This window comes from Populus nigra, chromosome 11, assembly GCF_951802175.1.
Source record: "Populus nigra chromosome 11, ddPopNigr1.1, whole genome shotgun sequence".
Taxonomy (NCBI): domain Eukaryota; kingdom Viridiplantae; phylum Streptophyta; class Magnoliopsida; order Malpighiales; family Salicaceae; genus Populus; species Populus nigra.
In genome coordinates, this window is record NC_084862.1 from 15,205,775 (window position 1) to 15,277,863 (window position 72,089).

At 34.9% G+C, this 72,089-nt stretch overlaps 2 protein-coding genes and 1 pseudogene across 4 annotated transcripts; 2 read left to right on the forward strand and 1 right to left on the reverse strand.

Annotated features, from left to right (window-relative positions):
* Window positions 1–23,667: 23,667 nt before the first annotated feature.
* Window positions 23,668–26,757, reverse strand: LOC133706293 (terpene synthase 10-like). Its single transcript, XM_062131798.1, has 7 exons — window positions 26,499–26,757; window positions 26,149–26,416; window positions 25,685–26,063; window positions 25,217–25,435; window positions 24,966–25,104; window positions 24,081–24,329; window positions 23,668–23,955 (listed from the first exon to the last, which is right to left on the reverse strand). Exons 1-7 carry the CDS (start codon window positions 26,724–26,726, stop codon window positions 23,668–23,670), a joined length of 1,770 nt encoding a protein of 589 aa, XP_061987782.1. The 5' UTR covers window positions 26,727–26,757.
* A 7,032-nt stretch (window positions 26,758–33,789) lies between these two features.
* On the forward strand, window positions 33,790–42,022 carry LOC133668353 (disease resistance protein RUN1-like). Of its 3 annotated transcripts, none has more exons than XM_062088139.1 (8): window positions 33,790–34,088; window positions 34,379–34,874; window positions 34,984–36,079; window positions 36,179–36,454; window positions 36,558–36,581; window positions 39,272–40,144; window positions 40,445–41,075; window positions 41,827–42,022. In XM_062088139.1, exons 1-8 carry the CDS (start codon window positions 33,983–33,985, stop codon window positions 41,850–41,852), a joined length of 3,528 nt encoding a protein of 1,175 aa, XP_061944123.1. In that variant the 5' UTR covers window positions 33,790–33,982; the 3' UTR covers window positions 41,853–42,022. The 3 variants fall into 3 exon arrangements, with proteins under 3 accessions (XP_061944123.1, XP_061944124.1, XP_061944125.1); XM_062088140.1 differs by having other exon boundaries at window positions 33,790–34,061; XM_062088141.1 differs by lacking the exon at window positions 41,827–42,022 and having other exon boundaries at window positions 40,445–40,635; window positions 40,839–40,964.
* LOC133668137 (disease resistance protein RPP2B-like) lies at window positions 41,976–44,088 on the forward strand (annotated as a pseudogene).
* The last annotated feature ends 28,001 nt before the right edge of the window (window positions 44,089–72,089 follow it).

Sequence of the window (72,089 nt, forward strand, 5' to 3'; positions counted from 1 at the left end):
TTTCATAACCTGCGTAAAGTTTTTTCTATTTCGAGATCCAAATGCACTTGACTTTGATTAGTAGAATGGGTTACTGGCATAAATCATCAAGAAAATTCAAAATAAACCAACCACACAAGAGATCGAAAACAATGCAAATTGTATGAAAATCCTACGGTAGAAAACAAAAACTGCCTAAAAACCCTAGAAAACAGCGGAATTTGGCCTCGATAGGGTGGGGCTAGTGGTTTACCACTAGTCCTGTTTAGAACGTCGTTTCCCTTCAGAAAACAAATGGCCGATACCTAATTCCACCAAAAAAATCTGTTTTGAACAGTACCGCTGCCGTAATGAACAGTACCGCAGCAAACAAAAATTCTGTTTTTTTTTTTTCAGAAAAAGAAATAAAAATCACAGCAAATAAAAATAATAGCACAAGAATCAACTAAAATTACTTCCCCGGCAACGGCGCCAAAATTTGTTGCGATGTCGCGGTCGCACAAATTAATTACCCTAGCTTCAAACACAACACACAAGATAGTATAGAGCAAGCAAGGGGTCGATCCCACGAGGAAGATTCAAGTCAGATTTTTATGCTAGATGATATGCAATTTGGGGGGGGGGGGTTGGACGTTATCTAGGCTAAAGCAAAAGAAAACAGAAAACTATCAAACTAAATTTAATAAAATCAGAAAATTATCAAGAGAACAAACCTTGGTCACAAGCACACATCCACCTACAGAAATCAGAACTGATCATGGAAACGAAACATCAATTTATATTCTGAATATTTATCTCTTCTTAACATTGGTTAGTTAACGGATCCGCCGTATAACTAGCCCTAACCATCAAACAACCACAGTGTCCGCACTAGTAATTTAATTCAATGGCAGCCTTAAGAACTAGATAAGTTGATTAATCAAGAAAACATAACTGTCCGCAGTCTATGTTTGATTTGATTGAATGTTCTCCCTAAGATTAATAACGTAGATCCGCTACAATTATTAAACTCAGTTGCTTCACAAGTTCATATACCACAACTCCGGTTTTGATATCAAACTTAACAATAGATTGTCTACAATAATAACTTAGAGTCCGCTCTAGCAATTAAAATAAACAATCATAGGAAAAATAAGCATAGGAGAACAAACATATTCATCATATAAACTGAAAAGAAAAGGTAAAATAAATCTCACAGTTCTTGAAATCCGAAGGTTTCCGTGTCCTTGCAACCAAGAAAAAGTGTTTAGCCTTGCATGTTTGTTGAACAACTAATCAAAAAGAAGGAAGAATGCATAATTTAGGGTTTCTTAGAGGAAGGGGGCGTTTTTATCTCCTTGGCTGGCTGCTCCCCTTCTCTTCTCTCATTCTTTTTATATCCTAGGAAACCCTAGGTCTCTATTTTACAAAATAGTCCTCCATTAAGTAGACTGTTTACATTTAAGTACTTCAATAACTATTTTCCTAAAAAGGAGAAATAGCCTTGCATGAAATCTTCAAGCTTTGATTTAGAGGAGCTAAATTGCTGAAATAAAAACTTGGATATCGGTTTAAATGCTTCGGAATGTCATTTGGACTCGTTTCTTCACGAAACCTGTTTGCTGGCAGAATTCAGATGTCATCTTTGAAAAATCATATCTCCCTCATATGACATCTTTTTTGGCTGTAATTTTGAGCGTTTATATAAATTTGAGTCATGAATCCAACAAAATTGAGTTTGCATCAATTGGACTTCTGTAGCTCCAGATATTCAAGTTGGAATGGCCAAAGGTCAACACTGGCAGATTGCGAGATTTGACTTTGAAGGCTGCGATTTCCATGCTCTTCCTTATTTTATTTTCTTGCCTTAGATGTCCAGAAAGGTATGGATGTTACCTTTTTAATTCCACTGGAATCACTTCATTTCAACCTCTAGAGCTCACGCTCTGCACAAAACATCGACTGAAGGTCAAATCTGCCAATTATCTCCAATTTACTCCTTTTTGCATCTTTCATCCAAAAGTGCCTTCAAAACATAAAACAAAGAATATCAAGGCATTTTATATATAAAACATAGGCAAAACACTAGTTAAATGTGGGTGAAACAATTGAATAATATGGTTGCATCACATTGTCATACCCTCGCGAGAGCTCGACGTCGCAGCGACCCGTCCTCGTAACCGGGATTGATTGTTGGGGCCTTTCTGTTGTGAAAAAGGGAGTCGCCACCTAGTATTATGGTCACTAGGAAACCTAACTGGTCTTTCAGAGATTCTAAGGCAAGAGACTGGTTGCGTAAAGGGAAGGTTTTAGCACCCCTAGTACGCCCTACCTAAGGTAAGCTGCTTGGTGTTTGATTTGCCTCATAACTGTTATGGTGTTGATGTTCTTTAATCCCATCAGTTTCCTAGGATAAGTCTGCTCTGATGAACGAAATCTAGGGTGCTTTAAAAACCTATTTTTGTCTTAGTGTTTTATACTGTCACGACTCGCAAACCGTGGAGTAAAAAAATTTAAAATGTCCTCGATTATAATCAAGGCTTCTTTCAAGGATGTGCGGATTTATTATTCCTAGAAAATTATTTTGGATATTTACCACTCCGGGTTTCTTTATCCAAATATTAACAGTGAATAATAACAAATTATCCCCAATAATATTTTGGATATTTGTCCTTTAAGGATTTCTTTATCCAAACATTAGCGGTGAATAATAACAAATTATCCCCGATAATATTTTGGATATTCGTCCTTTAGGGATTTCTTTATCCAAACATTAGTGGTGAATAATAGATGAATTCCCCAAAAATAAGATTTTTATATTTTTGGAATATTGGCCAATACCCTTTGGAGTTTTACAAACATGTTGTAAAATCCATAAAGGCAAGAAAAATGATTTTTTTGTTGTGTTTAAGAAATCCATGCGAAAACATATTTTTTGAAACTTCAAATATTTGTTTTCTAGATAAAAAAACATAAAAACAATGTCAGGGTATTGGCCGTATGCATGAAAACAAAACATTTTTTTTGTTATATTTTTTTGATGTCTCGACGAAAAACGGGTATTTTCATACCGGATTTGTATCTTTATAGTGCAAAAAACAAGCAGATATTGATAAACAATGCATCAACAAACTTTCCGAAAATCACATATTTAAATAATTCTTTCTAAAGAAAATTTTCCGAACGGGCCAGACCCGGCCCACAAAGATACTAGGCCGAAATCAGCCCAGCATAAAATGGGCCTACCTTCTACAGGGCTGGACTCAGCCCAGCGCAAAACCACATGACTCCGCCCAGCCCAGTGCAGGTGAACAGTAACTCGCTAATTAATTAGTTGGTTACTGTGCACACAGTAACCAACTAATTATTTCCTTGCTTGCAGAACGTGCACAGTGCACGTTCTGCATGCAAGACGATGAACAGTAAACCAAGATAAGGGTCCGAGGGCTGACCTGTGGTGGCTCTGAAGGCGGTGCTGCTGGCGGTTGCCGACCGAAGAATGGCTTGGACGGTGGTGAGCTTTTCTTCCCTTTCTTCCCTGTGTTTTCCCTTACTCTGTTCTCCTCTACTTCTCCTTTCTTTTTCTGTTTCTCACGGTGCTCTTCCCTCTTGCGGTGGTTCTGCTGTTGTTTGGAAGCTTTGATGGTGCTGGTGGCAGTGGAGAGGCACCAATAGCTGTTTTCTTCTCCTTCTCCCTCGTGCAGAGGCGCAGGTTGCTGCTTTTTTCTTCAATGGTGCTGCAACGGGTGGGAGGAAGATGATGAGCTGAGGAAGGCTGAATATGGTGTGGGCGATGCTGCTGTGTTTGTGCTCCTGGTGGCGTTGGTGTTGCGGCAGCCGGCTGTGGTCGCTCTTCCTTTTCTCTGCCGCTTCTGCGTTACTTTACTTCTTTCCAGTGATGGTGCTGCTGTTACTGGCAGTGTTGATGAAAGGGAATGGCAGCGGTTCCAGGAGTGAGGCACCGTTCTTCTTCTCCTTGCAGAGGAGCTGGTTGCTGCCTTTTCTTCAATGGTGCTGCAGCGGGATGGGTGAAGCTGGTGGAATAAAAGCGACGATCCCTGGCAGTGCTCGTATGTTTGTATTTCCCTCCCTTCGTTTCAAAGCTTCCCCGTTTTCTCCCCTTCTCTTTTTCTATTTCATTTCCTCTCTTTCTAACCTCTCACAGTGGCTATCTTCGTTTCAAACTTCCTTCCCCTTTCAATTTCAAAAGAGCCCTCTCTCTCGTTCAAAAACTCTCTTTGCTGCTAGTGTTGAGAGCAGTATTTATAGGCTAGAGGGGTGCGGGCTGTTGTTGCGCGTGGGGAGCAGGGCATGCGGCGGTTGGTCGGCCAGATAGGGGGCGTGGGGCTTTAAGTTTTGGGAGCAGCATGCAGTCATTGTTTCTTGTTTTAAGGGGGGGCGTGGGGCTCTAGCAACATGCGGGAAGAGGAACAGTGTCAAAACGACACTGTTCAGTTTCTTTTTTTTCATTTTTTTTTAAATTTTAACTTTATTTTTATTTTATTTATGGGGTACCCAAAAATGGGTTACAACAGATGCCCCCTCTTTATAATACTTACGGAGCAGGGATTTTGCGCAGTAAGTTTTATAAAGATAAACAAAACTGATCTTGTCAAGGCTTGATTGATCTGAAACTGTTTTTACAGCAATCCTCTTCAACCCAAAACTACGATCAAAACTTAGTCATCTTGAGATCCCAATCTGGCGATCCTCTGACTTCTAACTTTGATTAGACTAACTTAGAATTCCATCTGAGATCCCTTCTGGCAACCTCTTTTAACCAAAAATCTATATTTGTAGTTTGACCAACCTGAAATTCCATCTGGCGATTTCCTTTAACCAGAACCAAAGCATGTGGTTGGGCTAACCTGAGATCCCATCTGGCGATCCCCTTTAACCAAAACCAAAAAATCTATTTTGTAGCTCGGTCAACCTGGAATCCCATCTGGCGATTCCCTTTAACCAAAGCTGAAGTATGAGATCCCTTCTAGCGACCTCTTTTAACCAAAACTGAAATATGAGATCCCTTCAAGCGACCTCCTTTAAGCAAAACCAAAACTATATTTGTAGCTCGATCAACCTGGAATCCCATCTGGCGATTCCCTTTACCCAAAGCTGAAATATGAGATCCCTTCTGGCGACCTCTTTAGACAAAAGCTGATATCGGTATTACGGTTGGGTTAACCTGAGATCCCTTCTGGCGATCTCCTTTAACCAAAACCAAAACTATATTTGTAGCTCGGTCAACCTGGAATCCCATCTGGCGATTCCCTTTAACCAAAGCTGAAATATGAGATCCCTTCTGGTGACCTCATTAAACCAAAACCAAAAAATATTGCGTAACTCGGTCAACCTGAAATCCCATCTGGCGATTCCCTTTAACCAAAGCTACATGAGATCCCATCTGGTGACCTCATTAAATCAAAACTAAAACATGCACGTAACTCGGTCAACCTGAAATCCCATCTAGCGATTCCCTTTAACCAAAGCTACATGAAATCCCATCTGGCGATCTCATTAAACCAAAACCAAAAAATGTTGCGTAACTCGGTCAACCTGAAATCCCATCTGGCGATTCCCTTTAACCAAAGCTACATGAGATCCCATCTGGCGACCTCATTAAATCAAAACAAAGAAAATGCGTAACTCGGTCAACCTGAAGTCCCATCTGGCGACTTCCTTTAACCAAAGCTACATGAGATCCCATCTGGCGACCTCATTAAACCAAAACCAAAGAATATGTGCAACTCGGTCAACCTGAAATCCCATCTGGTGATTCCCTTTAACCAAAGCTGAAATACAAGATCCCTTCTGGCGACCTCTTTAGACCAAAGCTGATATCGGTATTACGATTGGGTTAACCTGAGATCCCTTCTGGCGATCTCCTTTAACCAATACCAAAAAATCTATTTTGCAACTCGGTCAACCTGGAATCTCATCTGGCGATTCCCTTTAACCAAAGCTGAAGTATGATGTCGTTCTTACTGATGGCAGGGTTTGAACCTTTCGTTTTCTTTTAACAATTTCCTAATATGTTCTTCTCACTTTATTGTTGTTCAAGAATCAAAACCGTGATTCTTTGCTATCATCAACTCAATGATTCTTTCTTCGTCCACAATCTTGTTGGATTACATTAAGGATTCCTCCTCGAGGGAATAAAGCAGCGCTGGTTCACAATTCCTATCCTTTTCCGTAGTTTCGTTGACCTGAGATTTTGGACCTCAGCGGTTTTCCCAAAAACTTGGGAACTATTTTGGCCTTCGTCATACCTTCCCCTACTAGGTTAGTGTTATGACAAATAGCATGCATGTTTTTTTTGTTACCTATTTTAGAAACATAGGTCCCCCTTTCTGTTGTAGACTTATTGAGCTCTTGTTTCCATTTGTTTGTCCGACTTGTCCTCTTGAAACAAAATATGCTCCACGCGCTATACTTCCTATCCTCTTGGCGAAGAGATCTTTGGTTCCTTATGGGGCCCTTTCTTGCTCCATTGCGTATTGTCTTTTATTATTATTTTAAAAGCAAAACTTAAAAGATTTGGTTTTGTTCATGAAAACTGAAACTTTCAATGCAATTGGCAAATCTCATAAAAGATGCCTTTTTAGAAGTTTTTATGATGATACCCCTTTGGGCTTTGGTTCACTATGGACCCCTAGGTGCACTTCGTACACTTCTTGCCCCCAGTGTGGTGTGCATAAATATGCCAAGTTTAGATTTGATTTGGTTCCCTCCAATTGATGGAGTCGTTTCCTTAGTCATGTGTAAGAAAAAAGTTTGAAGTAAAAGATTTCAAATGCTATGAGATCATGCTTTTTATGAAGAAAGGTTTTTTACAGAGAAAATTCGTGGCCAAACTTTATTTTATTGATTGGGAGATTACGGAATACATCAAGCGTAATATTTTTTTACAGAGTCAGAATTCACTGGCCTAACTAGATCTTCTCCATCCATTCTAGATAACAGCAAAGCTCCTCCCGAGAATGCTTTCTTCACCACGTAAGGACCCTCATAGTTCGGCGCCCATTTACTCTGATCTTCTCCTGGTAAAGGCAATATTTTCTTCAGTACAAGATCTCCTTCGTGGAATCCTCGAGGTCGAACCTTTTTGTCATATGATTTGGCCATCCTTCTTTGGTAAAGTTGATGATGACAAATTGCGGCTATTCTCTTTTCACTGATCAGATTCAGCTGTTCATATCTAACTTTTGCCCATTCCACCTCTTCCAGCTCAGAGTCTACCAGTACTCTCAATGAGGGGATTTCCACCTCTAAAGGCATAACCGCCTCCATTCCATATACCAACGTGTACGGGGTGGCTCCTGTTGAGGTTTGGACTGCGGTGTGATACACATGAAGGGCAAATGGCAACATCTCATGCCAATCCTTATAGGTGACTACCATCTTCTGAATAATCTTTTTGACATTCTTGTTAGCAGCTTCTACCGCACCATTCATCTTTGGTCTATACGGCGAGGAGTTGGAATGCTTGATTTTCCATTTAGCGCAGAGTTCTATTATCATCTTGCCATTGAAATTCTGGGTATTATCAGTTATAATCTTTTCTGGTGGACCATATCGACAAATCAAATCTCTCTCAATAAATTTTCGGACATAGTCGATGCAATCCTTCTCTAATGTCAAGTTAAATAGAGGAGCTGGAGGGGCGTTGATTTTGTCACTGTATACTTGGCACTTATGACATTTTCGGACATAGTCGATGCAATCCTTCTCTAATGTCATCCAGAAGTAACCGACTCTTTGTATCTTCCTAGCCATCACGTGTCCATTAGCATGGGTTGAGCAAATCCCTTCATGGACTTCTCGTAACGCGTTTTTTGCCTCAAATTCATCCAAACATCTCAATAAAGTCCCGTCGGATGATTTCTTATACAAAATCTCCCCATCAAGATAAAAATCCAATGCCAACCTCCTCAAGGTCTTCTTGTCGATTTTGGATGCCCCCATGGGATATGCCTGGTTTTGGATGAAATTCTTGACATCATAGTACCAAGGGTTTCCATCCACTTCTCTTTCGACTGAGCAACAATGAGCTGGGCTATTTCTGATATTGATGTGTACTGGTTGCACCTTGTGTCCAAAGTCTATTTTGGCCATAGATGCTAGTGTAGCCAAAGCATCTGCAAACTGGTTCCCTTCCCTTCCTAGATGGGTGAACTCTATTTCCTCAAATTCTCCAGCCAGTTTAGACAAGTATTCTTGGTAAGGCCTTAACTTCTCTTCCTTGGTTTGCCATTCTCCTTTTACTTGGCAAATGATCAGCATTGAGTCTCCATACACATCTATCTTTCTGATGTTTAGCTCCAATGCAGCCTCTAAACCGAGAATGCAAGCTTCATACTCAGCTGTGTTGTTGGTACACCCGAACTGTAGCTTAACTGAAACCGGGTACTGCTTCTTATCAGGAGAGATTATCACCGCACCCACTCCGTTACCACATACATTTACAGCACCATCAAAGTACATAATCCACCAATCTGATTTCTCTTCCTCGATTGCAAGCACATCTTCATCGGGAAATTCAAAGTCTAATGATTCATAATCTTCCATAGCATGGTCAGCCAGGTGATCGGCAATAATACTCCCTTTTACGGCTTTCCTTGTCATATATACTATGTCATACTCAGCCAATAGAACTTGCCATCTTGCAATTCGGCTCGATAAATAGGGCTTTTCACAAATGTACCTCAACGGGTCTAATTTGAAAATTAACCACGTAGTGTGATACAACATATACTGACGTAATCTCTTTGCAGCCCAGGTCAGTGCACAACACAACTTCTCAATCACCGTATATCTAGACTCACATTCCGTGAACTTCTTGCTCAGGTAATAAATGGCCCTTTCCTTCCTTCCGGTTTCATCGTGTTGCCAAAGCACACATCCCATTGCTGTTTATGTTACTGTTAGGTACAATATCAATGGCCTTTCTGGTACAGGAGGAACAAGCAGGGGTGGACTCAATAAGTACTGCTTGATTTTCTCAAAAGCCTCTTCGCACTCTTCATTCCAAATTCCAGGGTTCTTCTTCCTTAACAAACGAAAAATCGGGTCACACGTCGTGGTTAATTGGGATATAAACCGAGCAATGTAATTCAACCTTCCTAAGAAACCTCTCACATCCTTTTTAGTCTTGGGAGGTGGCATAGATTGAATAGCCTTTACTTTGTCGGGATCCACTTCTATCCCTTTGTCACTCACCACAAATCCCAACAACTTCCCAGATTTCACCCCGAATGAACACTTCGCCGGGTTAAGTCTCAACTTATATTTCCTTACTCTTTCAAACAATTTCTTCAATATTTGGACATGATTCTCTCCCTCTCTAGATTTAGCAATCATGTCGTCCACGTATACTTCAATCTCTTTGTGCATCATGTCATGAAACAAAGTCACCATAGCCCTTTGATAGGTGGCCCCAGCATTCTTTAAACCAAATGGCATGACTTTGTAGCAAAATGTTCCCCATGGTGTTACAAAGGTTGTCTTCTCTTTATCCTCCTGCGCCATTTTTATCTGATTGTAGCCCGAAAATCCATCCATAAAGGTATATGTGGAGCTGCGTGCTGCATTATCAACTAACATATCTATGTGTGGTAGAGGGAAATTATCTTTAGGGCTAGCTCGGTTTAAGTCCCTAAAGTCCACACAAACTCTGATTTTACCTTCCTTGAAGTGAAGTTCTCATCTAGATTAATGCCAATCAGAGAACTCTTGTAAAAATTAACTTTAAGCCCTGAAATAATTTCATACCAGCGTAGAATCCTTTTGACATGTTGAAGGGATTCATAGTCAGAGTATCACCTACATTTTGCAGATGAGTGATGAAACCATTAATCCACTAAAGTATCCGATTGAGGAGGCTCTGTTAAAAAAAACTGTGAGACCTTCCAATGCAATGGAGAAAGAGGATCACCCTGCCTCAACCCCCTCTGTAAACTGAATTCATTGGTAGGAGACCCATTGATAAGGACAGCCATCTTTGGAATTGGAAAGACACTCATAAATTAAACCCCTCCAGTGGCCATTAAAACCCATGTAACCCAAAGTTTCATCAAGGTTCTCCCACAGGATGGAGTCAAAAGCCTTGTGAAAATCCACCTTAAACAAAAAAATGTGGCATCTCTTTTTTTAATTCCATGAACTACCTCGTTTGCTATTATAAAACCGTCTAGAATCTGCCGCCCCGCAATAAATGTTGACTGATTCACACTTATAATATCTGACATAACAGTCCTCAGCCGAGAAAAAAGCAGCTTCGCCATAGTTTTGTAAAGACCATGTATGAGACTGATAGGCCTACACACAGAAAAACTTGCAGGATTTTTATTCTTAGGAATTAAAGCAACAAAAGAGGAGCTAATAACTTTAGGTAACCTACAGGTTCTGAAGAACTCTGTCACCATCAAGAAAATCTCTTGTTGAGTAAATGCCAAGTCTTTTTGTAGAAAGCAAAATTGTATGCATCAGGCCCTGGAGCTTTAGAGTTATCACAATCCCAGACGGCTCACTTCACTTCCTCTATATCTGGAGCTCGGTCCAACCAATCCGAAACTGCCAAAGATATTTTTTTGAACCCCAAGCTACCCGTAGAAATTCTAGGCATGGTCGGCTTTGTGAAGAGATTAGAATAAAAATCCACAACAGCATCTTTGATTCCTTTAGGAGTGATCAAAATCCTTCCTTCATGCTCAATCCGAGAAATTTTAATCCTAGCCTTGCGCATACTAGCTGATATATTGAAAAATCGAGTGTTATTTCACCCAATTTACACCAATTCAGACGAGATTTCTGCCTCCAGATATCCTCCATCCCCCTACTGATATCCCAACGCTCTGAAGAAATAAACTTAATCCTTTCTTTTTCGGACTCAAAAGGAGGCCAGTTATCACCTAACTTTTCAAGAGACCTGAGTTCTTGCTCAACTCCAACAAGCTTGAGATTCTGATTTCAAAACACTGTTTTGTTCCAGATACAAAAACTTTTACCCATAACAGCAAGCTTCATAATCAATCTGAAATCCCCTGGAAAATCTCTGCAACTAGCACCCCAATAATTCTCAAAGTCCTTCATAAAATTAGGATGAGAAAACCAACTATTGAGAAACTGAATAGGTTTCCAGCCCCAATATGTCTTAAACAGTTCCATATTCACCCAATGTATCTGAAACAGTTCCTATGTCATCCACAAATTTGGTCTTACGGTATTTACTTCGGGTAACTATAGGATGCTCCACTGATGTATGTTCAGGCTCATGTTGAGAATTTTCAGCACCCACCGCCGGCTCTACTGAATGTTCTTTATTGTCCACATCCAACTCCCCTTCTATAGCAAAATCATGTTCCACTGCCACTCTCACATCTCCTGTAATTTCTGGAAACATTAATTCAGCATCACAACATTGTTCATTTGAATCGTCTCTGTTTATTAAGACAATAAAATCTTCTGAACACCCATCTGATTGCTCACCACAGGTATCATCGTGTGGTCTAGATTCTAGAACTGATTCAGCAACTATGTCCACCTCTACATCCTGTTTTAAAAATTCAGAATCATCCACATCCTCAATCCATGGTCTGAAGGAGTTCAAATTGAAATTAATATACTCAAGGTCAGGGGGCTGTTCACAAATTATTTCCTCCACATGTAAATGGTATACCTTGTCATCTAATTTGAGATCAAGGTCCTTCTCAATCTTCGGAGCTAGCCTAGTTGCAATTAACAACCTTATTCTGTCAAAATGACAAAGGCATTAACTTTTTCTATGAAACCCACTATCTTCCCAAAGTCTACAATCAGTCTCTTCAAACAAGCCATATTCCATCATAGCAGCGGCAACCCGTCCATTCTTTTCCAAGGAAACCTGTCAATGGGGCAATATGTGGGCAGCCAAGGGCGTAATTCATCAAAATAGGCTGTCCATAATTGGTATTCTTCATAAAAGGCATCCATCATATCACTCTCTGATTTGAAAACGATGAGAACTTGAGTAGCCCCCGAGAAACAAAAGCCATTGAATTGTATTCCATCATCAATGAGGGACTGCCTGATGGATCAAAAATTAAAACCTTCAGAGATTGCACCAATGAGACTACACTTCAGCCAAGACATGTCTTCGTCACCCGCCTTATCCAATAAAACAGGCGTTACATATTGTTCCAATGTTGCTTTTGGAGAAACATCCGTGTTGATAGAATTGGTATGGCTAATTGGCAAGTTACAGCTGCCCAATATTGGCCGATCATCATTACTGCAAGCTGGACTACTTACAACCATGGCATAACTTCTGGTGCCCATCTCCTTAATCGCACTGGTTTGGGTGTCACTGACTTAAAAATCTTTGGTATAACCCTTGGAGTAGAATCATGGCGTGCTAGATTAGCTCTTAGTTTGTATTCACCAAACCATATTCCATTCAAATTGAGCAGCAGAGATTCCGAATCACAAAGGATTGTCAATGTGACAAAACCAAAATGCCAATTCCTTTTGTTCTTCCGGCATGAAACAAACAAATTTATTACAGTACCATATATGTTGATGTTACAACTTCATTGTTGAAGTTTCAGTCATGGTTCAAATGCTAGCTGGCAGTAGGCATTGATACACGTGCTAAGAAGTTGTTAGAGTTATTTAGCAACAAAATAAATCGTGTCATGCATGTTAGAGGAGTATATAACCGCTGTCAGGATTACATAAAGGCACGCAAGAATACATAGAACCATTTCTTCTTTCATTTCTCCGTCTCATTCTTCTCTTTACCCTGTTATCCTTCTCTTCTGCTTACTTGTTAAGCCAAGCTTAACAATTGGTATCAGAGCCTGCACTACTATAACAATTGGCCGTGCAATTCACTAAACCATGGTGGAGAATAATAAACTGAAGGTAGTTGAAGAACACTGCAAAAAGTTTGATAATCAGCTACAAAACCATCACTTAAAATGGAAAAAAAATCTATGGAAGAAAGTAAAGAACGTTGGCTGGAGCAAGGTAAGAAGATTAATCAGTTGGTTATACAGATGGAATCGTTGTTCTCACAGTTCCAAAATTTCTTCGCTGATCAAATAGCGAGAAAGGAGACTGGAGCTAATTCAAAAGGTGTTCTTGCTACACTAGAATTGGTAGAGAAGCAGGGATGAATACCTTGTATGGAGGAATATCACTAGGAAACAAGAATCAGTATAAAGGAGATCAGGTGATAGGATAAGAACAAAGTTGGACAAGATATAACATACCACTACCTAGAGTAGAACTGCCAATTTTCACAAGGGAGGGGGGATCCTCGCGGATGGTTGAGGAAATATAGAAAATATTTCAAGATCAATTCGGTACTTGTACATCAGTGGGTAGAAATGGTCTCATATTATCTGGAAGGAAGGGCAGATGTTTGGTTTGAGGGGCTAATAAGAGAGAATGAGTCATTGATTAGTTAGGAAGAATTGTCTTAGTCTATTTGCATAAGGTTTGGTAGTAGAGATGACATTGTTGAGGAATTCAACAAACTAGTACAAGACAAAAGCGTGGATGATTATGTAGAAAGGTTTGAAGAATTGAAATCATTGATGACTGCTCTTAATCTATCATTACCGGAGTCATACTATGTCTCTAGCTTCATTAGTGGGCTGAAGAATGTATCAAGCAAATGTTGAAGATCTTGAAATTATTAAATGTGTTAATGGCATTTGAACAGGCCAGATGGCAAGAAGAATCTAACAATGCATTAACCAGGAAGACCAAATCGCTACAACGAATCAACACTCCATTCAACAGTGGGAGAATAACAAGTAATGTTCCAGCCAAAACTTTTAGTCAATCCAGGACTAAAGGTGTGAAGTCAATTCCAGATAGTTTGTTCGAACAAAGAAAAAGACTTAGACAGTGCTTTAAGTGTGGTGATAAGTATATGTCGGGGCACAGATGCAATGCTAAAGGCTTACACATGATAGAGGGAATAGAGGAAGAAGAGAACGAAGGTATGATGGAACTAGAAGAAACAATGCAAGATGGAGATAAAGAGATTAACAAGATAATGAATTTGGGCTATCATTAAATTCCCTAGCTGATAGTGGCACCTACAATACTATCAGGATTAAAGGAGATTGTCAGGGAAGAGACCATATAATCCTAATAGATAGTGGTAGTATGCATAGTTTTTATTGATGAAAACATGATTAAGAAGTTGAATGTTGTTACCGGTAAAACCACATAGTTAGTAGTGATTGTGGCTAATAAAAATGTCATGCTATGTAAGGATTACCAAGGTCAGAATGAAGAAATGCTATTATGGTGGTGGTTGGTAGGCTCACTAGATATGGGCATTTCATTGCGCTAGCTCATCCCTTCATAGCACAAGATACTGCACAGTTGTTCTTATATCACTTTTACAAGTTCCATGGTTGCCTGCAACTATTGTCACGGATAGGGACAAGGTCTTCAATGGTATATTTTGGAAGGAATTGTTCAAAAAGTTAGGGGTTCGATTGATGATGAGGACGGCCTATCACCTACAAACGGATGATCAATTTAAAAGGGTGACCCAGTGCTTAGAAACATATCTTCCATATATAACTATGCATCATCCATAGTAATGGTATCATTGGTTATCTTTTGCATAGTGATGGTATAATTCCAGTCATCACCTAGCCTTGAGAATGAGTCATTTTCAAGCTCTTTATGGCTATGCTCCTCCCTAGAGAGAATGGATTACTCAAGAACCTACCCCAGTAGTTGTAGTAGAGGCACAAGATGAAGCAAATGGCAGACAGAAACAGAACTGAAAGGGAATTCTCAAAGAGTGATTGGGTTTTCCTGCTTCAACCTTATAGACAAAACAGTATTGCATTGGGGAAGAATCTTAAGCTTAACCCCAGGTATTATGGTCCTTAATTACCAAATTAGTGAAAAGATTGGGAACGTGGCTTATGAGTTAAGGTTACCGGAGGGAAGCTTAGTGCATCCTTACTTGAAAAGAAGATTGGAGACGAAGCAGTAAAATCTTCTAGATTGCCGGTGTGAGATAAAGAAGGAAGAATGCAAATCGTTCTTGTAGCTGTGCTGGGTAGGAAATTGACGAGGAAAGGCAACTAGGCAGTGATAGTAGGTTTGACTCAGTGGTCCAATCTCTTTCCAGAAGATGCAATTTCTTAGGGAGGATCTTGAAGAACTTCAAAAGCAATTTCCAGAGTACAATACGCAGCTCATGGCTGGAATAAATGAGCGTTCTTGTGGATCAGAATGCATTTAAGGAGGGAGTATTGTTACAGCTTCATTGTTACAGTTTCAGTGACGGTTCAAATGCTAGCTGGCAGTCGACATTGATACACGTGTTAAGAAGTTGTTAGAGTTCGTTAGCAACAGAATAAATCATGTAATGCATGTTAGAGGAGTGTATAACTGCTGTCATATAATAAATTGACATAATCTTTTAAACTTAATGGGATTGTGTTATAACAGGTTATGCACTCGCTTCTTTTTTATTACAAGAAAAATTATAATGATGTATGCAGATACATGTCGACTTTGTATTTCTGAGTCAGAAACTACAACTTACATCCTTTTTCGTTGTTTGGTGTCTTGGAAATTTTGGAATAAAATAGTTAGTTGTTGGGGTGTTTCATGATGCATACCTCTTACATTGGACGATTTGTTTCATCAATGGCAAAGATTGATTAAAGAAAACTTTAAGCAACAAGTTTGGCAAGGACTATTCTATGGAATAATTTAGATTTTCTAGCATATAGGGACAAATTCATATTTGATGTAATTATACTGGATTGAGAATTTTTTTTCCACAATTCTGTATCATGGATTCATTCTTATAATTCAAGTTTTTTTTATACTGTGTTTGAAAATAATATAAATCATATCTTGGAACTTTACTTAATAGTTTATGTTATTGGATTAAGATGGTTCTTTGACATAGTATCAGAGCTTTGATGACCAAGTAATCATGAGTTCGAATCTCACCATCCTTATTTATTTGATAAAAATCAAGCACAAGGTAATGTGAGTCTATACAAGTTTTCAAGCCTAAATGACTTTTACTTAAGGGAGTATGTTAGAGAATAATTTTACCTAATAACTTAAGTTATTGGGTTGAGATGATTCTTTGATATATTTATATGAATTTGTTAAGAAATATGGAGTGTATAGCATATTGGAGTAATTAGTACTTATAACTTGTTATTCTACCATAGCTATTATATTATCTTTTCTTTGTCTCCCTGAATTTCGATGACCAGCTTAATATAATTCTTCGGTATTCATAAAATACACACACACACACACACACACACATATATATATATATATATATATATATATGAGATAACAAGAAACAAACCTTGCAGTTGCATTAGTGAAATGTTGTATTTCTTCAAAAGATGCATATGCATCTTATTTATCATCTACAAGTGATACAAATTTTGTATATTTCGTGACCACCATCCGCGAGAAAGCATATTGAGGCTCGAAATGGATTGCTTTTGCCCAGAAATAGATCTCTATAATTCTATCTCTTGCATATGGAAACTCCTCAGAAAAATTTAAATCATTCCACCACCTAAAATGTAAATAGCAACCGAGTAAATAAATTCAAATAGAAACTTAGTTTGATATTTCTCTCTAACTTAAACAAAAATTACCTCGAGAGAATGGATAGCTCTTGTCGATGTATTAACTGAACTCGATTGAAATCTATCTTGGCATCATAAAAATAAGTGACTGAATGATAAGTGACTGAATGGTTTGTTGTATTTCATAGATCAAACAGTACAGTATATATAACCACAACTTGCTATCATTCCTACTATTAAGGCTTTGAAGCCGTGATCCAAAATTAGCGGGATATGACCTCTGCTAATTTTGGGCAAGTAAAGATATTATTAATATTTACATAGGTATTTCTTAATACTCCCCCTCAAGTTGGAGAGTGAATATCATGAAGTCCCAACTTGTTGCGCAATGTCACAAACTGATCCTTTCCCAATGCCTTTGTAAAAATATCTGCCAATTGGAAGCGTGTAGGTACATATGAAGGACTAACCACTCCAGCTTGTAGTTTTCAACATGCTTTGTACGTTCATGAAAAACAGGATTTGCTGCAATATGTAAAGCTGCCTGATTATCACAGAATAAAGGTGCAGGAGCTGTTTGTGGGATTTTTAAATCCTGTAGTATAAAGAGTAACCAAGTCAGCTCCAAACATGTGTTGGCCATGGCTCGATATTCAGCTTCTGCTGATGACCTTGAAACATTGGCTTGTTTCTTGGATTTCCATGAGATGAGTGAATTTCCAAGAAAAATACAGTATCATGTAACTGATCTCCTTGTTGCACGGCAACCTCCCCAATCTGAATCACAAAAAGCCTTTAATGTAAGATTGTTAGTGGCAGAAAATAACAAACCCTGACCTAGAGTCCCTTTGATGTATTTAAGGACCCGTATGGCGGCATCCCAATGAGTTTTGCAAGGCTGATGTATGAATTCACTTAACGTTCGAACAGGATAGACAATATCAGGCCTTGTGATAGTAAGGTAGATCAATCGACCAACTAGTCTTCTGAATTTTGATGGATCATCCAGTAATTTTCCATCTGTGGGAGTGAGTTTCAAGTTTTGTTCCATTGGGAACTTATCTGGATGTGCAGCTAGAAGTCCTGAATCTTGTAAAATATCGAGTGCATACTTTCTTTGAGACATGAAGATGCCTTTCTTAGACCGAGAGAATTCGATGCCCAAAAAATATTTCAAATCTCCGAGATCTTTGATGTGGAAGCGCTTGAGAAGGAACTTTTTGAGACGTTCCATTTCTTGAAGATTATTTCCTGTGAGAAGTATGTCGTCAACGTAGATCAGAACTGCAGTAAATGAAGTGTCTTGAGCCTTGGTAAAAAGAGAATAATCAGCTTTAGACTGTTGGTAACCGGCCTGTTGAATGGTATCTGAGAAGGTGGAAAACCAGTTTCTGGAAGCTTGTTTGAGGCCATAGAGTGACTTGTTAAGCCAACACACAACATTCTCCCCCTGTCGGTGAAGACCAAGAGGAGGCTCCATGTATACCACCTCATGTAAAGCACCATGCAGAAAAGCATTCTGCACGTCCAATTGATGGATGAACCAATGACGAGTAGCAGCAACAGCAAGAAGACAACGTAGTGTAGTGAGTTTGGCGGTAGGGGAGAAAGTCTCTTGATAATCAATGCCCTCAACTTGAGTGTAGCCTTTGGCAACAAGCCAAGCCTTATAACGTTCAATAGTGTCGTCAGACCTGTGTTTGATTTTGTAGACCCATTTGCAGCCGATTAGTTTATGACCAGCGGGCAATGGAACCAAACTCCAAGTGTTATTGAGTTGCAGAGCATCTAATTCTGCAGTCATAGCATGACGCCAATTTGGGTCAAGAATGGCCTGGGCATAGGATGTAGGTTCTGTGTGACCTGTAATCTTAGCAAGAAAGGCATAATGGGCAGAAGATAAACGTGAGTAGGTAAGGAAATGAGAAAGAGGATATCGAGTACCTGATGCAGAACGAGGCATTAAGGTTGAGTGATTGACGTGGTTGGACATGTGGTAGTCTGCATGCCATGCCGAAGGGTGTTTAGTACGAGTGGACTGTCGGGGAGGGGTAAGGGGAATGATGGGCTGATCTGGAGGAGTAGGGGTGGATGTAATGGGTGGTGACAGCTCATGTGAGGGGATGTGTGTGGGGGACGAAGGTGGGATAGGAGAGGGGGGTATATCAGGTGCATGTGGTGGGTTGCCATTTGGGTTAGATGGATGGACTGGTGGGTTGGGTATATCGGGTGTGGATGTCCAGTTGTCTAAAAAAATAGAGGAAAGTGGAGGAGTTTGAGAGGTAGATGAGGTAGGAAACTGAGAGAAAGGGAAGGAATGTTCACAGAATCGAACATCGCGGCTAACAAAGAATTTGTTTGTCTCTAAATTGTAGAGTCTGTAACCCTTTTGGCCAGTAGGATATCCAACAAAGACACAACGTGTGGCGCGAGGGTCAAATTTTTGAATAGGATGGACAACAGTTGCATAACAGAGGCAACCAAATACTCTCAAGTGATCGAATGAGGGGGGGCAGTTGTATAAGAACTCGAAAGGTGATTTATTAGAGAGTAACGGGGAGGGTAATCGGTTAATGAGATAGATAGCGGTCAAGACACAATCACCCCAGAAAATAAGGGGTAGATGAGACTGAAAAAGCAATGCACGTGCGACGGTTAGAATGTGACGATGCTTGCGTTCTACGACTCCATTTTGTTGAGGAGTGTAAACACAAGTGCGCTGATATGCAATACCATGATTCTGAAAAAATTCCCTCATGGAGAAAAACTCTGATCCATTGTCTACCCGAATGGTTTTAATGTTGGCATGAAATTGAGTTTGAGCAAAAACGACAAAAGATTTTAGGAGGTTTTGGGTTTCAGATTTATGTTGCATCAAAAATATCCATGTGCACCTAGTGAAATCATCCACAATGGTAAGAAAGAAACGTGCTCCTGAATGTGTGGGAATTTTATGTGGACCCCAAATATCACAATGTAACAAATCAAATGCAGCTTTAGTGGAGATTAAACTGAGAGGGAATGACAGTCTCGTTTGTTTGGCCATGGGACAAACACTACAATTATTATCAAATGAAATAGTTTTGGAAGGCAATAATGGAGAAGCTAGTCTAAGACGAGAGGGAGATGGGTGTCCAAGTCGCATGTGCCATAAATGAGAGGAGAGGGAAACTTGATATGAGGCAGGTGTATGTTGTAATGGAGACATGTAATAGAGACCACCACGCTGTTTACCCGAGACAATCATCTTCCCCGTAGCCAAGTCCTGCAAGACACAGAATGTGGGGAATAAAATGGCCCAACAATTTAGAGAATGAGTGAGTTTGCTGACAGACATGAGATTTAGGCAAAAAGATGGAACACATAAAACTTTGTCTAATGTGATATTTGAATTAAACGGTATGGTGCCAGTGGAAGTGATTGGGGCACAAGAACCCGTGGGTAAATTAACAATCGGAATTTGTGAGGATTCAGCTTTAGTGAAAATTGTGGAGTCATAAGTGATGTGATCAGTAGCTCCACTATCTAAAATCCAAGGTTTGGTGAACACAAAATTTATAGAAGGGTTGAAAAAAGAAGCCAAACCTGTAGCATTAGCATAAGCATTGCTATTATCAGAGGAATGAGTTGAACTTATCATAGAAACAGCTTGTGCTAGTTGCTGGAGTTGCTCTGCAGAGATCTCATTTAGGAGATTAGATTGAGAGGCTAGCTGGGATGGCGCACTGAAGCCATGTGACTGGCCCCTATGCACTGGAGCTATGTCTACTGCATGAGCAGCAGGAAACAACCCACGCAGATTAGTGTTCCCTTTCGATCCTTGACGTTGTTGCTTGGATTGGTTGTGTCTACTGGCTTGAGTTCCTGTGTTATTGGGTACCCATGTCCCATTTTTAAATTTACAGCGATCCTCAGTGTGTCCTCTCCTGTCACAATAGTTGCAATGAAATTTAAGGGTCCGGCATTCTTCAATTGTGTGACCGTTTCTATCACAATGCTCACAGTGTTTGTTTGTAGAATCATTAGACATATTGTTAGATCTGCTATGAATTGCAGCTGCAATGGAAAATTGTCTGTTGATCCTGTTGATGCTGATGTTACCTGTCGCTGAGTCTCATCTTGAATGACTAGTGAATAGGCTTGACGAACATTGGGTAATGGAGACATCACAAGGATGTTGCTACGAACACCATTGTAACTGTCATTGAGACCCATAAGGAATTGCATCATTCGATCTTCTTCCTTTTGTGCACTGTGTGCGTTCATCTCATTACATGTGACAGGGGTTTGATGTGTTTCTAATTCATCCCAGAGATCTTTGAGTTTCTTGAAATAATCTGAAACTGTCATGGTGCCTTGTGAGAGAGAAGCGATGGATTTTTGTATCTGATATATGGTTGGAGCATTCTTTTGTGAGAACTGATCTTTAAAATCCTGCCACACTTGATGAACAGTTTTGGCATGGACAACTGCTTTGGCCAGATCATGTTCCACCGAGTGAGCAAGCCATGATAAAATCATACTGTTGCATCGGTTCCAGAGAGCATACTCTGTTGGTTGTTCAGTTTCTGAAGGAGGTTGAATGGTTCCATTTATAAAGCCAACTTTGTTCTTGGCTGTGAGAGCATGAATCATTGATTTACTTCAAGATGGGTAATTGGTGCCGTTCAACTTTATTGGAACGAGCATGAGACCGGGGTGATCTGATTGATGAACAAAGTATGGATGTGATGAATCCATATTGAGATTTTTGGAATTGTTGTTTTTGGTTTCTGGGAGTATTTGGTTGGATAAGGTTATTAAAGGCGGCTGAGATGTAGAAAGCGACAAATACCTAGATACTGCTCTGATACCATCATAAAAATAAGTGACTGAATGGTTTGTTGTATTTCATAGATCAAACAGTATAGTATATATAACCACAACTTGCTATCATTCCTACTATTAAGGCTTTGAAGCCGCGATCCAAAATTAGCGGGATATGACCTCTGCTAATTTTGGGCAAGTAAAGATATTATTAATATTTACATAGATATTTCTTAATATGGCAAACTTGAGTAGAGTGTCATTGCGAGACTCATCTTCTTCGTAGAAAGAGATGTATTTTCTAGCCTCTATTCTTGGTACGCCTTTGTGAAAGGGCCGGATCAAAGCATTCCTAATATGGTCTGCTAGACGTGGGCTTGATTGCATAGCCGAAGACTCCAGGTTTGCCTTTGTGAAAACAAGGGCTTCATCCAGTACCTGTTCTCCATGCACACTTAAAAATGAAGCTTCATACAAGCCCAGGATGCCTTTAACATCGTTGATGATTGTTTTCTTAAACTCTCCATTGGTGTCCTTGAACTTGTCAAACACAACTGATTCATGAAAGAATAATTTTACTGTTCTAGTCGTTTTTTTAATAATCTTAATTTGACCATAGATTACTTCTTGTCAATGAAAGAAAGATTTAGCAGAGTTTAAAGTACTGTCCAAGAATTAATTTTTGAGATGTTAAGATTTAATTTTTCCTCTGGAATTAATTAATGCTCTCATAGCGTCAAAGAATTAATTTTGGAGACGTCAATTAAGGTTTGAAAGGTTATAAAGTACTGGAAGTATGCGCTCACCACAAGGCATTTTGAATCCATGCTGTCTCAATACTCGAAATAGAAGTGATACAGTGTATCCTTTTTGGAAGATCAGGAATATCATCAAAAATCTCTTTAAGGCTGTTTTCAATCTCGTCGTCAAAATGATATGACACACCAAGCCGACATAACTGATTAATGAATTCAATATGTTCCACTGTATCCTTTTTGGATGCCGTCAGCATGTCCTTCACATTTTCCTTCAACACTTCTACTTGTCGACTGTATGACTCGAATTCCTGCAGTGAAATATTCAGTAAGAATCAACTGTCTTATTAATTAGATTTTAAAATGATTGCTTTATATATAAAAAAAAGAGTTAGTTATAACTTAACTAATTATTAAACAATTATTAAAGTTTTGGAAACTATATGCTTAATCCAAAAAAAAAAAGGAATTTTACTCTATAAAAAGATGAATTCTTTGTTTAAAATTTGAAAATTTTAAGTTGAAAAAAGGTTTTACTTGCAGGTAAGGGATACTTTGTCATACCCGGGCATCACGATCATTGTTAAAAAAAAAAAAAAAATAGTAATTGTGATGTTCAGGTGTGACAAAGTAACAGCCATGAGAACAATGTGAATTCATATATTAGGGCACTTAATTTAATCAATGATGATGTTGCAAGATTTGAAAGTGTATTTACCATTTCAGTCAGTTTCCCATTACTATGTATCCTCTGTGTGAAGCCTCAATCTCACCCTCTGTGTTATTAAATATTTCAAATGGATATTTTAATTCCAAGTACATGAGTTAAAGTCACCCATATTTGTTATCGTTATGTTAGGATTGTTGAATTTCAATATTAATTAGGATTTAAATTTATAAAATTTAAAATTCGTAAGAATTCTAATATTATTAAGACTTTACAGTATTAAGATTATTATCAGTTGGAGTTTTAACAATTTTCATCATAGACTTGCGATTTGGATTGTTTATATGTATTTTTGAAAATACTTTCTTGAAAATTACGGCTAATTAAAGTGCCAATATTTTAATTTTAAATATGTTATACATAGGATTGTTTATATGTATTTTTGAGAGGAAAAATTATTATATATACTTAGTGCTTCAAATCATTCATAAGTTATGCTAAAAACAAATAACACATGGAAATGGTACATATAATTATCGGTTTAGTTAATATAGATGAATTGATAGTCTTAATCCATCTAACAATTTCTCATATAAGAGAGACAGGTACAAAATAGGTGATGCTAATTTATTTGAGCTATAAAAATTAGGCAATCATAAATAATAAAATAAAATGATGGAAAATTAATTATTTGATAATTGAAATTTTATTTTAACAAAGGAAAACAGCAATGTTGGAATTACTATTATTTATTCTAGAAGTCAAGTTTTATTACATATAGCATCTGGAATCTAATAATTTGACACACTAAGGGACTCGTCCTTCTAATCTGAAACATGTCGCTCCCATGAGCAATTGTATCAAATTAATTAGTCCCTTTTCTTTTATGAAATTATAAGGGCTTAATAAGTAAGGACATCACCCGATCCTTGGTCTCAAGATGTTCAATAGCATGCCCATCTCCATATTGGTAAATGCATTGTGCCGTTCGTGCAAGGTTGACTGCAACACCAATGATAGTTTGAGAGATATGGGGATTAGAAAATTGAGAAGCATTTAATTTTTTCCACGCATTGCTGATTAATTTCTTTATATGATCACGAGCTTCTTCTTCAGAAGCTTCAGTTTCGTGCATGTAACATTGGATTGATTTGGAAACATCTCCTCTTTTTATTTCATCCTGTAAATGAGAAATAGAAAATTAGCTTATATTCTTAAAAAACTAAAAACAAATAACCATTATCTCCACCAAAATAAATAAGGAAGGACGAAACTATGTCTCGGAGTGGGAGAAGTCTAGCATACCGAGGAGGTTCCAAGATCATCAGCAAGGCGTACAATCCTGGATGACCATCGAATTATATCTGGGTATTCCTCCGTGAAATGCGAGGCCTCCTCTGCTGTTGGATTCGGAGCATAAAAGTATGCATGAACAATAGCCAATGGTACTCCAATTGAAATCCATGCATTATCTAAGTATTCTTGAAGAGTTGGTGTATGTCCACTGTAGAACCACTTAGCTTCCAACAAATATGATTTACATAAATCTGCCCACTGAAAATTAAGAATGGCACATAAATATATCAGCCTGATAATTTACAAGTACAAAACAATTTAGAAGAAAACAATTAAATCCTTAATTAGGAGAAAGACTGATGTGAAACGTATTACAGATGTGCTCTTATGGATCATATAGACATGACGAAACTCAAAAAATAGTTCAGACATGCCAAGCAACTAGTCTAACAATTAAACATCTATAATTTTAGATCAGAATTTTGGATTGAGTTCAAATTTAGTTAGGGAGTTTTCTATACCCAGTTCTATAGAAGATCAAATCAACAAGCTATAATCATCAGAGGTCAAGAGAGTCCTTAAATTAGACTTAATAGATGTTGTCTTTTCAATTTTAATTATCTCCTGATATTTTCAAATTTTAATTATAATTTCTACTTAGATTTAAATTATTTTTTTAGGTCAATTTTTATCATTATATAAGTAGTTGATGTGTTGTTTTTTCATTATAATTTTATGAATTATAGTTAGGAGATGTAACCTTAAAACTTAACAAACTCTAATTCTTTCTTTTCACTTTATATTGCATCAAAGATAATCTTATATTCCATTAAAAAAAATGGTCAATTATTTTTAAAATATCACTAAAATTAAAAAAACAAAAAAAACAAATACCGCTTTCTTCAAGTAAGGGAGGCTGTCAACTCCTTGATCTCTTAGAATATCATAAGCAACTTCGTTTATCGAATTGAACAATGCAAAAAAACATAATTTCATATAGTCTGGAAGACCATCCATGAAATTAAGATCCCATCTGAAATTTAAACATAAAAAAAAATAAAAAACAAAAAATAAAACGGTGCAATACTAATATAGCATTAATTATAAATGTACCCTAGAGCCCAAGACTTAGGTGCTGCACGAACCTTACAATGGCATCTGTGAATAGCTCAAGCTCATCTAAGGTACCATGGACATCATAAATATCATCAACTGTTGTTACAAGTGAATTAAGTTTTGTTAGCATTCTCCTGCAATTATCAAATTGAGGTTCAAATATGATCCCCGCACTCCATAAGAAATTCTCCATCAGCCTGTCCCTGGCAAAATCCAACTTTTCTCCAAGTCCTGTCATCTTCCACCACCTTTCCATGTCAAGAAATTAAACTGTCACTGTGAGAGAGAAGCTATATAAAGTAAACTTGATTAAATTTTATAATATTAGTGAACCCTCAAATCTAAATATTGTTTAAATTAATAACATTGGAGGATCATCAAATCGAAAAGTTTAAATTGTTACGAACAATTTAATTGAATAATATTAGTTTTTATTTGTAGTTCAATTTGCTTCCAATTTATAAAATAATATGAAGTATCTTCTCAATTATACGTACCTAGATGAATCTTTCAGATCTTCTTGGTGTACTGCCTGTACCATGTTGAAATCTAGTTTTGCTAGTTCTAACAAAACAGGTTCCATATCAGTTTTAGTTTCATACAAATTGATGAACCAATGGGCCTCCAATCTTAGCATCCTCCAAGCCAATGGAAGCTCCAAGGCATGGCTCACCAACTCTGAAAGATATTCGGTAGTGTTGCACTTCTTGACATAGTTTTCAAGATTTTTGGTGGTGAAGTCTCTTGCATCTTCTAATATGTTCTCCCCTTCTACCAAGAAGTATGAAGCTTCATACAGGTTTAGCATTCCCTTCAAATCGTCATGAACCCATGCCCTAAAGTTTCCTTGTTCATCCTTGAAATGATTGAAAACCTCTACAAATGGAGAACACAAACCTTAACACAATTATTAATGAGAATGCGTATAACCATCGATATCTACAATGATTAAAAGACTTGCCTTGAGGCACTTGATATCCACGCTCCCTTAAGAGCCGAAATTCTAGAGCAGTAGCATACAAATCATGCACTGTCTCTGTATTCTCTATATGATTTTCATCAAATAAGCTCTTCAAAGTGCTCTTTATTTCATCAACGAAATGGTAAGATAATCCAAGTCTTTCCAAGGTATCGATTAGCTCAAGTTGATCCAAGGGTTTCGATGCATTCGCCAGCATCATCCTTACGTTTGCCTTCAGCTTTTCGCTTCGCGCTATGTACGGCTCTCCCTAAACAACATCAAATTCAAGTATTCAACTCAAGTTGCATGACACTAAAATAACATGAGATTACAAGGACAAACAATTATACCTTATATTTACTAGTCAGTGACTGAACAAAATCATACTCCCACATGGAAGTTCGGTAATTTGCCGACCTCCGGACAATTTGGTCATCATCTCCGGTGGCAACCATGCATCGACCTTTAGCAGGTACAGAGCGAGAATTCTTGCTTGATACGGATTCTACTAAGGGTCGACTAGGAGATGCTAATGTGGGGAGAGTGCTAAACGATGAATCCAAGTGGGTGGGAGCCATTCCAAAGTGTTTTGGACAAGAAAATTTTTAGTGAAGAGAATTCCAACTACCTCATTATATTTATACAACATTCACACGTGTTTGTATATACACTACATTTACACCTTTTTTATAAAATGATGGCATGTGTTTCTTATTATTGTTCATAGACTAGGTCGTCACACTATTCCTAAAATTTAAGATTTTATTGGAGTTGTTATGTAATAATAATTTAAGGGAACTAAAAATTTTAAATTAGATATTAATCCTAAAAATTCAGGTTCTAAATTATTTATGATTAAAAATAATAAACATTACTCTTAAAACATACTTTCAAGAAAAAAATTACTCTTATATGTATTTATTTTTTATTTTTATTCAAATATTATAATATTTTAAGCTTGTTTATAAAATGAAATTAATCTCTAAAAATAATAATTAATTATTAACTACGGTATAAACTGTACACTAGAGTCCCCACCACCAACCTCCGCCACCAAGTCACCAACCTCCCACCAACTCCTTGTAACTTCTTCATAGTTTCACGTGTAAGAAAAAGTTTACTTTACAATTTTATTTAATTTAAAATTGAATATGTTATATGTCAAAAATAAAAACAACAAAATGATATCAATCTTTAAAAATAAAAAACTCATCTAAAATGTTAACATTTAACTCTTAAAAGAAGAATTGCAGTTTTCACATTAGTTTTTTTATTAAAAAAAAATATCGAATGATATTTATTTTTTTAAAAAATTATATTGTTATTACTAAAATTAGACATAACTCATATTTGTTATCCTCGCGGTGCCTTACCTGTTCATTGGGCTTGCAGGATGTTCAGTGGACCGTAGAATTAGTCTTGGTGCGCGCAAGCTGGTCCGCACACCCATGTAAATTAAAAAAAAAAGTATAACTACTTTAACATCAACTTTGACCTGAGAGGAGCGGAGACATAAGATATATATCATTAAAAAAAAACACAGAGAATTAAAAAATTCAAAAACAAATTGTGAAATATCAGATTATAATCTTAGGGCAGAATTGGATGATAGATCCCACAAATTTAATGGCTCTAAGGGCTTGTATATAGTTTTGAAACTTAATTTTTCTTAATACTGCCAGACATAGATAGAAGAGAAGTAGTTTTCCTTGTTATTATTTGAGGTGACATTTGAAAATTTTAAAGTGACAATTCAAAGCTTAAGCAGACAATAAATATACAGGAGCTAATATAATATGAAAAATATATATACAATTATGATTCTAGGTTTTTATAGGAAAGTTTTTCAAATAGATCATAATAAAAATATCATAAAGTAAATCTCGTTAAAAAATTAAAATGTAATGAGCATGTTCTCCCATACTGTACATTTAAAAATTTTAAAGCGACAATTCAAAGCTTAAGGTGACCCATTTGAAAATTCAAAGCCCGTCTGCCCTAAAGTACTGCCCTAAAGTAAAATTGCAAAATAACATTTGAGTGATTGGTACGTAGTCTAATTTAACATGTGTATAGCTAGTGACTTTTATTTTTCTCCTTAGAGATATACACTTCAAGTAGGTAAGCCGCCTCCATTTATTTTTCGATATCAACATTTTTCACGAAACTTCAAATCAGCACTTCATACTGTATGGCATATTATACTTTGTCACACCAGGACATCACGGTCACTATTAAAAAATATAAATTTAAATGATGATTGTGATGTCCAGATATAATAAAATAATAGTCATGAGAACATTCCAATCTTTGATGATGTAACAAAATAACATGATATGTATTATTTTTTTTTAGTTTAACGTGGGTGTCCGGGCCAGCTTGTGCACACCTCGACTAATCCCACGGACCCTGAAGTTAACGACCATGTAAGAAACTCTATGACAATAATCTAATTTAGAAAATAATTAATTTGTCCTTGTAGTCTTAGAAAATAGTATTTAATCCTTATGTTTTCATATTTATCTATGATTTAATCTTTTACATCCATTCATCTTCTTATTATTTTAATCTGAAAAAAACACATATCATGAATATTAATTCAAAATAAACTAAATGTTTAAAAAATCTTTTACCATCACACCATTTTTTTTAATAAAACAATAACATATTTGATCAACTTAAATTTAATGGCCTAACCACACTATAACAATTATGTAAAAATTAAATTTCAAAAACTCAACCTCATATAGAAAAAAAAAAGTATACATTCAAAGACAAATTTAAAATAATCCTAGAGATTTACAAGCTATCATTAACAAAGCACAAGGTTAGTTTTTTTTAGGTACATGTTCATGCAATAATCCATTAATGCTCCTCTATATTTTATTTTTTAGACCCACAAGCCATTATAAAATATCAGGTAAACAAATAGATTTCATTGGACAATATTATGGTTTACTTGATACAGCTATCCTATCCTATAAGTATCTAATCTTATTCTCATTCAACTCTTGTTTTTTTATGTTCTTATGTATTTGTGAATTAATCCATTGATTATGATTGGGTTTCATTATGTTTTTTAATATCAAAAGTTTGATATTAAAATCTACTGAGTAAGTCTTTCCTTATCTTAAATTTTAAATTAAATTATATAAAAGTTAATTCAGAATAAATTATTTAATTTAATAAGTTCAAGACAACTTGAATAATTAAGTAAAAACAATACATAATTTTTTAAAAGAACTTTAAAACAATAATTTCTTTTAATATTAAAACGATACCAGATTAGATCGATATTAATTAGTCACCTGCGACCTGAATCATAGACTTCAATAGAGTTAATAACTTTGTTATTTTTATAAATTATTTTTTAAACAAACCCCACGATGGAAGAACATTTTTGTTATAGTCAGACTTTTCAATCTGTTGAAGCTTTTACATGACAGTGCTAATCCGAAGTTGCATATAAAATAGAATAGGCGACCTCAGCCATTACCTAATGCAGATGTTGAAATTAAGTTTAACTTATAATGGCAATTAAATTTTTTATTGTTTTCATCGCCTGATATACTTTGAAAAATAATTTAAAAATATTATTTAATATATTTATAAATAAAAAAATATCTTAAAAAATCAATACCAAATACAAATTATGACTTTCTTTTTACCTTTTAAAAGTGATTTACAAAAAATATTTTTTCTTTAAAGAAAAAAGGGAGCAGCTTTTGTTAACTTCTTCTGGTAAAGTGGTAAGATAGAATCGAACTCACTTTGCAAGCATGATGTGATGGTGGGATAAAAACAGTGCTGATCAACACTTGTGATGTCTTTTATTGCCGTATGTAATTGCATGTGACCCTTTTTCCTGATCAGCACGTGCGTTGTCTGTACACAGTAAAGATTGATTTAATGCTGGAACAAAGCACAAGATTAGTTTTTTTATATCTGTGTTCATGCCATAATCCATTGATGCTCCTCTATATTTCATTTTTTAGACCCACAAGCCATTATAAAATATTAGATAAACAAATAGATTTCGTGAGACAATATTATGGTTTACTTGATACAGCTATCCTATCCCCAATCTCATTCTCTTTCAATTCTTGGTTTTTTTATGTTTGTCTGTATTTGTGAATTACTCCATTGATTATGATTGGGTTTCATTAGGGATGGCTGTAACATTCTAAGTATTATTTTTTAAACAAACCCTATGATGTGAGAACATTTTTGTTATAATCAGACTTTTCAATCTGTTGAAGCTTTTACATATTAAAAGTCAAATGTGTTAAAAAATAATGCTAAAAAATACTAAAAATAATATAAATATATCAAAAATATATTTTTTGGGTTTTCGTTGTTTTTTGTTAGTTTTGAATTTTTCAAAAAACTTATCAAAAAGATGGGTTAAAAATTAGGTAACAACATCGGGTCTGTTTTATTGAAAACCTGGGCCTGTAATTGACTCAGAAAAAACCGGTCAACCCACTGAGCCTACATGCTAAAATAAAAAAAAATGTTACAAAAAAAATTCCACACAATACAATTAATGATGGGATAGTATATTTTAAGACTAAATTGAGGTTTTTAAATTACCTTTAAACATAACATGATTTTAATAGCTGCACTATATATCTTTTGAATTTATTAGAAGTAACGTGTAATGTAAAGTATGAACCTATCATTATGTAATTCTAATACTATATAAATAAAAAAATTGACTAGAAAAATTATATCAAATTCTCTACTTTATTAGTGTTCATTTTCTTCTCTTTTTTGTTTTAATATATCTTTTGAAATAATTTAAAATAAAAATAAAAATTTAAAATATAATTCTTCTGAACTCCAAAACACACGCATGCTCCCTCAGCAACCACCACGAAATTACCTCTCTAAATTCCAGCTCAATTATTGTTTGCTCTTTGACAATTATTGCTTTGCTAAAAATTTGCAAGAAACTTTCTCAATTTTTTTCTATTTTCTTTTTATCATGGAAACTTTAAGTCACATATCCACCTCCCACGAAATTACCGATAAGTTATATTTTAGAGTTTATTTTAATAATTTAAATTTTAACAAGTAAAAGATATAGCCTTATTATAAAATGCATTTTTTAAAATGAAATTATATTAAAATAAGCATACAAGATTGTTCAAATTATTAATTAATTATAATTAACTTTATATCTTTAGAGGAAACAAAAGGGAAGGATAAAATTATATTTCCCATAACGATAGACCTAGCCCACTTTCCAAATCAGTCCCCTGATAAATAGAATGATGATCCCATAAATTATTTTAGCTCGTAAAGCACAAGCTTAGTTTTCTTATGTCTGTGTTCATGCAATAATCCATTGATGCTTCTCTATATTATTTTTTAGATCCACAAGCCATTATAAAATATCAGATAAACAAATGGATTTCATGAGAAAATATTATGGTTTACTTGGATACAGCTATCTTATCCTATAAGTATCTAATCTTATTCTCTTTCAACCCTTGTTTTTTTATGTACTTCTGTATTTGTGAATTACTCTATTGATTATGATTGGGTTCATTAGGGATGACTGTAACATCGCTAGTATTATTTTTTAAACAAACCCTATAATGGAAGAACGTTTTTGTTATAATCAGACTTTTCCAATATGTTGAAGCTTTCACATGACAGAGCTAATACGAAGTTGCATATAAAATAGAATAGGCGACCTCAGCCATTACCTAATGCAGATGTTGAAAGTTTAACTTCTAATGGCAATTACTTTATGCAAAAAATAGATTAAAATGAAGGAAACTTTTAACATGATTTCTATTTAGAGTTTGGTAAATGAAAGGTCTGTTTTTTGCCTATGGTAGATGACGAGCTTTTCATGTAAATAATGAACTAAACAATGTTGCTACCCGATTTTTGACACCCAGTGTTCCATGCATCTCCGTGCTCCATCACATATATTAGAGCCATAAACAGTAGCATTTCAAGAAGATATGTCATGTGAGATTCAACTGGAGAGAATTAGAGAACTTCGTTCTAATGAGATTGCTTCAGTGAAAGTAACGTGGGAAGGTCATTCGAGATATGAAGCAACACGAGAACCTGAGAAGATGATACGTAATAAATATCGTTATTTCTTCATTCAATCAAGCTAGTAAGTTTTAATATTTATTTTAAGAGGGGAGGAGGAAATGTAAACCCCACCCATAATATATAACCCATTATTGTTTTATATGTTGACCCGTTAATTAGCTAGCCCATTTGGTATATACAGAAAGATAGAGGTAAGGACATTGTAAGTCATTTTCTTCCTTTTCTCTTTGTTGTAGGCTATGTTTATTTTCTGGAATTTATTTTTTGGAAAATTATTTTCTAAATTTTCCTGTTTTTGTTTGCCATTAGAAAAGTTAGTCAACGAAAAACACTTTCCAGTCAAAGAAAAATTTGACCTGATTTCCAGGAAAGTGTTTTCCTAGAAAATTTGGGCAGAAAATACTTTCCGGAAGTTGTGAAAAATTTAGAAATGTCATATTATTTGCTGATTATATCAAATTTGGTCCTCAAATGTTTTATTGCTATATATATTTGGTTTTGAATATTTATTTTTCAATTTCATCTCTTAAAATTTAATTTTTATATTAACTTTGGTCCTCATTTTTATAATTATTATTTGCTTTTCCCTTATCATTTTTTATTGAAATTTTTTATGTATCAAATTTGGTCCTCATTCTTTTGATTGTTACTTATTTTATGTGAAATAATTTATGAAATGTTAATTATTATTATTTTAATTTCTTCATCTTTTATTTTTTTTTATTTTTTAGATTTGATCTCTATTATTTTGATTATTATTTATTTTATTTGAGATAATTTATGAAATTATATTTTTTTCAATTTCATTCTCATTCAACTTTTTAATTTATAAGATTTGTTCCTCATTATTTTAATAAACTTGAGAAAAATAAAACATTAATAAGTTATTTTCCAGCTCATTTTTCATGACATAACCAAACATTGGAAAGTGTTTTTCAACTTATTTTTCATTACACTGTCAAACATCAGAAAATAATTCACTTTTCTGGAATTCATTTTCCAAAAGGAAACTATTTTCCAGGTAATGAGTAAATACCTTAAGAAATTTGAATATTTGAAAGATAATAGGTAAATATTGAAGAATTGTATAGAAAGAATCATATTGAAATTATGGAAAATATGTTTTGGGGTTGATGAAGGAATAATTACAGTTTGGTCCTTGCTTTTGAGAAATTAAGATTTTGTCCCTAAATTCTAAAACAATTATAGTTTAGTCTCTGGTGGTAAATACCAATTTTTAAGATATTTTTTTGATAAATATTTGAGAAATATTTTTCATCTATTACCAATTTTTATTGTTATCATTTAAATTTAGAATTAATTATATTATCTTTGCCTCGTGTACTGCTTCTTTGTAAGAAATTGGCTAAGGATTTTGGTTACATATTTATTGAATAACTGTGAGTAATCTATATGAAATGTCTCTTGAAATTTACATTAATTTTTTATGCAACAAAAAGTCATAAAATTACTACAATTTTGTAAAAATTATTATTTGTCTTATAAATATTATCGTTCTTGGGTTTTGGATTTCTACATATTATCATTTGTGAGTAATCTATTCTTGCCTTGCATTGACTGGAAATTTCACTATTCAATAACTTCTCTGTCCCATTGCTGCCATTTCATAGCCAACTCTTTGTTATATTTAACTTACTCTTCTTTGCTTCTTGCTCATAACGATAACTTGAAAGCCTTACGTTCAGATAGATAATCATTGACCAGTCCATCCTAAATCATTCTATTTAATTTAGAAATGCACAAAGAAAAACGCAAGCAATCCAAAGATGAAGAAAACGATTCATCCTTGCGGAAGAGAAGAAAAGCTGACCTCAGTAAGCCTGTCAGTTTTGTCTCCACAGGTAAGGCAGATGCGTGAGTCTATATATATATAGGAACTGCTGATTCGATTTGAATATGTTATTTGATTAGTCTGATCATAGGATAGGTTGAGTCTACTACTACTTCTGCCTTGCTTTGACTCGAAATTCCTGGTGCTTTCTCCTGCAAATGAATAGACATCACATCCTTTCTCTTTCTCCTATACAAAGAATACAATTAACCTCATTTCAATATCATAGCTTTGGAATTTCATAGCTAACTCTTTGTTGTGTTGCTCCATTGGTAATTGATTGTGCCTTGATTTCTGCAGCTGCCATGACAGAGCCAGAGTCTTCTCGATCGAGACCTGAAGGGACCTATGATGTCTTCTTGAGCTTTAGAGGAGAAGACACTCGCCACACATTTACAGATCATCTCTATACTGCCTTGATCCAAGCAGGAATCCACACTTTTCGAGATGATGATGAACTTCCGAGAGGAGAAGAAATCTCCGATCATCTCATCAGGGCAATTCAAGAATCAAAGATATCCATAGTTGTCTTCTCAAAAGGATATGCTTCTTCTAGATGGTGTCTCAATGAACTTGTAGAGATTCTTAAGTGCAAAAATAGGAAAACCGGTCAGATTGTTCTTCCTATATTTTATGACATTGATCCTTCATATGTGAGAAAACAGAATGGCAGTTTTGCAGAAGCATTTGTTAAACATGAAGAGCGTTTTGAAGAGAAGTTGGTGAAGAAGTGGAGAAAAGCTCTTGAGGAGGCTGGAAATCTATCTGGATGGAATCTCAATGATATGGCAAATGGGTATGCCTTTTTTCCAAATTTATAGTCAATATACCTTACATTTTTCAATGTGAAACAATAAAATACTTAATTGACTTACTATCGATGACTTGCTTTTTTCTATGAGCAGGCATGAAGCAAAATTTATCCAAGGGATTATCAAGAATGTGTTGAACAGATTGGATCCCAAGTACTTATATGTTCCTGAGCACCTAGTAGGTATTGATCCCCTTTCTCACGACATTTTTGACTTTCTAAGTACTGCAACAGATGATGTATGCATTGTGGGCATACATGGGATGCCAGGAATAGGAAAGACCACTATAGCACAAGTTGTATTTAATCAACTCTGCAATGGATTCGAGGGAAGCTGTTTTCTTTCGGATATAAATGAAAGATCAAAACAATTTAATGGTCTGGCTCTTTTACAAAAGCAACTTCTTCATGATATTTTAAAACAAGATGCTGCGAACATCAATTGTGATGATAGAGGAAAGGTTCTGATCAAAGAGCGACTTTGTCGCAAAAGAGTTCTTGTTGTTGCTGATGATGTTGCTCATCAGGACCAGCTAAAAGCTGTGATGGGAGATCGAAGTTGGTTTGGTCCCGGAAGTAGAGTAATTATTACAGCAAGAGATTCAAATCTTCTTCGTGAAACAGATCAAACATATCGGATAGAAGAATTGACACGAGATCAGTCCCTTCGGCTTTTCAGCTGGCATGCCTTCAAGGACACCAAGCCAGCAGAAGATTATATTGAGCTTTCGAAGAAAGCCGTTGGTTACTGTGGAGGACTTCCTTTAGCTCTTCAGGTTATAGGAGCTCTTCTGTACAGGGAAAACAAAGATAGATGGGAAAGTGAAATTGACAACTTGAGCAGAATTCCAAACCACGATATTCAAGGAAAGCTTCTAATAAGTTATCACGCACTTGATGGTGAACTACAAAGAGCATTCCTTGATATTGCATGCTTCTTTATTGGTATAGAGAAAGAAGACGTCGCAAAAGTGCTTGGAGCCCGTTGCCGTCCCAATCCAGAAGTTGTTTTGGAAACTCTCAGTGAAAGGTCTCTGATTAAAGTTAATGCCATTGGAAAGATAACCATGCATGATCTATTACGAGACATGGGAAGGGAGGTCGTTCGTGAATCGTCTCCCTTGCTTCTTGGAAAGAGGACCAGAATTTGGAATAAAGACGATGCATGGAATGTACTTGACCACCAGAAGGTAAGAGCTCAATGCATACACGAAAGCATAGTCATGCGTATTTTCTAAGTCACACTTATTACAAATAATTGGATGAAAGTTGTATTGTTTTTTTTTTAGGGTACGGATGTTGTAGAGGGTCTTGCACTGGATGTCAGAGCATCAGAAGATAAATCACTTAGCGCAGGATCATTTGCAGAAATGAAATTCTTAAATTTACTCCAAATCAATGGAGTACATCTCACCGGATCCTTCAAACTGCTTTCTAAAGAGTTGATGTGGATTTGTTGGCATGAATGTCCTTTGAAATATTTTCCATCTGATTTTACCTTGTACAATCTAGCTGTTCTTGATATGCAGTACAGTAACCTTAAAGAACTATGGAAAGGAAAAAAGGTGAGAAACATGCTGCAATCCTCAAAATTTCTCCAGTATGTAATTTATATTTACATGTTACGACTTATAATTAATTTTCATTATTTTGTGCTCTATTATACAGGATCTCAACAGGCTAAAAATCCTTAATCTCTGTTGTAACCCATTTTTGGGTCCCCGCTTAAAATACAAAAAAATAAATAAATAAAAATCAAAATATTATCAAAAAATAATAATAGTGAAAAGAGGATGGCAAAGCGCCCAGAAAATGGTCAAAAATTGGTTGAGGAGGTTCAAAAATACAAAGATTGAAATTTGACAGTAAATCGTTGACCGGTGAGAGCCCTATTGATAAAGAAAATTTTATTTGAGGAAGAAATGTACAAATCAGATGTTTATGGACTCAATTAAATTTTATTGAAGGTTTAATTGAATTTATGGAGGGTTTGTTCGTAAGAAAAATTGATTTTTAAGTCAATTTGGGTTTTGATTGTAAGAAATTAAAGTTCTGGGGTCAAATTATAATTTTTAAGAGTTGATTTGGTCAAATCAGGGGCTTAATTGCATACATATTGAAGTCTGGTGGCCAATTAGGGACTCGATTGAAGAAATCCAAAATCAAGGACCATAGTGAAAAAGCGCGCAAATTGAAGGGCTGATCTGAAATTGGACCCATTTTGGCGCCAGTTTTCGTTTAAATGAAACGACGTGTTTTGGTCAAAAGAACGTCGTTTCATGCATTTCACTGAAAAAAAAAAAAAAGAAAAAAAGAAAAAAAAAGAGAGACACCATAAGCTTGCTTCTTTCCCTGGACACGCAGAGAACAAGGAAAGAAGAAGCATTTTTCCCTTCATTTTTTTTCTCTCCTTTCTCTCTCCCAAAACCCAAAAAACCAACTACGACCTAACTTGTCCCTTCACTGACACCACCACGCCATCACGCCGAAAGATGCCCTACAGAGGTAGGGGCGGCTGCGCGCCCCTATACCACTATGCCCTGCTCCATGGCAGAATAGGGCATGGTGGCCCTCTCTCCCTCTGCCTATAAATACAGAGGGAGTGCGAGGGGAAAGAGAGGGAGAAGAGATTTAGAGAAGTTGAAAGTTTAGAGAAGTTGCATTGAGGAAGAGGAGAGGGAGAAGGGAGGCTGGAACGTTTTCGTTAGAAAGAAAAAGTGAGGGAGACCGAGAGAGAGATCGACAGTTATTAGAGAGAAAGAGAGGTGAGACCGAAGGAGTGAAACACCATGGAAGAGCAAGGGACCGAAAGTAGAAACTAGAGGGAAGAAAACAGAGGAGATGTTGAGAGGAGAGAAAGGTTTAGAGAGAAACAAACGCCTCCACCAGCAAACTTAAACAGAAAAAAAACGAAAAGGAAGCACGGAAGAATAGAGGAAGGAAGGGAAGGAAAAGAGGGGAGCTGAAAGTTGATATAAAAAAAAAACTGAGACCAGAAGAGGAAGACACAGACGTTAGTGTCGCTGCACCGTGGAGAAGAAGCACAGCCGCAGTCATCGGGCTTCCCAGTAGCTGCCACCGCCATCCTGCCACCATTAACGCTGCCAACGCCAGCAGAACTGAAGAAGAAGAAGAGGAGCAGAACAGAGAGAGTGAACAACGAAAGACAGAGAAGGGGCAAAGAAGAGAAACAGAGGAGACGGGAGAGAAGGAAAGAGAACAGCCGCTGCCTACATCGCCACCCCTGCTGCATCTGCTACCGCCAGCGTCGCCACAACTCCAGGTAACTTTCTCCCCTTCCCTGTCGTTTTACTTCAGCTTCATTTTTGCATGCAGAACGTTTACGTTCTGCAGCAAAAGGAAGATTAATTAGCTAGTTACTGTGCTGTGCACAGTAACTAGCTAATTATATTTTTGCTGGTTACTGTGCACAGCACAGTAACCAGCCCCTTTTAATTGCTTATGGGCTGGAACATCAGCCCAGCCCACGCGGCTGGGCTGAGTCCAGCCCACAGTATATGGGCCGGGTCAGGCCCAGCCCAGGATGGTGGGCCAGATTCGGCCCATTTTTTAATTTTTTTTAGAAAAATTCAAAAATATTTGTTTGTAATTTTACAAGTTTCCCGCGTATTTTTATGTCATTTTGATTAATATCAAGCAATATTTTTCATGTTATTAAAAATACAAAAATCCGATATTAAAATACCTGGTTTTCGTCAAAACTTCCAAAAAAAAAAAAACTTGTTTTTTTTAAAAAATAAAAAATGTTTTTGTGCATACGGCCAAGTATCTCCATGCTAAAAAATCATATGGTGCTTTTCATACAAAAAAAAAAACAATGTTTTAGCATGCATTTTGGCTTTGATAACCAGTTTATTAGAGTCAAGAGAACATTGGCCAAAATTTCAAAAACAACAAAAATTTTATTTTGTTTGTCTTTTAGTATCCGGGGTACGATATTACATGTAATACATATTCCGGATATTAAATGTTTTTTTTCAACGTTATAACGGTTAGGTTCTACCCCATTAAAGATAAGAACCTTCTTATTGAGGAGGGCTTTTCTTGAGTCTTAGATAAACAAGACCAACAAATAGAAAACACGACCAAACCTTAGATTTTGATCAGACAAATAAAACAATGCAGCTTACCTTAGGTAGGATGTATTTGGGGTGCTAATACCTTCCCTTTACGCAACCAGTCTCCGTACCTGATCTCTGAGACCAGTTAGGGTTCCTAGTGACCATAATACTAGGTGGCGACTCCCATTCCATTTTTTTTTACCGCTAAGAGACAAAGAATTCCTTGTCTCCCCACATTTACCATATATATATCCATACAATTAAGGGTGGACGATCGCCGCGACGCCGCACACGTGCGACAATCTCAGTCATTCTCAGCACCTTATTAAAACACCAAACTTGCACAGTTCAAGTCTAGAGAAACTAATTCTGAAAGGTTGCTCGAGTTTAGTTGAGGTGCATCAATCTATTGGAAATTTGACGAGCATCGTTTTCTTGAATCTAGAGGGATGTTGGAGTCTGAAGATTCTCCCTGAAAGCTTTGGCAATATAAAGTCTCTTAAATGTTTGAATATTTCTGGGTGTTCACAACTTGAGAAATTGCCAGAACGCATGGATGATATGGAATCCTTAACTGAGTTGCTAGCCGATGGGATTGAAAATGAGCAATTTCTCTCTTCAATTGGACAATTAAAGCATGTCAGAAGGTTATCATTGCGTGGATACAGTTCGGCTCCACCAAATTGTTCTTTGATTTCAGCAGGTGTTTCGAATTTGAAACGTTGGCTGCCAACATCTTTCACTGAATGGAGATTAGTGAAACGTCTTAAGCTTTCTAATGGTGGTTTGCCTGATCACGCAACTAACTGTGTTGATTTTAGAGGTTTGTCCGCTCTACAAGAATTGGATCTAACAGGAAACAAATTCTCTAGCCTGCCTTCTGGGATCGGCTTCCTTCCCAAGCTAAGGTTCTTGTCTGTTCAGGCATGCAAATATCTTGTATCAATCCCAGATCTTCCCTCAAGTTTATGCTGTTTGACTGCATCTCATTGCAAATCATTGAAAAGAGTAAGACTACCAATCGAACCAAAAATAGAACTATCTATAAATCTAGATGAAAGTCATTCGTTAGAAAAGATTCAGGGCATCGAAGGTCTAAGTAATAGTTTCTGGTATATTCGTGTTGATGACCGCAGTCATTCACCAAGTAAATTACCGAAGAGTGTTGTTGAGGTACTATTTCTTTCGATCTCTCTTACACAAAAATAAACACACACAATTGGCACATACATTAATTAATGTCTAAAATCTCAGCATTTCTTGAAATCAATTTGTATACAGGCAATAATCATTATTATTATTATTATTATTATTATTTAAAAAAATAAATATCATCTTTAATAATATTTTTTATTTTTCTTATTTAATCTAAAAAATTAAATATTATCTTTAATAATATTTTTTTATTAAATATTTAAAGTCTGATTGGTTTTATTTTTTATTTCTTGATTTTATGATAATATATTTATACAGGCAATGTGCAACGGTCGTCACCCTTATCAAATTTCCCCCATTCATGGTGAGATGCCAAATTGGATGAGCTATTTTGGGGGCCAACGATCGTCACCGGTATTTTATTCACTGCCTTCCTGGATGAGCTACAGTGGAGAAGGATGCTCATTGTATTTCCATATGCCTCCAGTCTTCCAAGGCTTAGTTGTTGGGTTTGTTCCACATTATCCCTTAGAGACTCGCATTATTATTATTATAAGAAATAAAAGCAATGGCATTCAATTGTTTGAAGATAAACGAACAGCAGAAACTCTCACACCAAGAAGTGCGGGATGGATAAGATACATAAGTAGAAGTGAAATGGCAATGGAACATTACTGTGCAGATGACGAATTGGAACTACACATTTCTGCAGAGCCAAGAGGAGATGCAGTGCGCATCATTAAAGAATGTGGGGTCCATGTGATCGCAAAGAAGTCAGATTCATTTGAAGAGTCTGAAGTGGGAAGAGATACAGTAATGCCTTCACCACCACTGTATCATCTGCTTCCTCATCCCCATTGTGGTTCAATTACAGCGTCTACACCTAAGCAATGGAGTGACTTTTTATTTGCGAAGCTGCAAGAACATAGCTTCGATTTATGGCTTTCTGGTAAGAACAAATATTTCCTTTAGTTATTTTTATTCTATTATATTTAATTTATGAGATTAAATATTATCTTTAATGATTTTATTATTATTATTTAATATAAAAAATTAAATATCATCTTTAATAAAAAAATATTAAATATTTAAGGCTTTTTGGTAAGAATACATATTTCCTTTAGTTATTTCTATTTTAATATTCTATTTAATTTAAGAGATTAAATATCATCTTCAATTGTTACATTTTTATTATTTAATCGAAAAAATTAAATATTATCTTTAACAATATTTTTTATTAAATATTTAGAGTATGCTTGGTTTTATTTTTTTCTTGATTTTATGATAATATTTTTCTTATTTAATATACAAAATAAAAATTATCTTTAATAATTAGATCTATCGAATATCACTTAAAAATAAATTATAACTTTAATAATTATTTTTTGAAAAAAAAAAGCCAACAATCACTAACATATTTTATTAAAATCACTTTAGTTTATTTAGAAAATATTGAAAATTGATTTTTGTTTTTTTACATTAAAATAAAAAAATTGAATAATGTTTTTATAATTTATTTCAAACTCGATATTTTAAAACTAAAATGAAAAATATGTGATATTAATCTTTTTTATTATAAAGTAAGTTTCTTAATTAAAAGTGAAGGAGATTTGTTTGTAATAACAAAAGGCATGTACAATCATGCACATTTAACTTTCTTTTCAAATTTAAAAGTTTTATTGAATTTGATGGTTTTTTAGGGTACAAACGACTTGAATTGACGTGAGAGTACAAGATCATTTTATGTGGAGATACTTGAAGTTGCTCCAAATCAGTATAGACGTTTAAAAAGGGAGTTTTTCATGAATACAACCCTTCATGTATTTAATATGAATGATGGGAGATTTTAATGTCTTGTAAATGCATTCATTTATATATGGATGATTTTGCTAAGAATTGGTTGGTAAAAAACTTAATTTCATTATATAAAAACCGAAGAGAGAACAATAAATAGCTAAGAATTGATATGCAAAAAAATAATTTGTATGTGTGTATAAGCTGATCGTCCCAGACTCCCAGTACATGCTCATTAGCCCAAACCAATACCCCTTTCCCAGTACCCTTAATACCTCTTCCCAAAAAAATAATTTGTATGTGTGTATAAACTGATTACAAGCAGTGTTAAAAAATAATTTTCCCAGTACCCTTAATACCTCTTCCCATTAGCCCAAACCAATACCCCTTTCCCAGATATCACCCCATGTTTCCACTCACCTACATGCTCATTCCCATTACAGCACCTATACTTCCCTTCCCCATCTTGCAAATTAAACTTCCACAAACCTTGATAAACCTCCCCATTGGCGTACCTTACCAAAGCCTTGACAAACCTTGACTTGGAATGACAAAAACTCATTTGCACAACTTATCCATTATGTAATTTATATTTTCAAGTTACAATTTTTGACGAGCCTCCAGTGTAGTTGAGGTGTATCAATCTGTTGGCTATTTGACGAGCCTCGGTTACTTGAATCTGAAGGGATGTTGGAGGCTAAAAATCCTTCCACGGAGCATTTGTGATCTGAAGTCTCTTGAAACTTTGAATATTTCAAGGTGTTCAGGACTTGAGAAGTTGCTAGATTGCATAGGTGATATAGAATCCTTAACTAAGGTGCTAGTGGATGGAATTGAAAATGAGCAAGTTCTCTCTTCAATTGGACAATTAAAACATGTCAGAAAAATATCATTGCGTGGAAACAGTTTCTATCAGAACTCATCGTCATCTACATTTTGGCATCCACCAATTTCTTCTTTGATTTCAGCAAGTGTTTTATATTGAAAACGTTTGATGCCAAAAGCTTTCATGGATTGGAGATTAGTGAAAAGTCTCGAACTTCCTGATGATGGTTTGTCTGATTGCGCAACTAACTGTGTTGATTTTAAGGGTTTGTCCTCTCTAGAAGAATTGGATCTATCACGAAATAAATTCTCTAGCGTGCCTTCTGGGATAAGCTAGGGACCTTGAGTGTTGTTGGATGCTACAATCTTGTATCAATCTCAGATCCTCCCTCAAATTTATACTGTTTGAATGCACTTTATTGCAAATCATTGAAAAGAGTAAGAATACCACACCAGTCAAAAGAATAACTACTTATAGATCTAAATGATTGTCCTTTATTAGAAGAGATTTAGGACATTGAAGGTCCAGTAATATTTTCTGGTCTCTTTATGTTGATTTCCCCAGGGATTCATCAAATAATTTCCAGAAGAGCCTTGTTGAGGTACTATTTCTGTCTTTCTTGCACAAAAATAAACACACACATTGATTAATTTTTAAAATCTCAGCATTACTTGAAATCAATATATATTTATAAATGCATTGTGCGCCGTTGGTTACCGGTATTGTATTTACGACATTCCTGATGAGATGTCAAATTGGTTGAGCTACATCATCTATTCCTATATTTCCCTTGTGATTTAATAAGAGTGTCTACACCTGAGCAATGAAGTAGCTATTTATTTCCGAAGCTGCAAAAACATAATCTCGATTTAATGCTTTTTGGTAAGAATAAATATTTCATTTAGTTTTTATTATTTTATTTCATTTAATTTAAAACATTAAAAATTATCTTTAATTATTTAATTTTTCTTATTTAATTTTAAAAAATAAATATCATCTTTAATAATATTTATTTATTAAATATTTAGAGTATGTTTGATTTTATTGTTTATTTTTTTATTTTATGATAATATTTTTATTATTAAATTTAAAAAATTAAATGTTATCTTTAATAATTAGATCTATCCAATCTCACTTAATTAAATCATTATTTTATTGCTAGGAACTTATGAGTCTTTTAAGCCAAAAGAATTGTAGGAAGAGCTAAAATTAGCGAGGAATATTTAGAGTCTATTTGATTTTATTGTTTATTCTTTGATTTCATGGTAAAAATTTTAAATTTTGAAAAACAATAATTGAAGACTTATATTTTTTGAACTTTTTTGTTAAAAAAAAAAAACCAACAGTCACTAACATAATTTCTTAAAATCACTTTAGTTTATTTGAAAAATATTGAAAACTGATTTTTTGTTTTTTTACATTAAAAAAAATTGATATTTTACTTCAAATATGGTATTTTAAAACAAAAATGAAAACGATGTGAAATTAACCATTTTAATTAAAAAGTAATTTTTTTCATTAAAAGTGAAGGTGAGTTAATCTGTAATAACATGAATTTTGTTGGTTTTTCATGGAACGCAATAGGTCAGCACTGGATGCGAGATTGAAGTTAATTACTTTAGATAAGTATTGGACCTTTCAGATTTCTTTCTGACAACTTATCCATGATGTAATTTATATTTTCAAGTTGAAACTTTTGACTAATACTTTTTCATTCTTTTTATTACTTCTCGATATTCTCAACAAAAAGATGAAAATCTGGTATTTGAGTTGGTTCTTCACCTTTTAGTGTTATAGCTCAAGACAATTGATAAAAACTACCAATACATAAAAAAAATGTACTTGTTCAGAGGTTCAAAAAGTATTTTTAATTGGTATAATAAGTAAAGTTTTTTTTCTATAAAATCTTTCTATGTATTATTGCATGATTTTTAATATTAGCACCGATTAATAATAAATCTTTGACTATTATTAAAAAAGAAAAAGAAACTCATGCTTGAAGGGTGCTCAAGTTTAACTTAGTTATAATAATCTAATTTATAAAATAATTAATTTGTCCTTGTAGTCTTAGAAAATAGTATTTAATCCTTATGTTTTTATATTCATCTATAATTTAATTTTTTCCATCAATTTCATTTTCTTATTTATTTTAATCCTAAAATAACAAAAAAAAATCAAAAAGCATATCATGAAGACCAATTTAAAACAAACAAGATGCTTAAAAAATCTTTTAGTATCGCACCTTTTTCAAAAAAAAAAAAGACAACAACATATTTAATCAACCCAAGTTTTGTGGCCTAATCACACCGTGACAATCATGTAAAAATTAAATTTTAAAAAATCAACCCATAGAAAAAAAATACATTGGAAAAACAAATTTAAAATAAATTAAATGATTAAAAAAAGTTCAATAAAACATATTTTGTAAAAAAATATTCGGACAATAATAACAATTATCAAGCTAATATTCATACTACTCCATATGAAACCTTACATGGTCAACGTAACGTTGTCAATACTAATATATTGATATGAAGATGGTGAAAAGAAGCTCATTGGGCTAGAAATAGGGCAAATAACTTCTGAAAAGATTAAACTAATTCAAACTATATGACTGGAATTGAAAGTTGTTGATGGTGATTATGTATTTTTGAGAATTCCTCCTACCGTATATTGGGCCTTCGAAATTTTTGAAGAGAATTGGTGCAGTTGCTTATGGATTAGCTCTTCCACCCAGCTTTTTCATCTAAATATCCAGTGTTTCATGTATCTCCGTGCTCCATCACATATATTAGAGCCATAAACAGTAGTATTTCAAGAAGATATGTCATGTGAGATTCAACTGGAGAGAATTGTGGATAGACAAATTAGAAAACTTCGTTCTAATGAGCTAGATTGCTTCAGTGAAAGTAATGTGGGAAGGTCATTCGAGTGATGAAGCAACACGAGAACCTGAGAAGATAATACGTAATAAATATCGTTATTTCTTCATTCAATCAAGCTAGTAAGTTTTAATATTTATTTTAGGAGGGGAGGAGGAAATGTAAACCCCACCCATAATATATAACCCATTATTGTTTTATATGTTGGCCCGTTAATTCAAGTCATTTTCTTCTTTCTCTCTTACAGGAATGTTCCTCCTTCTCCCTTTTACTGCAAATATTCCCCCACGATCCCAAACCATCAATTGACCATATAACTCCCTTGTTTTGAGTAAGTTTACTTCAACTTTATCAAGTGTTTATAATATTCTTTTATATTTATTTCTTTATATAAAATTGTTGAATTCTAGGCTTTATATGATATTAGTTGATGTGATACGGATTTATTTAAATTAATTTGTGTGTGGGCAGTAATAAGTGTATATCAATATGAAGTGGAGTAAGGTCATGGATGGTGTCGCACCCGACATCGTGGCGGCCCTAAAAATAATCTTTGACTAGGGAAGAACAGATTTCTGGCATCTTGTTCTTTTAGGGGAAAAGGTCTTGTTTGAGGAGTCGCCACCTAGTATTATGGTCACTAGGAACCCTAACTGGTCAACAGAGATTCTATGGCCCGGGATTGGTTATGTAAAAAGGAAGATATTATCACCCCTTAAACGTTCTGCCTGAGGCAGACTGCATTGCTGGTTTTGTCTTAAATTGCTAAACATTTATTCGCTTATGTTATGATGATCTGTTTATAATATTCCTGACTCTGGCACCAGTGAATATTCGAGCTCGAATAATTCCAACTCTGGCGTTGGTAAAAATTCGTAGCTATGAAAAATTAGATCAATATTTTTTTATTCCATACTCTAGTGCTAGTGAATAAATAAATAAAAATAAATTGATTTTTACGCATGCACATATTTTTTATTTTTCTAGCTAAATAAAATAAAATACACCGAATAAAAATAATATAAATTTAAACCGGTATTTTTATTCCTGACTCTGGCGTCAGTGAATAAACCAATAAATTTACATTATTTTTATTCATGTATACACATTTTTTTATTTTTTCTACTTTTCTACTTTTCTGTTTTTTTATTTTTTTATTTTTTTTACTTTTTTTGGGCTGGGCCCAACTCAGCCCACATGGGCTGGGCTAGACCCAGCCAGCCCAGCCCGGTCACTGGCTCAAGCTAGTGACCCGACTGGGCAAAAATCAAAGAAAGCACGCGTGAAGTGATTTCACGCGTGCATGAGCAGAATAGAGGAAATGAGTTAGAATGTGTGAATTAACATTCAAAGTAAACAGTAGCCGGTGAATTAAAATGAAAAGCGGGGAAGAGGAAGAACTTACCTGGTCTGCTGGAGGCGAAGCTTTCTTATTCTCTGGCTCTTCTTCGTTTTTTGTTCGTCTGGCTTGCTCTCTGATTCGGGAGACGGAGGCTGGTGTTCGTGTGTTAGCTGGCCAATGCTTCTCTCCGTTTCACATTTTCTTCTCCAGTTTTTCGTGCTCTCTCTGCTCTCTGTTTTTTAGTTTTTCTTCCCCTGTTTCTGTTTCGTTTGCTTCCCTGGTTTCCTCCTCTTCCGGTTCACTCCCCAGCTTTTCCTTCCTCAGTTTTTCCTTCCTCTCCCAGTTTTTTTTCCTTAGTCCCTCGGTTCTGCCCCTTTTTCCTCCTCCTCTGTCTTGCTCTCTTTTTTTTCTGTCTCCCCCCAGTTTTTTTCTCAGTTTTTCTTTTTTTTTTGCGAGTTTGCCTTTGCCCAGCTTTTATAAGGCCAGAGATCGATTGGCGCTGCAACGGTCGCCTCCTAAATGCCCTGTAACTGGTCGCCTTCCATGATCAAACGTAAGCGTTGCTGCCAACGGATGAAACGTCTCTGCCTTAATGGCGGAGCCGTTGCAGAGCAAGAAGACGGTGAACAGTCGCTGCAATACGACTCTGTTTTCCAGTTCTAAAGGCTGCTTTCAATTTGGTCCTTGTAATTCTTGTAATTTTGCAATCAAGCCCCTGGTTAAAATGTAATTGGATCCTTGCATTTCCGTGCTATTTTCAAGCTAGTCCTTGGATTTTAATTTTTGCAATTTGGACCCCAATTAAACCCTGAACTTTGAAATTTCTTCAATTAAGTCCATGATTTCATTAATTAAATTAATCCCAAGCCAATTAAGTCCAAAAACTTATCAATTTTCCAATTAAACCCTTAATTGGATTAATTAGATTAATTTCAAAGTTTAATTAAACCCCAAAACTTCCAATCATGTTGCCCTTAACCCAAATTTTAATTCATTCTTCATTTATTTTATTTTCACTTGTTTTTCATCATTATTATTTTTTTATCATCATTTTTTATCATTTTCAGTAAATAAAATAATAATAATAATTACAATAAAAATGGTCAAAAATTGGGTTATGACAGTTGCCCCCTCTTTATAATATTTTCTACGCGAAGATATTAGAAAATTTCATTTTCTTTTAGCTTTGTGTAGTAAATTTATAAAGAAAAGTAGATACAGAAAGAACATTTGCTTCCTTTTTTTCTTTTTTTCTTTTTTTTTTTGTCTTTGAAACCTTGAAAACAGTAGATTGACACACAACCTTTACAGAGAGATGTAGAAATCAAGAAACAAGTCTTTTGGAAGACTACCCACTTTTTTTTGTTTTTTGCTGTTTTTTTTTATGGTATATTGTAATGGGTTACCGGCCTAGATGGTCACATTGTAATGGGTTACCTGCCCAGTTGGTATATTGTAATGGGTTTCCTGCCCAGATGGTCACATTGTAATGGGTTACCTGCCCAGTTGGTATATTGTAATGGGTTACTTGCCCAGATGGTCACATTGTAATGGGTTACCTGCCCAGATGGTATATTGTAATGGGTTACCTCCCCAGATGGTCACATTGTAATGGGTTACCTGCCCAGTTGGTATATTGTAATGGGTTACCTGCCCAGATGGTAACATTGTAATGGGTTACCTGCCCAGATGGTATATTGTAATGGGTTACTGGCCCAATGAAAAAATACGAGGATTTTTCGCAGATGGTCACATTGTAATGGGTTACCGGGTTACCTGCCCAGATGGTAACATTGTAATGGGTTACCTGCCCAGATGGTATATTGTAATGGGTTACTGGCCCAATGGAAAAATACGAGGATTTTTCGCAGATGGTCACATTGTAATGGGTTACCTGCCCAGATGGTATATTGTAATGGGTTACTGGCCCAATGGAAAAATACGAGGATTTTTCACAGATGGTCACATTGTAATGGGTTACCTGCCCAGTGAAAAAATACGAGGATTTTTCAAATTGGTCACATTGTAATGGGTTACTTGCCCAGTGAGAAAAATACGAGGATTTTTTCAAAAATGGTCACATTGTAATGGGTTACCTGCCCAGATGGTCACATTGTAATGGGTTACCTGCCCAGATGGTATATTGTAATGGGTTACTGGCCCAATGGAAAAATATGAGGATTTTTCGCAGATGGTCACATTGTAATGGGTTACCTGCCCAGTGAGAAAAATACGAGGATTTTTCAAATTGGTCACATTGTAATGGGTTACCTGCCTAGATGGTATATTGTAATGGGTTACTGGCCCAATGGAAAAATACGAGGATTTTTCGCAGATGGTCACATTGTAATGGGTTACCTGCCCAGTGGAAAAATACGAGGATTTTTCAAATTAGTCACATTGTAATGGGTTACCTGCCCAGTGAGAAAAATACGAGGATTTTTCAAAAATGATCACATTGTAATGGGTTACCTGCCCAGGGGGGAAAATGCGAGGATTTTTCAAAAGTGGTCTGATAGGGCTTGAAGGTGCACTATTCAAGAGATGGAAGCTCGAAGGAAATGAGGGCTTAGAGGCGTGCTGAAATGAGGGCTCGAGGACATACTCAAAAGGAGGTAGGGTTAGGAAACGCACTACCTTTGATGGTCGAGGGCTCGAAGGCGCACTTAAAAAGAAATGAGGTGAGGGCTCAAAGGCGCACTCAAGTGGAGGTAGGATAGGAAATGCACTACCTTTGATGGTCGAGGGCTCGAAGGCGCACTCAAAAGAAGGTAGGATAAAACATGCACTACCTTGGGAATGGAAAATGAAAGGTGGTGGAAAAATACAGAGATTTTTCAAGTGGCTTAATTCTCATGGGCGGCCTGCCCAGGTTGACAAATTCTCAAAAGTGAAAAATTTTCAAAAGTAATTTCAATCTTGGCCATTTCAAGTTGGCTTTCTACTTTGATGGATTCCGTCAGAATTTTCACTTATGAAATTTGCAAAACTCATTGTCCAAAGTCTCAAAGTTTAGATGATATGCATGCATCTTTACCTGATTTGAAATATAGGCCCCCTATCTCTTCCTAGTCTTCTTGTTGCTTGATTGATGAGGACTCGCTACCTCTGATTTGAGTCATCTTTGTCGTTTGGCTTCTAGCCTACTCGAGTTAGCCCATGTAAGTTTATTCCCAGATTTGTTTACACAACTCAGCTTTTGTGGTGCCCATCATGACCGACTTGCTTGCTAGAGATTTTCTGTCTCGTCAAGTAATTTTGAGAGGATCATGTATTACTCCTCGTCTCACTGCTAAAAACATTCGGTGTCACTTGCTGAAAGGATCAAGCTGTCTTTCATAATCCAAAATGCCCCCTTGTCTTGTTGAAGGAAATTACCATCTCTTTTTCTATAATTTTTCCTTCAAAACACAATGTTGCCCCCTTGTATTGGCCATTGCCCCCAAGTGTGCTCTGTCAACAACTTAGACAAATAATAGTTTTAAGAAGTCATTCTCTCATTTCTCTCCTTTTCAATTTGGTGAAGGAGTATGGGTCTATAATGAATCTTGAAATCTTGATCTTGCATTTTGAAAACAAAAATTATTTCGATGTGAGTCTAAAACAATTTGCTTTTGAAATCTTGCAACTCCTTGGTTATTTTCTTTCTTGGAAAAGAGATTATTGCTCTTGTGTTTGGCAATGAGGTCTTCGGTGAAAATACATTATGAGGTGACCCCCTTTTTTTTTTAAGGTTTTCAAAGTGAAGGGCTCGAGAAAAAGCTCGAGGTTTTGTATGAGAAAAACTTGTCTCTTTTTGAACATTCATTTTTATCAGCATGAATAATAATGAGTAGTTTATTCTAGATGTCATGAATCTTATGAAAAAGTATTCTTTGCATTTTGAGATCATTGTTTATTTTCCAAAGTTGCTTGCTTGCTTGATTAGAAAGGACTTCTACCGGCACGTAATGTAGGTTGTGGTTTTTGGCTATGAAAGAAAAGGATTCATAAGGTTCAAAGAGTGTTTCAGGGTTTCAAAGACTGAAGATCACTATCAATAGTTTGACTCTTGATGTCATTCATATTTTCTTTCGCCGCTCTTCTTTGATTTGTTGCTTTTTTTTAATACTTTGCTAGGGCATACTCACTTTATCTTGGATGTCACTTTTTCTAGTGATTTGGGCATGCCCCCTAGCATTTTGAGTTTCTTGAGCTCTTGTGCCTTTTTGGCTTTCTCACAGCATTTTCTCTTTTCTTATTGAAATTTTCTCTTGCCCCCCAGTGTGGGGTGTGATCCTAGTCGAGATTTGTTTTCATGAAAGAAAAATTATTCAGGCTCAAAAAGGGATCGCAAGGGATGTACTTATTTCAGAAAGTGAAAGGAATAACAAAGATGGCCTTTCCTCATTTCAAGCGCAAGCAGCTATGATCAATAAACTTTGACCTCATCCAATATGATGGTTTGGTTTTGCAAAGATGCATTTCATGGGTCATGAGCAACGAGTTCACTACATACCATTATTCATACATTTAAAAACACATGATTCAAGAGTCATGGGGTAGGGGTGTTTATTCATTTTTTTTTATCCATATTTTAGTAACCTCAATGATGGAGTTGCTTGATTCACTTGTCATTCTACAAGTAGAACGTCAAAAATATCATTTTTGAAATCAAAATGCCAGATCAATTTTTCAAAACTCCAATAGGAAAATGGATTTTGAATTGCGTCTATAAGATCACGCGAGGCTTCAAATGTGTATTTGTGAGTTCTTATAAGAAAACTCTCTCGGGAAAATGAATACTGCTTGGTCGTAAACACAATTGAATGACAAACTCATTATTTCATTGAAGCTTTGGAAAAGAAGTTCAACAAAAAAGAACTTATGGCAACATCTTAGGCTATGAATACTGGCATGGAAACACATAAAGGGGCTAAACATTTAATGATCATTGATTGGAATTTCTGGAATCTTTCAATCATTCATTCTCCTCAACAAAGGCATCTTTTCAACACTTAGTTGCAGTCACATGCAGACCATTCTCGACCTACTATCACCATAGCTTTATCTCCAAAACAGTTAATATCTGGGAGTCGGTGCGAAGAAATTAACTATAGGAATGGTAAGTGCCTTGGCAACCCCCTTCATTGTCCTTTCCTTTTTCGGTGAAACCGTTCTTTTCAGTCGGATCAACAATTTTACCTAACCCAATGGCTTGTTCAATCCTCTCAGCTATAACAACCAGGTCAGTAAAATGTTGTGTAGAGCTTCTAACCAAGTATTTAAAGCACGGAGCTTTAAAGGTGTTGGAAAATAAACGATCATCTCCTTTTCCAACATGGGAGGGTTAACTTGTACAGCTACCTCACTCCATCTTCGGGCATATTCTCTTATGGACTCCTTGTTGTTCTTCTCCATAGCTTGCAAGCTTAACCGATTAGGGCCCACGTGTATATTGAACTTATATTGCCTCATGAAGGCATCAACTAAATCCTTCCATTTTTTAACCTTGGTATTGTCCAACCGCATATACCAAGTGAGGGCAGCGCCACTTAAACTATCTTGAAAGAAATGAATCAGCAATTTCTCATCATCAACCACCTCAGCCATTTTGTTGCAATATGCCTTAAGATGAGTTACAGGGCATTGAGTTCCCGTATATTTGATAAATTCTGGCACTCTAAAATTTTTTTGGGAATGACAATGTTGGGCACCAAACACATCTCAGCAGCCTTTATAGGATCATATAGGCGAATTCCCTCTAATGCTCTCAACCTTTGCTCTAGGGCAACTAATTTTTTTTTTATACCATCTTCTTTTACCCTTTTGACCTTTTGAGATTCCTTCTCTATAGAATCAATGGTAAACGACATTCTTGTGGGGTATGCTGGTTGAAAACACATGGCTTGTTGAAAATCAGATGACAAACCATTTGCCCCCATAATTTACATTTAGCAGATTGAAAATCAATGCTATAAGTGTTGCTTTTCTGGATTTATCTCTCAAGGCCTGCTCGAGTAGACTAGTAAGCCTTATGACTTCTTCCTTAAGATTGTTGGGCTTCCAACTGGGCTCTTTCTTCGTTTTTCATTTGTCTTTTTTTTCCAAATGAGTGTTATAGATGGGTTTCAATGGGGAACCTATATTCCAACCTGCTAAATGTAAATTATGCAATTTATGCAAAAATGTTGATTAAATTAAAAAAATGCATATGAAATGCGGACTCGCCCTTTACGGGATGAAAACCTAATAGGAAGATCCTAATTGTTGAGTGCATCAAAGGGTTGGTCATTATCTAGTTTCAAAGGGTCTCTCACATGCTCAGTGATCGTCCATGAAAGGTCGATATGAGGCTTACAAGTAGTGTGAAGATAGAGGCCCTGAGTAATATCAGTTTGGCATATCAACCATTTCCAAGTAAACAATCAAGCGAGAGTTGGATGGTTTCACGAGTCTTACCCAGGCTAAAGCCATTGGGGTACCGTTACTCCCCCACTTATCCTAGTTTGTAAAGTGTGTGCTTCCAAAGTGATGCATGACAACATAAATAAAGATGCATGATAAAGCAGTAAATGCAGGAAAAATAAACAAAAAAAAAGCAATAATAAGACAAAAGACAAAGCTTAATCCTAAGTCCCCAGTGGAGTCGCCATTCTGTCGCACCCGACATCGTGGCGGCCCTAAAAATAATCTTTGACTAGGGAAAAAGAACAGATTTCTGGCATCTTGTTCTTTTAGGGGAAAAGGTCTTGTTTGAGGAGTCGCCACCTAGTATTATGGTCACTAGGAACCCTAACTGGTCAACAGAGATTCTATGGCCCGGGATTGGTTATGTAAAAAGGAAGATATTATCACCCCTTAAACGTTCTGCCTGAGGCAGACTTCATTGCTGGTTTTGTCTTAAATTGCTAAACATTTATTCGCTTATGTTATGATGATCTGTTTATAATATTCCTGACTCTGGCACCAGTGAATATTCGAGCTCGAATAATTCCAACTCTGGCGTTGGTAAAAATTCGTAGCTATGAAAAATTAGATCAATATTTTTTTATTCCATACTCTAGTGCTAGTGAATAAATAAATAAAAATAAATTGATTTTTACGCATGCACATATTTTTTATTTTTCTAGCTAAATAAAATAAAATACACCGAATAAAAATAATATAAATTTAAACCGGTATTTTTATTCCTGACTCTGGCGTCAGTGAATAAACCAATAAATTTACATTATTTTTATTCATGTATACACATTTTTTTTATTTTTTCTACTTTTCTACTTTTCTGTTTTTTTATTTTTTTATTTTTTTTACTTTTTTTGGGCTGGGCCCAACTCAGCCCACATGGGCTGGGCTAGACCCAGCCAGCCCAGCCCGGTCACTGGCTCAAGCCAGTGACCTGGCTGGGCAAAAATCAAAGAAAGCACGCGTGAAGTGATTTCACGCGTGCATGAGCAGAATAGAGGAAATGAGTTAGAATGTGTGAATTAACATTCAAAGTAAACAGTAGCCGGTGAATTAAAATGAAAAGCGGGGAAGAGGAAGAACTTACCTGGTCTGCTGGAGGCGAAGCTTTCTTATTCTCTGGCTCTTCTTCGTTTTTTGTTCGTCTGGCTTGCTCTCTGATTCGGGAGACGGAGGCTGGTGTTCGTGTGTTAGCTGGCCAATGCTTTTCTCCGTTTCACATTTTCTTCTCCAGTTTTTCGTGCTCTCTCTGCTCTCTGTTTTTTAGTTTTTCTTCCCCTGTTTCTGTTTCGTTTGCTTCCCTGGTTTCCTCCTCTGCCGGTTCACTCCCCAGCTTTTCCTTCCTCAGTTTTTCCTTCCTCTCCCAGTTTTTTTTCCTTAGTCCCTCGGTTCTGCCCCTTTTTCCTCCTCCTCTGTCTTGCTCTCTTTTTTTTCTGTCTCCCCCCAGTTTTTTTCTCAGTTTTTCTTTTTTTTTGCGAGTTTGCCTTTGCCCAGCTTTTATAAGGCCAGAGATCGATTGGCGCTGCAACGGTCGCCTCCTAAATGCCCTGTAACTGGTCGCCTTCCATGATCAAACGTAAGCGTTGCTGCCAACGGATGAAACGTCTCTGCCTTAATGGCGGAGCCGTTGTAGAGCAAGAAGACGGTGAACAGTCGCTGCAATACGACTCCGTTTTCCAGTTCTAAAGGCTGCTTTCAATTTGGTCCTTGTAATTCTTGTAATTTTGCAATCAAGCCCCTGGTTAAAATGTAATTGGATCCTTGCATTTCCGTGCTATTTTCAAGCTAGTCCTTGGATTTTAATTTTTGCAATTTGGACCCCAATTAAACCCTGAACTTTGAAATTTCTTCAATTAAGTCCATGATTTCATTAATTAAATTAATCCCAAGCCAATTAAGTCCAAAAACTTATCAATTTTTCAATTAAACCCTTAATTGGATTAATTAGATTAATTTCAAAGTTTAATTAAACCCCAAAACTTCCAATCATGTTGCCCTTAACCCAAATTTTAATTCATTCTTCATTTATTTTATTTTCACTTGTTTTTCATCATTATTATTTTTTTTATCATCATTTTTTATCATTTTCAGTAAATAAAATAATAATAATAATTACAATAAAAATGGTCAAAAATTAGGTTATGACAGATGGGTTGGTGTGAAGCTTTGATTAATTGATATACTTTATGTAATGAGTAAATACCTTAACAAATTTGAATATTTTAAACATAATAGGTAAATATTGAAGAATTGTATAGAAAGAATCATATTGAAATTATGGAAAATATGTTTTGGGTTGATGATGGAAGAATTACAATTTGGTCCTTGCTTTTGAGAAATTAAGATTTTTTCCCTAAATTCTAAAACAATTATAGTTTAGTCACTGGTTGTAAATAACAATTTTTAAGATATTTTTCTGATAAATATTTGAGAAATATTGATCATCTATTATCAATTTTTATTGTTATCATTTAAATTTAGAATTAATTCTATTATGTATTTAAATGTGTTTAGTTTCTTTTTAAGAAACTGTATGTTAGAGTCCCTCAAATATTCTGGCCAAAGCTAGGGCATACATGGCTTGAAATAAAGAGCAATTTTAGTTAGCTCCTGCAGGACTTTGCATTCTATTTTAGGTGGATTGTATGGGGCTTGCAACAACTATATTTTATACTATGCAATATTGTGGCCCTCTAGATTACCTGAAAAGGACAATAATTGAGCTAGGTGATCTACGAGCACAGGTGGTACTGGTCAGGGTTAAACTCAGCTTGCTAGAGCCAACTCAATTTTAGGCACCAGTTCTCAATCGAATTTTAGCAAAATCAAGGATCCAAGAATTGGCCTCTGTAACATAGTTTGTATTATGAGTCAATCTGGGCTAGGAATATTTGAAACAAATGTTGTACACTGTTTGGACTGTCACTTTGCCTATCTATATTAATTAGAATAGGCCTTTTTTTCCTTTGTGAGAAAAAGCGAGTCCAAAAAAAGAAATAGAGCAGAAATTTGAAAAAAAGAAGATAAAAAAGAAAGATGCTTTAGTTTTTGTTTTTAGGTAGCTTTTTTTCGCTTTTCTTCACCTATATTGGCGCTATAATGTTTTTTTTATTAAGGTTTGGTTAACAAACACTTATTTCATCCTTACTGGCGCTATAAAGCTATTGCTGTTTTTTCTGGGGGAGGATCTCAAGCAGTAAGATCTCAGCAGAGGTGATCCGAGCTTTGTCTGCTCTGTCCTGTTCTTGCATTCTTCGTAGCAGACTCCGATGTTCATAGTGTTGCATTAAACTCAATCCAAGAAAGTTAAAAACAGCAACCACTACCTGTATTTATCACCAACGACTTCTGCATTCACCGCCAATGACTTCTCAAACCGCCAGCCACCAACCGCCAGCTGCATTCACACCACCACCAACTAAGATTTTTCTTACTTTCATTTTGTGTATAAAAGATAGCTAAGTTTATGTTATTGTGTGTGGAAAGAAAAGAAAGAAACACTAGAGAGAAAAAGAGAGGACGTGTATTAAGAGTTTGTATTTATTTTGTAAGCTTTTTGTTATTGAAATAAAACCGTGTGTTTTATCCCCTCTAAGTGTTTCAAAGCCACCACCAGTGGTTTCTTCCACCAACAATTGGTATCAGAGCCCCGTTCGTCAGAAAACAGAGGAGTTTTGGGATATACCTGAATTTTCAAAGTTATCAACATTTTGATCATTCCACGGTGTAGGGTTCATCCATACGAACTCACTGGTACAAAAATCAGCTTCATTGGAGCAAGAGGTATCCCACACGCGTTGTTTGAAACTTCGGTAACTGTAGCCCACGCGCCCAGAGGTAGACGACAACTAAGCCACACGCGCGCCATATTCGAGCCGCGCCAAGCCGCCTAAGCCGCTTCCAAGCTGAGCTGCTAGCCGCGCCAAGAGAATATTCTCTAGAATATTCCCGATTCAACCTCATCGAATCGCCCGACGTCCATAATCGGTTTCCTGACCGGTTCAGCCCATTTCTGACCCATTTTCAACCAAGTCAGACCGGTTCCTTACTGTTTTGAGCATTCCGAATCCATCTACAGTGTCCATTTTGCCAGCAAAATGACTACAGAAAATGCACAAACACTCATCCCGAAGCTAACCAAAGACAACTATGATAGTTGGTGTATCAGATTGAAGGCATTTCTTGGTTCACAAGAGTGTATAGAGATTGTCCAATATGGTTATGACAAACCAGAGTCCAAAGAAGCAGAAGATGCTCTACAAAAGGTCGAGAAGCAAGTCCTCAAAGCCAATAGAAAGAAAGACAACAAAGTAAAGACCATCATCTATCAAGGTCTTGATGAAGCCATATTTGAGATTATTGCTTCCGCAGAAACATCAAAAGAGATATGGGAGGCTCTCTAACAAAAATACAAAGGTGCTGACAGGATCAAGAAAATTCATCTCCAATCTTTGCGAGGTGAATTTGAATTATTGCAAATGAAGTCCTCAGAATCTATTTCTGAATATCACACAAGAATTATGGTGATAGTCAATCAGATGAGAAGAAATTAAGAAGCCTTTACAGATGCTTGAATTACTGAGAAAATTTTGAGATCCCTAGATCCAAAATTTGATTTTGTTGTTGTCGCTATTGAAGAGTCCAAAGAAGTGGACAAATTGATGGTGGATGAGCTTATGAGTTCTTTGCAAGCTCATGAGCAAAAGATTGTGAAAAGAAATGGAGATAAGACAATTGAGCATGCCTTACAATCAAAGTTGTCTCTCAAAGACAGATATGAGAAAGGGGAGACTTCAACAAGTGGATATACCAGAGTAGGATTTTAGCAATTTCAAGGAAGAGGATCTTGGAATACAAGATTCAGAGGAAGAGGAGGTAGAAACACCATCAGAGGAGGCCGGGGACAATAAGCATTTACTCCTAGAGGAAGAGGAGGCGGTTACAAAAACCGTGACAAGAGAAATATCAAGTGTTATAATTGCAATCAATTTGGGCACTATAGCACTGAATGTTGAAGGAAAGCTCCATTATAGGTACGTGAACAAGCCAATTATGCAGAGGAGGATGCCATCATCAGAGGATCAGCTGTATTATTTGTCCAACAAGGACTTGGCGAGAATCAAGAGAATATTTGGTACCTGGATTCTTGAGCCAGCAATCATATGTGTGGCCAACAGGATCTATTTGGTGATCTAGATGAGACCATACAAGGTCTAGTCACCTTTGGAGATACTTTAAAAGTTCCAGTAAAAGGTAAAGGCAACATTCCAATCAAGTTGAAGAATGGCGATCATAGCTACATCGCATATGTCTACTATGTTCCGGCCATAAAGCACAACATGCTGAGTGTAGGTCAACTTATAGAGAAAGGTTATACTCTTTACATGAAGAATTGTCATCTGATAGTCAAATACTACAATGGGAGATTAATTGTCTATGTGAAGATGTCCAAGAATAAGACGTTTCCTTTAAACATCCAATATGATGCAGCAAAGTGTTTGAGTGTCATCACCAACAATGAAGAGTGGCTCTGGCATCTAAGGCTTGGACATCTGAATTTCACAAGTCTAAAGATGCTAGCAAGCAAGAAGATGGTCAAAGGTATACCCCACATTGATCATCCAGATGAAGTCTATGAGAATTGTGTCCTCAGCAAACATCACAGATCCAATTTTGCCAAAGAAGTCAACTTGAAAGCAAATAAGCCACTGGAGTTAGAGCACACAGACATGTGTGATCCCATAAAGCCTATGTCAACTGGACAAAATAGGTACTTCCTTACTTTCATTGATGATTTTAGCAAAAAGACATGGATATACTTTTTAAAGAGGAAGTCAGAAGTGTTGAATTATTTTAAAGATTTTAAAGTAATTATTGAGAAGCAACTTTGGCTATAAGATCAGAACTGTGAGATCTGATCAAGGTAGAGAATATACTTCAAATGGTTTTGAAGCCTTTGTACACGACAAGGCATCAGACATCAGACAACACCAGCTTACACACCACAGCTGAATGGTGTAGCTGAGAGAAAGAATCGAACGATTCTTGACATGGCAAGAAGTCTACTCAAAGCAAAGAAGTTGCCCAAACAATACTGGGCTGAAGCTGTATCATGTGCAGTGTATCTACTGAATTGTTGCCCAACCAGAAGTTTGGAAGTTGTTACTCCAGAAGAAGCATGGAGTGGTCACAAACCAAGTGTTACTCATCTTCGAGTCTTTGGTTGTGTGTCATATGCAAAGATCCCAAATGCAAGAAGGACCAAACTCGATGATAAAAACAAGAAATGCATCTTTGTCAGATATGGTGATAGAAGGATGGGATACAAGCTGTTTAATCCCATCACAAAAAAGGTAATTATGAATAGAGATGTTATCTTTGAAGATGATAAAACTTGGGAATGGAATGATGATCAAGAAGCAGTCAAATGGATCAGCACTGATTTGATCCTTGAAGACGAAGAGGAAGTACCAACAATACTTGCAGAAGGTCCAATATTACCAGCAAATGAGCCACAAAGTCCGGTACATAGATCCCCTTTATTCAACAGGAGAAACACACCAGAATCATCATCAACACTGTCATCAGCATCCTCATTAGAAGGACCAAGAAGGATGAGAAATCTAGAAGAGTTGTACGATGTCACTCAAGTCATATAAGATACAACTCTATTTTGTTTCTTTGCAGATAATGACCCACTTAGCTTTAATGAAGTTGTCACAGAAGAGAAGCAGATAGATGTAATGGATGAAGAAATACATACCATTGAGAAGAATGATACCTGGAAGCTGACTAATCTACTAGAAAACAAGAAAGCAATAGGTGTCAAATGGGTCTACAAGACAAAAAAGAATGCAAAAGGAGAAGTACAAAGATACAAAGCAAGATTAGTGGCAAAAGGCTATAAACAAAGAGAAGGCATTGACTATGGAGAAGTATTTACTCCAGTAGCCCAACTAGAGACAATCAGACTGATGATCTCACTAGCTGCACAACATAGATGGAAGATTTATCAACTCGATGTGAAGTCAGCATTTCTGAATGGCTTCCTAGAAGAAGAGATCTATGTTGAACAACCACTTGGATACATTAAAGTTGAAAATGAAAGCAAAGTATACAAGTTGAAGAAAGCTCTCTACGGTTTGAAGCAAGCTCCGCGTGCTTGGAATACCAGAATTGACAGGTATTTTCAAGACAATGGATTTGAAAAATATCCATATGAACACGCAATATATGTGAAGAAAGAAGCAGAAGGCAGCATATTATTTGTGTGCCTATATGTTGATGATTTGATATTCACCGACAACAATCCTATCATGTTTGAAGACTTCAAGAAAAGTATGGTATAGGAGTTTGAGATGACAGACATCGGTTTAAATGGCACATTTTCTTAGCTTAGAAGTAATGCAGAAAGAAGAAGGGATTTATGTATCCCAAAACAGTTATGCCAAAGATATTCTTGAAAGGTTCAAGATGGAAAGCTGCAATCCGGTATCAACTCCAGTTGAGAATGGAGTGGAATTGAGGAAGAGTAAAGTTGGAAATGTTGATCCAACTTACTTCAAAAGCTTATTAGGAAGCTTAAGGTACTTGACATATACCAGACCGAATATACTCTGCGGAGTTAGACTTATTAGTAGATTTATGGAGACACTAAACCAGTCTTACTTGAATGCAGCCAAGAGAATTCTTCGCTACATCAAAGGAACAATAAATGAAGGTATGTTTTATACCTTAAGTAAAAACTTCAATCTTGTTGGCTACTCAGATAGTGATTGGGGTAGAGATCTGGATGAAAGGAAAACCATAACAGGATTTGTCTTTTTCATGGGAGATACATCTTTCACATGGTCATCCAAGAAGCAATCGATAGTAACATTATCAAGTTGTGAAGCTGAGTATGTTGCTGCCAACTCAGTTGTATGCCATTTAATATGGTTAAGGAATATGCTGAAACATTTAGGATTTCCTCAAGAAAATCCTACAGAGATTTATATTGATAATCGATCAGCGATTGCATGAGCAAAGAATCCAGTGTATCATGAAAGAAGTAAACACATTGATACACGTCATCACTTTATCCGAGAGCATATGAAGAACAAAGAAGTTGAACTGATATCCTGCAAGACAAATGATCAAGTTGCAGATATCTTTACTAAGCCATTGAAGGGAGAAATATTTATCAGATTGAAGTTCATGCTTGGCATGACATCCCTCGATTGAGTTTAAAGGGGGGATTTGTTGCATTAAACTCAATCCAAGAAAGTCAAAGACGGCAACCACCACCTGTATTTATCGCCAGCGACTTCTGCATTCATCGCCAATGACTTCTCAAACCGCCAGCCACCAGCCGCCAGCTGCATTCACACCACCGCCAGCTGAGATTTTTCTTACTTTCATTTTGTGTATAAATAGGCAGCTAAGTTTATGTTATTGTGTGTGGAAAGAAAAGAAAAAAACACTAGAGAGAAAGAGAGAGAGCGTGTATTAAGAGTTTGTGTTTATTTTGTAAGCTTTTTGTTGTTGAAATAAAACCGTGTGTTTTATCCCCTCTTAGTGTTTCAAAGCCACCATCAGTGATTTCTTCCACCAACACATAGCTTTCCTGGAGCTTGGGAACCTCCAGTTTAGACAGCTTATTGTTTTCGGTTTATCTTTCTGTGTGATGTTATGTTAGGTTTTCATGTGATGGCAGAACAAACTCATGTTCTGATTAATTATATCAGCTCCTTTCAAAAAATAATAATAATAATAAAGCTATTGCTGTTGATAGCTTTTGCTGGGTTGATCTCTTTGGTTTATCTCTATCTTTCTGGACCTCGTTATGGCCGTTTGATTGGAATTGATAATGCTACAAGCACTTTTACAAATTTGACAGCAGCAATGGTGTTAATCTGCACAACTCGGAAGGAGAATATTCTTTTCGACGAGAATAGTATTGACCATGTTGTTGTTTCATTGTCTGGGAAAGTACTTAGGGAGTTGCCAGCCCTAGCTAGCCCTGGAGGATTTTCAACACACTGTGCAGCCTTTTGAATGTGTCAAAGATCGATGATGGTGATTCAGGTAATTTTGATGATGCTTCTTATTTCTTTAATGAATGCACTGCAAGAATGAATTCTGCAAGGATATCGGACTGTGAGTTTGTTTCTCATTCTCAAGCTCAATACATTAAATGTAACGTTTCCGGAGATTATTGCGGTGAGAAATGTTTTGGCAACTAATGCAATTCACAATGACCTTGTGGATGGACTATCAGAATACGTTAGGGAGACAGAATATAATGAGGAAGAAGACGAAGAGAGTTTATATGAAGAAAAAAACAAAGAAATTAAGGTTAAAGTAATGAGTTTTGAAGGGTTAGATGATGATATCAGTGTCTCCTCCATTGATTCAGAGATTATGGCATCAAATGTCCGCATATCACAGCATATCTCAGTGTGTTTGGTGTTTGGGAGTATGGTTGCGGTTGTTTTTCAAAGTATTTTTTATTTTAAAACATATTAAAATAATGTTTTTTTATTTTTTAAAAATAATTTTTAACATCAGCACATAACAATGATCTAAAAACATCAAAAATATATTAATTTAAAGAAAAAAATTAAATTTTTTTAAAACTTTTTAAAAATATTTTTGAAACACAATACTAAACAATTGCGAGTCATGTGAAGGCAAAAGAAGCCATGGGGTATTTCATGTATCATATGGGCACTAAATAAAAACCTTTTAAAATAACTTAAATAACACGTTGTAATTTGGAGGATGGGAAATGTTTGTGGCAGGAGCTTATTATACTAAAATCATCAAATATCAAAGTCTATTTCCAAATACTATTTCTACAGTTTATATATATATATATATAGAAAAATTATTTTTTTAAAATAGAAAAACTAGAAAAGCCTATAATATTGAATAAAAAATAAAATAGAAATTTAATCAACATTAATTTCTCATCTTCAATAGAAATTTGGGTTTATTATTCGGGTAAGACAAACTCTGTATTTTAAAATACTATTACCAAAAAATCCATCAAGACAACAGTATCATTCAAATGTTAATAATAGAATAATTTTTACATATTCTTGAAGTTTCGTAGAATAGTAGTCGAATAATGTTTTTAATATTTAAAAATTAAAAAAGTAAAGTGTAACTGTTTTGCATAAATTCAAAAGTTAAGGACTCTTTTGTGCTTGGTAAAATACCTCACAATAAAGTTAATAAATAATAACACAAGAAAGGACCAAATTAAATCAATAAATAATAGCATATCTTACACTGCTTTAACATAGGTATAGTTAGAAGTGTGATAGAAGTTATTTTTTAAAGTATTTTTATTTGAAATATATTAAAATAATATATTTTTTATTTTTTAAAAATTATTTTTAATATAGTGTATTAAATAAAAATAATAATAATTTAAAAAAATAAAAAAAATAATTTTTTTTAAATATTTTTAAAACATAGAGCCATACGGGCAGAGCACATAGAGAAAAACGGTTCAAGACAGAACAATGTCAACGCGTGGACCAAGTTGTTGCAACCAAATTCCAGTACACGCTTGAGAAATGGTGTTATCGTGAGCCATCGCTTTGTTGATTGTTTCTGAAAGCAAGAGCACAGAGTGAAGAACGGTCCAAGAGAGAACAATAATAATGTTAGCGCGTGGACCCAGTTATCGTTAGCCATGGCTTGATCTTGATTGTTTCTGAAAGCACTTGCGAGCAATCTTGTTTTTTAAATGCTACCATTAAGCTAGTGGAGTACTGTAGCATGTCCACATGTCATCAAATCATATGGCGCCCATTGATAGATAGAATGGTGTGTTGAAGCAAAATCATATGGCCCATGCTACCATTAAGCTAGCGGACCACCACGAAGTTACCTTTTACCTCTTTTATAATTATGATTATTGCATTGCTAATAGTTTGAAAGAAAGATGATGAACTTTTATTGATTAGTCTATTTATAGGTTTAGTCTACTATTGCTGCCTTGTATTGACTGGAACTCGAAATTTCCAGTAATATACACAGGAAATTTCCTGGTGCTAAACTTCAAAGAATTTGTATTTTCTCATCAAGAAAAAAACGTTTCAGAAAGAATCCAATCGATGAATGAGATATATTCTCATTGGTCACAGCCATCTATGTTGTTTACAGAATTCAAATGGTTAGACAGAAAGGATCATTAACAAAAAGAATGGACCTTGAGTGATTAATTGGAACCTCGCTCATCAGTGATTAATTGACGAGAATAAAAAATTCATGTGCAAATTATACAAAATTTATTATTAATCATCGATATTTTATTATTGATAATTAATATTGAGTAATGGCTTATTTTCTAGTAATGTTATGAGAAGCAGCAGAGTCAAGAGGTCATTTCTGATCTTGTGGACTGGAAGTACGTAGTTGCATAGTTAGTCGTAACCTCTGATCAATGGAGTCGTGGGTAAGACTTGGCTAAATGGCCCATCTGATCAGGAAATTGGCATATCGGTTGATAATGCATTTGAGTGGTACCGATTGGTTGAAGACTTGCAGTTGTCTTTGAATGGACCGACCTTGAGGGATTTTATTGTGGCCTGGAGACAGAGAAGATCCATTAGTCTTATTTGAACCCTTCGGGTGAGACCCACCATATGAAATAAAGTTCTGTTTGTGATGATAAGAATAATTTGCAGAGGCCACAAGCTGCTGAGTTGAAGATTCCAAACGCCGCAGGTAACTGTCATGCCCCTCAAGAACCCAGTCCGTTAAGAATATAAAAGGTAAGATTATCATATTTCATATTTATCAAAAAATAATAATAATTTGTGACGTGAACTAAAGTTATATGCGAAAACTAGAAAAAACAAATGTATGAAAAACAAATTCAGCTGTGATTAACAGATTAACTATGGAAAGATGATGAATATTTTTTTTGTAAATTGATTTCAATTTAAAATAACTACAAAGAAGTTAATTAGGATTTCTTCCTTGAAATTATTAAAAATATAGTATTAGAATTATATAATGCTAGGTTTTAATATATAATTTTTAATATTGTTAAAGAGTCTCTCCTGAACCAAATAATAAAGATATTATATAACTCTTTTGTATGAATTGTAAATCTACGGACAGTTTTGGGTTTTCCAATCAGAACTTTGCACTAAAATTAATAACAAAATAAGGACCAAAGATAACGGTATGTAAATCTAGGGACCAAAGATAATACAACTGTATTGACCGGAGATTTCACTTAGAATTTCTAGTAAATTACAAAGGAAATTTCCTGTGCTTTTTCATGTACATGTATTGAAAAACTATCGTTTGATTGACTAACTTGCTATGTATTTGCTGCTCGAAATTTCCTAGCAATTTACGGAGGAAATTTCTTTGTGGTCTCTCTTGTACATTATTAGAAAAACTGTCATTGACTGATTGACTTGCAAAAGTATTTGCAAGAAAACTAAAGAATTAGATTTTAAAAAAAATTTAAATTATTAAAAACATCCATTTTTTTTTTAAATCAAGAATAAAACAGCAACTTTTTATATAATAGCTAAATAAATCTAATAAAATAAATCAGAAATAACTAGTAAATAATGCAAAAATAATTAGAAAATAAATATATTTCTTTAATTTGAGTATGTTTTCTATCTTGATTAACCGACTTGCTAAGTATTTGTTAAGCATAAACGAACTTCACTCTAAAAGTCATGTACTTTTACTATTTTACTTCTAAGTTTCAATTCCATATTCTTTACAATGTATATGTTATTTTATTAATCTAATCATAGGATATGTTAAGCATTGACTTGAAATTACCATTCAATATTCTGGACTGAAAACTGACTTAAATGCTAGCCACCAACCCCTTTTGCTCGATCTACAGGGAGAGAATCAGGGTAGAAAATGTGTTTTCTTACTTCAAGATCGTTGAAAATACGCTCAAGATTATGGGAAGGTGTTTTTTGTTTGCTAGGAGGATCAATTGGTAGCCGGGACTGGGACGAAATGAGGAGAAAAGAGTAAGCTTTCGATGTATGTTTAAGAAAACCCAGATTTCTGCAGATTTTAGGGACAAAATGATGCCATTTTGTTGTTCTTTGAATATCAAAATTTGTTCTACCCTTTTCCAGGCAAAACGCACCATTTTAATCAGTGTGAAAAGGCGTCATTTTGCTTTGGGTTTTCTTCATTTGGAATAATGTTAAACGCACCGTTTGGAACTACGCTAAACACACCATTTTAGCACCTTTTGTGCTTCGGTCCCTAGACTTTCAATGCTTTTATTTTGATTAATTTTCAACTATTTTCCTTAATTTATTTTAATTTGCTCTTTATCGAATTACAATGACCTTTAATTTCTTTGTTTCTTTCATTTCAGTTATTGATTCTTCCAATCTTCATTTTTAAGCCAAATTGATTCCAAACTTCAATTTTCTTTTTCAATTAAACCTCTAATTGATTTTTTAAGTTTGCTATTTATTTCAAACTCGTCATAAGAAGTTGAATAACTTGAATACGGGCTTCTACCACTCATCAATTATCCCTGGGGAGACCAAATATGATATTAGTCACCATTGAACACTGGAATTGTAGATGCAATATTACTTGAAGTAAGAATAGAAATAATAAAAAATAAATAACTAGTGTTTACACTCATCTTCTCTGTGTTTAGCACTCAGAATATTTGTCTCACATCCAATAGAATATACAACTCTAATACTACTAATAGAAATTAAGGTTTTGCAAATAACACTGTTGAACAATTTGCAAGAAAGATGATGAACAGTTTTTAATGAATTAAGTTCAATTCCAAATAACAAAATAAAGTGTGTTGAGGCTTATCTTGGAACCTCGCTTTGAGATTAATTAGCGAGAATAAGAAAATCCTATGCAAATTATACAAAATTTAGTATTAATCATCGATATTTATTATGATAATCCTATGCAAATTATACAAAATTATCATCAATATTGAATAATAGCTTATTTTCTAGTATAAACAATGTTTGAAATAAATTTGATAAAAGACATGATACCTATATAAAAAATAAAATTAATGATGGGATCATATATAAAAATAATAAAATAAGGTTTTTCAATTACCTAAGAACCGGGTTACAATGTTGAACAAACTTACCTAAATTATTTTTTAAAATATTGTTTTGGGATTTAAAAAATAAACTAAAATGATATTATTTTTAATATTTTAAAAAAATTAAATTGAATTTTGACAAGATAAATCAAATTTAACTATCTTAATTTATACTTGATTTAATTTAAAACCTGATATAAATCTCAATCTCAACAACACAGGTTTAATCACGACTCATAATCGTATGATTTTTGCGTGGATTAAATAAATGATATACTTGTCTTGGAAATAATTGAAATAAGAAAGCCACGAGCACACAACCTGTACATGGCTTCATCAAAGGTCGACGGGGGATAAATATAAAAGAAGAAAAGTCTTTATTCTAGATAGAAATAGAACGGCTGCGGGTGAACCGGCGTTAAGATATTCGATGAATAATTGAAGGGTTTGTCTTCATCTGACTAGCCATCTCCAATTCAAAGATCCTTTTCGACCTCAATAATGTTGTGGAAACTTTGCAAACGATCTGGAGGAAGAAAAATGAAATTTGCAAAGTATTTGTGTGTGTTATATATATATATAGTTGTGTTAATTTAAGGATTGTTGATAAAACTATTATTTTTAAAATAAAAACAACTAAATAGAATTTTTTTATATATATTTTTTAATAGAAAAAACTAGCTAGGAAAGCCTGTTGAATAAAAAATAAAATACAAAAGTTATTCTTTCCAATTAGAAAAAATTAAAAAAATTTAATAATACTGAATAGAAAAAAAATAAAATTTCTAAATTAAATAAAAAAATAAAAATATTTGACAAAAATATTTATCATGATCCCAAAAGTTCTTATATCAAAATCTCATTTATCATAACAGGAAAAAACAATGTAGCAAATTAGATAATAGTAACAAGAAAATAGGAATTAGTTTGAATAAAAGTTCCTATTATGATATATTTGGAGATAAAATTCGGAGAATAGAATGAAGTCAAATATTCTTAATAAAAAAGAAAAACACAAAAAAAATAAAAAAAATGTTCTTAATAAATATAAAAGATGGGTGAAATTAGAGAACAAGAAAGAGATATAGAATCTCTTTGTAGGATTTCTAATTAAGAACTTAATTACAATTATATTATAATTGCTTACCTAAAATTATTCAAAATATAGTATTAGAATTACGTACATAATGCTAGGTTTTAATATATAATTAAAGAGTCTATCCTGAACCAAATAATAAAAATATTGTATAACTCTTTTGAATGAATTGTTAACGTAGGGACTGTTTTGGGTCCATGACTTGGCTGATTTTATTTGAATATATTATTTGATTAGTCTATTTATAGGTTTAGTCTACTATTGCTGCCTTGCATTGACTGGAGCTCGAAATTTCCAGTAATATACACAGGAAATTTCCTGGTGGTAAACTTCAAAGAATTTGTTTTGTTTTCCTTTTGTATTTTCTCATTTTCTTGGCATGCGCGCAGCTGCATCAAGGAAAAAACGTTTCAGAAGGAATCCAATCGATGAATATTCTCATTGGTCACAGCCATCTATGTTGTTTAAAGAATTCAAATGGTTAGACAGAAAGGATCATTGACAAAAAGAAAGAGTCTTTCCGGAACCAAATAATAATAATATTGTATAACTCTTTTGTTGGAACCTCGCTCATGGCTTTGATCTTGATTGTTTCTGAAAGAATTCAAATGGTTAGACAGAAAGGACCCAGTTGTTGCAACCAGCACGAAATTACCACTCCAAATTCCTTGTTCTTTCTCTGTCTATTATTAGAAAAACTGTCATTAACTGATTTAATTGCAAAGTATTGGAAAGAAAACAAAAAAAGTTAGAGTTTTTTTAAATTTATAAAATTATAATTTTTAATTGTAAAAAAAATCAATTATTTTTAAAATTATTTTAAAAAATAAAACATCAACTATTTATATAATAGCTAAATAAATCTATTACAATAAATCAAGAATAACTATTAAAATTAGACAAAATGCATGCTAATAGTTTTTTTTATTTTTTAAAAATTATTTTTGACATTAGCATATCAAAATGATTTGAAAACACTAAAAACTTATTAATTTGAAATTAATAAAAAAATAAAAAAATTAATTTTTTTCAAAAACACTTTTGAAATACAGAAAGAAACAGGTGAATTACAACTCTAAATTTATTCTTAGCAATTATATAATGCTCGCTCTTTTACAGTTATTGCATTTCTAATAATTTGCAAGAAAACACATACTTTCTCAATCTGCACCTGCCATGAAATTACCAATAAGTAATAAAGATATAATATTTCCTAAAGCATACAATTACTGCTCGAAATTTCCTAGCAATTTAGGGAGGAAATTTCCTTGTGCTCTCTCTTGTACATTATTAGAAAAACTGGCATTGATTGATTGACTTCCAAAAGTATTTGCAAGAAAACTAAAGAATTAGATTTTTAAAATTTTTAAAATTATTAAAAACATCCAATTATTTTTTTAAAAAAATCAAGAATAAAACATCAACTATTTATATAATTGCTAAATAAATCTAATAAAATAAATCGGAAATAACTAGTACATAATCCAAAAATAACTAGAAAATAAATATATTCCCTCAATATAATTGGAGTATGTTTTCTATCTTGATTGACTGATTTGCTAAGTATTTGCTAAGTATAAATCAACTTTTAGAGTAAAAGCCTATTTGATATTTTTCTTACTTTTACTATTTTACTTCGAAGTTTCAATTTCATATTTTTTTTTATAATGTATATGTTATTTGATTAGTCTAATCATAAGATATGTTAAGCATTGACTTGAAATTACCACTCGAAATTCTCAACTAAAAACTGACTTAAATGCTGGCCACCAACCCTTTTTGCTCGATCTATAGGGAGAGAATCAGGGTAGAAAATGTGTTTTTTTACTTCAAGATCGTGGACAATATGCTCAAGATTATGGGAAGGTGTTTTTTATTTGCTAGGAGGATCAATTTGTAGCCGGGATTAGGATGAAATGAGGAGAAAAGAGTCAGCTTTCCATATACGTATAACGAAACTCGGATTTCTGCAGATTTTAGGGACAAAACGATGTCATTTTTGTTTTTCATTGAATATCAAAAATTGTTCTTCTCTTTTCCAGGCAAAACGCACCATTTCAATCAATGTGAAAATTAAGGCTTCATTTTGCTTTAGGTTTTCTTCATTTGGAATAATGCTAAACACACCGTTTGGAACTATGCTAAACACACCATTTTAGCAACTTTTATGCTTCGGTCCCTAGATTTTCAATTCTTTTATGTTGATCAATTTTTAAGTCTTTTCCGTAATTTCTTTTAATTTGTTGTTGACTGAATTACAATATCACCTTTAATTTCTTGGTTTCTTTCATTTCAGTCATTGATTCTTCTAATCTTCATTTTTAAGCCAAATGGATTCCCAACTTCAATTTTTTTTTCAATTAAACCTCAAATTAATTTTTAAAATTGGTTATTAATTTCTAACTCTATCTCCTTGAACTTCTATTTTCTATTTGCAGCCAAATTAAACTAATTTAAGTTTTTTTTAATTCAACCCTTAATTATTATCTAAAAATTTTTGAACTCAATTTTTACACTTAACACTTAATTATTGGTCCAATTTCAATCTCAGCTATATATATATATATATTTATTTATTATTATTTGTGTATTTTTTCTAATTATTTCTAACTACTCAAAAAACAATTACCAAAATAATTAACATTAACTAAATTCATAGTTATCATACCCGACCCGATCCGACAGGTCACTCCAGAACCCAAATGACCCAGGGCTTCGGCCGGGTTTATTTTATTAAAAACCTGGGTCTGCAATTGATCCGGAGAAAATTGGTTGACCCACCAGGTCAATCTGGAACCAAGTTGACCCGATAAAACCTGGTAGAGACCCGTTTTGTTTTTTCAAATATGTTTTTTCTTCTAGCTAGAGACCCCTCTTTTTTTATATTTTTCAATTGGTTACTAACTCATTTTAAAGTTCACCATATAAATACTAGAAGAATATTTTATTTTTTCAATGTGGAATAAAAAAAATTCTTTTAGTTTAAATACTTCAATTTAAAAGAATAAGATAATATCTTTTTAATATGAGATAAAAAACATTTTGAAATAATCTGTTAAACTTTATTATATGCAACATGTATAACCTATATTCATATGAATTGTTTCTTTAATTTTTTTCATATGAAATATTAAAAATTAAATATTTTTTTTATTTTTCTGGGTTGACCTGGATCAATCCGTATAACCCAAGACTCTATTTTTTAGTGGGTCAATTTCAGGTTGGGTTCGATAACTATGAATAAATTTATTAAAAAAAATATAATTTTTTTGCTTTTATAAAAATGAAAGGTAAAGAATTAAATTATGACATATATCACTAATTATTGACATACTCTTATTACAAACACGAAACTTAATGTCACTTGATGATACTCATGTTTTCAACGCTTTACACTGCTTTAATAAATTGTTACAGTAATAGCACAGAGAGGAACGGTTCAAGAAAAAACAAAAATGGAGATGAAGCAAAATCTCTGTTTGATTTTTTCTTTTTT

What these genes read in the sequence shown, in the direction of transcription:
- LOC133706293 (XM_062131798.1), bottom strand. Translation starts at nt 26,726, where the DNA reads ATGGCTCCCACCCACTTGGATTCATCGTTTAGCACTCTCCCCACATTA. An exon ending in TTCACAGATGCCATTGTAAG is followed by an intron (nt 25,105 to 25,216) that starts GTTCGTGCAGCA and finishes TTTAAATTTCAG; the next exon opens with ATGGGATCTTAATTTCATGG. An exon ending in ATGATCTTGGAACCTCCTCG is followed by an intron (nt 23,956 to 24,080) that starts GTATGCTAGACT and finishes TCTCATTTACAG; the next exon opens with GATGAAATAAAAAGAGGAGA.
- LOC133668353 (XM_062088139.1), top strand. Translation starts at nt 33,983, where the DNA reads ATGCACAAAGAAAAACGCAAGCAATCCAAAGATGAAGAAAACGATTCA. An exon ending in AACTATGGAAAGGAAAAAAG is followed by an intron (nt 36,455 to 36,557) that starts GTGAGAAACATG and finishes TCTATTATACAG; the next exon opens with GATCTCAACAGGCTAAAAAT. An exon ending in TCAACAGGCTAAAAATCCTT is followed by an intron (nt 36,582 to 39,271) that starts AATCTCTGTTGT and finishes CACACGTGCGAC; the next exon opens with AATCTCAGTCATTCTCAGCA.